The sequence below is a fragment of the Saccoglossus kowalevskii genome, chromosome 8, assembly GCF_978046115.1.
Source record: "Saccoglossus kowalevskii chromosome 8, keSacKowa6.1, whole genome shotgun sequence".
NCBI classification, from domain to species: Eukaryota; Metazoa; Hemichordata; class Enteropneusta; family Harrimaniidae; genus Saccoglossus; species Saccoglossus kowalevskii.
Window position 1 is genome coordinate 11,842,397 of NC_140648.1, and position 52,938 is coordinate 11,895,334.

Below are 52,938 nucleotides of genomic sequence, written 5' to 3' on the forward strand. Positions count from 1 at the left end.
CCATTGAAGATATTGCCAATCAATAATATGTTTGTTAAAACTCTAACCAAAGCCAAAACCGAGACTAAAATAGCATAAAAAAAAACGACACCAGAAGAGCTACGAACCCACAACTAGTTGATGGGCGGTGTCGTAAGTTGTTGGAAACTGACAGAAATTTAGTAATAATAACGACCAAGCACTATATTGATTTGTAATGCGAACACATATTGAATTGAATCGGACACATAAATTCATGACTGATTATAAATGTAATTATTCAAAATTAACATAGATAAATAAGTTGATAAATACACAATTAAATTTCCTAAGATCTTAAAAGTCCTGAGTACAATGATAAATAAACACATAATATGCATGATAATATGACGTAGTACACATAACACTAAATGGTAATAAGACGTAGTACACATAACACTGATAGAACCGATCAAAAACAATGATCAACAATGATTATGTCATAAATGCACTGAGGCAGTGCGCCCTCTACAATCAGTTTCTATATATCTCCAAAGAACGCACACAATTTCGCAAGTTAGTAATGTGGACCTCTGTTTATTTTCTGATCACATCTTTCACTTTTCAAAGTGTATTTTCACGATCGAATCATACATAATTAAAGTTTGTCTTGTGATTTCTTGCGTGATGTTGTTACATGTAAACCTTCGTTACGTGACTCACAATTTCATCCTTGTTTACTTCATCTATGTCTTAACAATTAACTTTACACTATTGTAACACGAATAATGACACGGGATTGTATATCAATTGATAGCAACGTAAACAATATAACACAAACAATTGTATTACATACAAGTAAACGGTGATAAATATCACAATTACAACTGTTGACACAAATACATATATACAAAATGAATAAACCATGTAATAAACATTTGTTAAATGTTAAAACTTGCTATTATGATCAGAAGAAAAAATAATGAAAAATTCTATTCCGTTCTAGTTGTTGTTTTTATTATAACGCTTCTGAACACCGAGGTCAACTTTTGTCACCTTTAATCCAAACAAAACACAATATCCAATGGGAATTGCATGCGAGCGTTTCATTCCTGGATTAGTTGGTCTTGTACAATAGTAAATATTTCAATGTTTATAATTGAAGTTTATAAGCCTAATTCTTGAATGAAAATAAATCAAATGATTTTTTTTAGAATCAATGCTATAAAAATTAAAATTAATATTCCAAACTTCACACTATAGTATGCTCAGATAAAACATCGCATGTGAAGCTATTTTACAAACTACTTCTGACCAGGTTGTCCTACATGATGAAATCTTTAGAATCTAAAGAATTCACTACTTTAAATACATTATTCCTCATTCATAAAACACTTCTCAATGTGCATAATGCCCGCTTCGTCGCAAAACTCAATAACTCTTGTTTTCACTAGGTTTTGGCTCATAATGTAAATTTTATACAAAAACATTGTAAAATATGAACAGGTCTCCAACAATCCAACAATCGATTCTGCAAATATAACTACATCATCTGCATATAGCAAGTAATGATTTTTTGGGTAAGCTGCACCAAACTATAACTAGCACACTACAGTTGAAATAGTCAGAGGTACCACCATGAATTTTGATGCATTATTTCACATCTCGATACACTGACTTAATGATTACCAACATCTTCCTTGTAATTTCTTTATTTTTGTAATCATCAAGAAAAAGATAACAGTAAAACAGTGAATCAATAAAAATACAATAAAACTTCTTTTTTTCCTACTCAGATGCATTTAAAGAATGACATAAATATACTTGATGGAAACACCAAAATTAATTTGTTTTTGATTCGGTGATTTTGAATGAAGTCTAAGCATACACAATACAAAGTTTAAGTGACATTTTCCCAGTCATGTTCATCAAATACTATGACAAATGTGGCCGCTAGTCAGCCATGATCGAACACGACACACATAATAATACGCAATAATTCCCTACTCATGACGACTTTCGCCCATTTCATCAGAGAGACTGGTGTGTTCACTGTAACTGTAAATACAATTTAATTGTCAGACGAAATAACGTGTGTTCGTAAATCAACATAAGAAAACAACACTGCCATATCTCACTTCTCTAAATATAGGCATATATAAACACAATGGCGCCTACCTTGACTGGTAGATACGTAGGACAAAATTAAAAAAAACACAAATTTGCCCTCCCCCTTTTTGGAGGAAACCAAAACAAACTTATGAAAAAAGTAATTCACCGTTTAGAGAGATTCCATAAAAAAACACAATGAAATAACGAGAAAAATGCAACATATAAAAATAAAATAATGTATAACAATCAAATGTTGCAACTTGTAATTGGTTGATTTAAAAATCGACGCGACTGGCTGACTGTCGTGTATACGCTGTATAATTTCAGTCTAGTTGCCCGACAATTCTTCTTGATATAGAGTAGTAACCTCGTTCGCGGAAAGGCTGCGATAAAATACCTTGAAATCGCTGAAGGCAACGTCACTGTTGAATGTATAGTCTGAATTGGACGCGCCTATAACGGCGTCTGAAAGATTGAATAGAAAATATACTAATAGATCGATTGACTTTGATTTATTGACTGATTGATTGATATTTAGTTCACTTGAGCAAAACATGTCACGTGAAACTTCACTTTTGAATAATTAGAGTAAAGTGCAGTCACGCGAGGTATCCCTATAATATTTAATGTTGACTCTATAGACATTAAAAACGAATGGGGTTTATTGAAATTCAAACGTATTGATGGTATATCATGTTTCTCCAGCAATGGTAGAAAGTTTGTCAAACAAATGAAAGAAAAATTTCCCCGAGTTTGAGGAAATGTTTATAAGACAATTCCTTTTGTATTGTATACTATTTTGATTAAAGTTCAATGACGGATATACTAGTAACTGATAACTCAAAAAGAAGTGAAAAACACCAAATAACTTCTGATTAATATTCATGGCAGACAAGAGTTTTTAATTGTGAATCCAGAATCCCGTTATAATCACGTGAGTAAAACTACTTGACTTGGTTTTGCATTTACGTTGGTGACGGGTGTGTTGGGAGGTGAACTGAATTCACTGATTTGTGTGAAATTATTGAAGTGAACGGGCTTTATCGCCCAGTATTGACAAGATGGAGAATCCATTCTCGAGTACCTAGGTGACGACAAAGAGACGGAATTCAACCGTCACAATAGTATTTATTGTATGATTACGAATATTTCTGACATTTTATATGAGTCCCTGTATTTTCAAGTGTGAAATACTGTTATTTAAAATTACCTGTGTACAAATGATCGCCCGTTGTTTTAGTATTGAATGTGGCAGCAACCCACTGTACTGCTCCGTTGAAATACACGGCTCCTAGATCAGTAGGATGGAACACGCATACAAGATGAAACCACTGGGCATCGGGGAAAGCGTCAATTTGGTAGGCATAGTTATTCAACGTAGTGGGTGTCTGGTACGATTTGATCATCCATATCAACGCTCCGTTGTTGGTGTACAACGTCACTCCTCTGCCCTGTGTGGTCTGCCCGCCCGTCGATACAATGAAATTAACGGAGCTCGGATTCGACGAGAGATCGTAGAACATCCACGTCGAGATTGTGATGCCATCCGGACAAAAGCTTTGATCGGTGAAACATGTTCCGCTGAAGTCACCAAAGTTGACGAAATCGCTGCTCTCCATGTGAGCTACGCATAGGTGTGACCCCAGTCTTGCTGCTGGGGCAGGAACTAGATCGAGAATTCCGGTGACGGTGCCAGTGTAGCCGCCGATGTTGTCGTAGATAGTAGAACACGAGTCGCCTGGACAGGAGGCATCTGGATCTAAGTCATCCTGAGAGCATTTACCACTCATGTCCCAGTACAAGTCTGGTGTAATATCTGAAGAGATTAAAATAAAATGGTTGGACCATTAATTGTGTCAAAGTAGTCAGGGTTAACAAATAAATTATTTGGGCGAATGGCAGGTTTGGAAAAAGACAGAGAAAGCAAACAACAAACAAAAATTACAGCAGCACCATCCTGAAAAAAAATCTAGGTGCAGGAAGCACGATAGTAAGGTGAAAAAAGGTACGTCATCGGAACCTTGAAAATAATCGCTGCAGCTTTATAATATTCCATATGTAATATTCTTATTAGACGCATAAAATCCTCAGGAAAGGATGAAAAAAGGGTCTTACAGAAAAAAATAACTATAATCTAAAAAGAAAAAAAAAACTATTCTAAAAACAAATATGAATAAACAAAGACAATTTGCAGCCAATGGTGAATACAGAATATAGAATGGACACAAAATGTAGCCTAATACACTGATAGTTGTTGCTGTTTTGTTCCATACGACCCCGGAATCTGCATAAATTAAATAATTACCATAGCACGCGGGCGCTGTGTCGTCCCAACTTCCATCCATACAGATAACGGTATCTGAGCCAAGCATCGCATAGCCTTGTGTACAATTGTATGTGAGGGCGCTGCCATGATTTGTTTCACCACTGCGAGTGCTAGAGGGCGGTGTGCCTGGATCAGTGCAATCCGCTGTAAAATGGTAGGAAATATAGTAGCTATCACTCGCAGTATTCACACATGAAATGTAATTCATGTGTTCGCATCAATTTCAAATAGATTCCAACTCAGTGGGTATGTTATTATTTGAATATATGGTTCGTATATTTGATGCGTGACCGTAGATATGTGCAGAATGTGTTATGTGCTACATGATTCAACCGGATATCGTAACGAGTACAGACAGACATTAGTGAATACTAGTAGCAAATATAATATAAAAGTAATTGGCATTTACTTGAGTTCTTCAAGTTACGAACTTATGAAAACATCGAGTTACAAATATGACCACGCCCGTGTTTTAGAAACCACGCCAAGTTTTTCAAAGTTCATAAGTACTAGTAAATCGAACTTCAAGCTTTAGGCAACGTAGACTTTTGGTTTGTTTAACGTCCAGATAATTTATCTCGAATCTTAATTAAGAAATAATTAATTAAGTTGTGGGAAACCTAGACAGTTGTTTGTGTTTATAACCACACAAACCATTCCCAGCGACTCGGATTAGAGCCTGAAATTGGAACAAGTTTACCGCATGCTCGAAAATGAATTACGGTAAACTATGTGGATTTTCGAACAACATCAACAACAATCTAGGTTTCCTGTAACTTGATATTCAGTTAAAAGTTAATTGAATATCGAATTATAATTTGGATGTTGTTTCTAAAATATGGGCATAATCTTTTTTGTAACTTTGTGTTTAGTCATTTTATTAAAGAATTGTAATACGTACAGTGAAATGTATGGGTTGCACAAAAGTTTTACAAGTTTATTCTTATTTTTGCATGTTACTGATGCAAGAACAATAATAGGAATTGAATGTCTGTGTCCAGGGTACAGACAATAAAACGAGACGACTTACCATGACACGAAGGAACGCTGTCATTCCATACACCGTCATCACATGCGACTGAAGGCACACCAATCATGGTGTAATCGACATCGCATGAAAAAGTCACTACACTACCGTGGACAAAATTGGATCCAATCATTTGACCATTTGCGGGAGGTGTGAGAACAACACAATCGGCTAAAGACGAAATATAGTTAGTAAGAAATTTAGGCACCCTCATAGTCAGAATCGAGCATTGAACTCAAAGCGAGGCTGTTTTGTCTTTTGTCTTTTAAAACGTTCGTTCACGAATTTGAATTTATGATATTAAAATGATATTATATTCGATGTATAGATTCAGGAAATGTCAACCTTATTACATTACTGATGCGAACACGATCACAAAAGTGTAATATCTGTAATTATCTACATTACAAGGCGACTTACCATAGCACGAGGGGGCGGTGCTGTTCCATATACCGTCTTCACACGTGACTGAGGAAGGACCAATCATGGTGTAATCGACATCACATGAAAAAGACACTACACTACCGTGGACAAAATTGGATCCAATCATTTGTCCATTTCCGGGTGGTGTGAGAACAACGCAATCGGCTAAAAGGAACAAAAAACAGTAAGAAATAATTTAGGCGCCCTCATAGTCTGAATCGAGAATGTAACCCAGAGCGAGGCTGTTTTACCTCTTGAACCATAAGACATTCTCGCGCACTTGTCACAGATCTATTCACAACTTACCATGGCAAGTAGGAATGTCTCCAGTCCATGTACCACTGCTGCAATAGATGCTAGACGATCCAACCAATGTATACCCGCTATCACACAAGAAAGTCACTGTGCTACCGTTGGTTATATCCCCCGTATGGGAACCGAATTCCGGTATACCAGGTTCTGAGCAGTCAACTGCCAATGAAATCAAAGACTATATCAACAGCCAGAATCACAATGACAGAATTCAAACCACAGTAGATAAGAATCCGAGACTCAAATATTGCAACAAGAATGATTATAACAATCAAATTACGCGACATTAGAATCCACGTGACAATTATCAATGAAAAATACATTATTTATCAATGTTGAAAAAACACATGTTCGTTTAAAAGGCCTTCTTTTTCTACTTTTCAATAGTGCGTTCGGGCAAACCGTTAATTATTCGTAAATGGAGTCAATTTGTATAGTTTTCTTGATTTATTCTGCAGATATAGGTAAAATATAGGCAAGGCTTTGGCGAAATTTGAAAGAGCAACTAATATTCTTCAACCTGGTATTTTTTATAGATTTTATTTTTCATTCTGTTCGTCTGTTTTTAACCAGTTTAAAAAATATTAGCTGGCTGGAGTCGTCATCCCTTGTCTATTTCTTACACTGGATACCAGCCGATACCCCCCCCCCCCGCTCATAGGGAGTGCGTACAGTTGAACATAGTTGCTGGGCTCCCTGTGGTTTATCCCAACCAGACTTAATTGATAACCATAGTTGTTCATCAGATAAATAAACATTGACAAAGCAAATAAAACAATGCATGTACAGATATGTTATATAATGCCTACTGCCCCCAGTAGTATAACACTGCATATTTGTTATAATGCCATTTAGTACTATCAAATAACAAACCCATTTTCTTCATTAAAAAATTAATAAATTCCCATGGCAGTTTACTCCACCAGCAATCAACGAGCGCAGTGCGTCATTTGAAAATGCTACAATATTATTCCACCTCTCGTTTCAGTTTGAATTGTGAATTTTATAAATATTTATAAAGATGAAGAGAATACATTTGCTGTGCTTAAGAGTATCATTGGTCGATGTATTCATCTCAGCATTAGAGAGTGCTTGCTGTACTGAAAACAAGCGTGTTGTGGATACTAATTTCAATTTCACTTACTAGTACAAAAACGCCGCTATTGACATCAAGCATTTACGATGGAGCGTAAACAGAACGACTTGATGCGTGTCTCGCCAATCATGCCTCATCACTGAATTTAAGTGAATCTGAATTCATCACAGGATGTACACGGTGTGCAATGTAATATAATATTTCAGAAAAAAGAAAGTATCACGACTGGCCTACGAATCATGAGCGGTCATGCGCTCTTAGCAACGCTATGACTAGTTAACGTGTACTGTTAACTATCTAGACAATGCAGGGAATAGATGTATATCATTTACAATTTGTAAGATCGAGATATCAAGACTAATATGTTTTTTTTTTTTTTTTTTTTTTTGTAATTTAATTTTATTATTATCATAGCATTTTGCAGTCGTGTTCAAGATGACACCGTGATAGGTGAATCCTGCAGGCACTCTGATTATTACAACCGACATTTGCATATTTTAATTTGTTGTACAGCCATGCTCTCTTCAAGCACTATCGCGATCATGACAGATCCATTGACGTCAGAGCGACTATGACAGTGAATCTTCACTCACATATGCCAACAAAAATATTGGATTTCTTTTAATACAGACGTCCTATATTGGGAACAATCAAAGATTGGCACAAAAATAATAATATAGCAATGCTAATACAAATAATATCGATTTAGCGGACAGTTTCTTTGTCGAAAACCGCCCTGATTTCCTTGTTAGTCAGACAGGATTCAGACCGGAGTTGTTCTCCTGTGATGGACGTGAGAATGCAACTCGATTATCATTTTTTAAAAGAGGACTCTACTGACCGGGGTAAGCAGGTTATTGGTAAGGGAATGCAACGAGAAGAAATGGCCAGTTATGATACATGCATTTATGTATCAGATGTGACCTGTACATCCGGGTCGTTTGTCCATTGTTTGTATACACCGACGAAGTTAAAAGTCATACTTGGACAGTTCAATCACGATAAAGTTTGTAGAACATTTGAAAACTCGAAATATTTGTGGTATAAACACAATTTGCCGATGGTACATGTTTAAAAACAACGCCAGAGGAGGCGGCACGAAATTGTACATGGGGGAGGGGGAGGGGGAGGGGGGTCTGCTCACCAACCATTGTAGGCGCAAGCGGTCGCGCATTTGTTTCGGGGGGGGAGGTCGGTCGGTGATGTTTTAGATAAACGTCACATTTTAGGTCAGCATCTTGTATTCGATCTCGTGATTTTATCATATGCTACCACAACTATGTCGTTTCCACCCACAAACACACCATGATGCGAAAACAGTATACATGTTATTGAGAGAGTCAGCAAGAAGTTGCTTTGCCGAACAGAGGTCAAGTTACATAAACACAAATGGTCTATAGTAGGTTTTTTTCTATTTGCTCATTGATCATTCAATACTTTTAAAGTGATAACTTTAACATTTTTTTTGTTAATTAACATCTAATTCCCAATTAGCTCAGACGTCTACCTCTATCGATGATGTTGTATATTACCCCTCTCCAAATTGTAGGCAAGGGACAAGATGAACTAATGTTCATATTTTTTAAAATGAATAATGAAATTAAGGCCAGACTTTTATTATCCCTTGTTTCGCGAACCCGCCGAATGAACAGGAGCCGAAAATGAATAAAAATATAATTTTATTTCAGCGTAATTTCTCGCGCCCGCCGACTTGTAAGTGCAAAAAAATGCTTAAAAAAACTTATTTTATTTTTCATTTTTTTCCGCCCGCCGCATAACAAACCTAAGTTGCATTTTCGTGGGAGTATCATGATCAAAGTCCCGAAGTATCGCGCAGACGAGAAACAAGGTTATACATTGAATACAATTTTATTTCATTTCTTCTCTCCGATCAACGATCTCACTTACAATTCTTTGAGAATCACACAAATCTAATGGGAACAAAAATTTAATTTTATTTTCATTCCGCCCTCCTCAAAATAATTGTCTTATAAAAACTCGAGAAACAAGGAATAAAAAAAGTCTGGACTAAAGAAAAAAAAATGTTGGCGGGTTTGTAGTAATATAAACAAATGTTAGCGTATTAGTGGTAATATATTCATCAACCGACCTGATTGAAGACTGTGTTGGCAGTTACTTCCCGTGTAGCCAGATTGACAAATACATATGTACCCGTTGACGTCACAGTCTTCTATGCATATGCCGCCATTGAAACACGGGCTGGCAACACATGGCTCTGTTATACTCTGAAACAAACAATACGCCTTACGTCAATCATCTTCCCTGGAATAATATGCGACACAAGTTACGTTACCAAGGTGTGCGTCGAATCACACAAATCACACCACTAAAGAATTAGTGGTGTGAGGTTGAGGGTTGAATAGAAATAAGATATCAAGCACGGACATCTTTAAATACTTACTAGGTCTCTGGTTTAGTCACCCTCACTGTTACTTAAAGGGCAGTAGTCGTCGCGCCACGCATGCGCGAGATATATGGGTCTTATATAAACAAAGATGGCGATATCAACGAGTACAAACTGAGACGTTACGTAGCTTCAATTAGGTTTTTTAGGTGATTGGAAGGTATCGAAGGAGTCATCAGCGGTAATTAGTGAAAGTCGCGCCCAGGTCAAACCTCATACTTTTTATTTCATTAGAAGAGCGCATTGGATTGTGGGAAAATCAATGTCGCACATGCGCAGCGCGGGACCACCGCCCTTTAACGTGTATCGAATATAATTTATACATATATTTCGTGGCATTGTATGGTTAAAGCGCTACAGTCTTCGCAACGCGTCGTGTTCGGCCTGGGTCCCATGCGACGTATAAAACGCGCGTTTACCCGACATTGCACGCGCGCTGTGCGACAACGATTTACCCAACGTAGAATTTTGTGACCAATATGTGTTTTTATAATTCGTTTACACAACATGTAGACTCACTGTGGCTGATGAAAAGAACGATGAATGCGCCATGGGCTCGACATTTCGTACCACGCGGCGTGTACAACCCATGTATTTTTACACGCAATTAAAACGCGCCCTTGGAAGACTGTGACGTTTAAAAGAAGTACATGTATAATACTTGTTGAAAATATTTTGTCTTTTATTGCTGCGTGTCAAGTACTAAACAGGAATGACGTGAATTAGTATAGTCATTGATATTGAATTTTTACTTTAACACCATGGCGTTAAAGTTGGGATAAATTTTCCGCCTTAATTTATATTTTCTGGTTATCTCTCTCCGGGATAACACTAAGTCTATTCCAATAACCAAACATAACGAATTTGTAAAATCATAAAATGTGATTGGTTATTTAAAATCATGGATGTAAAATTTGTTAATCATATCATGCAACAATTAATATAAATCCAATAACGTGCGAAAATTGACTAATGTAACGTTATACTTGCATCAAACGAACCGTGTTTGTTTCGATAATTAATGGTTAGATCATCGATCATTTAGGAAAATTCAAAACAAAACAAAAAGAGAATACATACGTAGCCGATGCATTTTATCGCGATTCATAGATTACCTTGGTCACAAGCGGATATCAGAACTAGATCACGAGTGATCACATTATTGCCATTTCACAACTTGACAGCTGGCCATGCGAGAAACTAGAAATGTACTACACGGATTGTAATTCTCGTGACAATAATAGTTATAAATATGATTCAACTATATATTGTAATTACGTACTGTATGTACTTGCCTGCTTCCATGCATGCGGCTACCCATATATAGTTATATAGTAGTAGAAATCTATACCTCGTAGGCTGATAGTGGTGTTTGATTACATGTCAGATTACAACATTTTGCAAACCATTAGAACAACAATAATCAACAGTCCGAATAAAGTGAGAGAATGTGTCGAGTGTATAGTAGGTGTAATATGCGAGAATATTGTTTGTTTTCTGACTCATGGCTAGATGGCGATTCGAATTTTAATTATGTGAGCCAGGCTATACAACGCTCAAGAGGTTACCAAAACATCACTTTCAAGTTTATTGCATCTTGTGCAAATATAACGTTTTTAAAAACAGGCCAAAAGTGTGTATTGTTTTATCGTTAAAAATAGGAATTCATCGATGTGAGGTGTTGAACACGAAGGTTGTCTTTGAAACGCTCAAGTCGTATGCGTTGAAATGAAGTTACGCAATTGAATGATTATAATTGACATGGATGTCATTCACAACCACTCCGTCTTTAGTTTGACACTCTCCATTCTATAAACGTTTTAAAGTAACCACTGTACTACGCATCATTCAAATACTTTGAGCTGGAAGGAAGTTGTGTCGGGATTAATTCACTTTGATTGTCACAGAAAATAAATACATATTGTGTTATATAAGAGAATCATTCTTTGGTGTCAAGCACTGTGAGTGTGCTTCCGTCAGTGATATCACAAAGTGCTCAAAACAATGAATTTTCTGACATCCGTATTGTTCCATGGCAACATTGCTGGTTCACTTGAATTACGGTCACAGCGATAACAAACGCTATGTCTGAACACCAAGCAAGGTTGTTGGTACGTGACTGAACTGACGTGGTGTTTCAAACATCCGTGGTTTAAGGTATGAATGAGTAGTCCGAAAATCTCAACTATATTTGTTAGGAATTGAGAAGCCAATGAAAGAAAAAAACAAACACAGTTTACATGAACAAGTGTTCACATCCAGTCAACGAGTTCAAAATACGGATATTATTATTGAATTTCTCACTTGATTTGACAGGGTTTTGAAATATTTCGCACATATACCATGATAAATAGGTTTGTTACCATGCTTTATTGATGCGTTTGTTTCCCCCTCGCGCAACCACACGTGAAGGTTTATTAAGCTACATCTTAAAAATATAATTTGTCTTTACGTCCAAGGATCTACGGTTGAGCATATCATTTCCATATTTCTATATAGTGGTTGAATGACAGATAAATAATGTTATTTAGATATCATAACCACTTGACTTATTTGTGAGCGGTTAATTTCCACATCTGCAAATAATTATAAATTACACAAAATAATATTATTGGGAAATAATTTTATGTAGTGCATTATAGATATAACATTTACTATGAAATTATTATTTACATATAAGAGGATTTATTTCATTATTGGGAACCAAATACTAACACTTTTTAAGCGTATTCAATATTCTTATATAAGTAGATTAATTATTATAATTACAGTTATGTATTTAATTACAGTACATTCTTTCTTAATCACCGAACATATACAGTATTTATTAGACTGGCCCCGTCGGGGTGATTTCGCAGTTACAGGGAATTTCGAGCTAACACCTCAATTTCGCGATTTTTTTTATTTTACTTAAACTACAAAAACAAATTAATCGCCCGACTGCGCCAGTCTAAGTATTTATGTGAGGGGCGAGGAAACTGTCAGTCATTCCTGTACTGTTTCTGTCCTCATCATAACGACTAGTACATCTCCACATGGCACATTTCTCTCATCTCACGCCAACCTTCATATTTTTTGCCAAACAAATATAATTTCGATTTTACTGAAGAAGGGTCATTGCCCGAAACGTCCACGAAACGATTCCCAAATATTCTCTGCTATATATCATAACCTCAATATGAGCTGGGGCATCAATACACAATATTGGAAAATAAACTCAAAACTACACAATCTGTGAGTTGACAACATTTTCAATGTCACCTAACACCACCAATCGTAACAAAATACAAACTACAAAATACAAAGGCAAACTCACAGACAAGCCAAACAAAATTGTATGTGATGTCTCTATGACAACATAATGCAGATCTATTCCATAGTCTAATCGATTGGTTCTGGTCACAAGCAACCCTGGCAACCCTTTCCAAAAAAATATGAAAATTAGCTATGTTGAACACATATAAGCAAACATACAAACCAACCACTGACAGAAACATGGCCCATTTGACGGAAGTAATTACTGATTCGTGCAGGCAGCCTTATGAATGGTATCCACAACAACCAATCAAACGAGACCCATTCAAAAAAATATAAAAACCTGCCATTTTGTTAGGCGTCATTCAATCCAATAGTTGATCTACATAACCTATTTGATATAATATTCAATGAGTTGAGGGTGCCAGTTACACTGGACACTGAAGTATAACTTATTTTTCACCATAGGATCTTTAGAAGATAGAGTCTGTGATGTCACTGTAAACGCTGCGTCACATGCATCACATTTTGTACATTGATTTTTATCAGTTTGTATTTTTTTTATTTCGCATGTAGTCATGGTTTGATAAAGAGTATTCATCATCTATCCTGAAAAGTCACGTGATGAATTCCACTCATTAGACGATGTAATTATATTACAGTTCATCATCATTAGTTATTCCCGATTAGTCGCGCTACTTCCGTCTATAAGATGTCCAAGTTTATAGTTGCCACCCATAATATAATAAGGCACATAATATACATTCACCGAGTCGAATAGCCCTACATGATTCAAACAATATAAATACCATAAATGTTCTCAATCAAATATGTCCTTATTCACACACAAAACGCCAGCACTATATGTTGAGTGGTCATTTATCGAACACCAGTCCACCATAGAATTGATACATTGTCACCTCGTGATGCAGAGGAATTTTCTACATTGTGATTTAGCGCAACACAGATCACTGTATACACAGGTATATTTACAGTTAAGTGGATTTCTCCTTAAATCGGTTCACAGTGTTATGAACACTGACAAATGGAAACACAAAACGTTATTATATATATATACACTACATTACACATTATTAAGAAGGAGAATAACACAACGTATTCTATGAACTTCTAATCGTTGTAGGAAAAATGTACTTTGAATAGTAATAATGTCCGACTTGACATTTTAATATGTTAAGTGCTCTGTAATTATCGACATATTTATTTTCTAACTGTCGTGGCACGTAGCAGTGACGTAGATAATGAACGGTTTTGGCAAGGTTAGCTCAAGGTTGGTCATACAAAACATGACGCGATCATGAACTTGAATATTCTCCAAGAATACAATATTTTCAGCACGAACAACAATGGCTGACTTTTGGTATTATTATGATCTTTACAGGAACCCATTAATTGTTTCAGTCATTAACAAGAAAATTTTCTTTCAAAATGCCAGGTTTACAAATTACGATATTCTACGAGACTTATTCCAAATTACGATATTCTACGAGACTTATTCAAAATTACGATATTCTACGAGACTTATTCCAAATTACGATATTCTACGAGACTTATTCAAAATTTACATAAATGTCAATCTGGTGTCAAGCTAAAAGGCGGTTGACACCACGACCACGTGCATTCAAATTTTGATCTATATACGTATGTGTTTCAATTAACGAACACACGTGGTCGACGACCTCTGCCTTTCAAGTTTTAAACTGATTTACATCACAGAAAGCGTCCTATTCAGTATGTGTCTGTTTTAAAGCGGGAGGATCGCCACCTGCACACGCGCGGGAATTGATTCCCAAACGACGATAACAACACAAGCTAAAAAGCAAAGGCTCATCTATAAGTGACACAACCCCGATAATGTCACTGATATAGTAATATATGATTTTGTGTATTTGAGATTACAAGACTAAAACGGAAGGTTATACAGACAAAATAATTATGTAGTTCGGTTCGAAAGTCAGGAAATGTAGCTACTGAAATGTGTCAGAGAAAATAACATTTAAGTGACAAGTACAGACGACTATGTTGACATTTCCCTGTTAGCTACATTGTGAAGTGTTCCTGGTACGAAATTTGATGTCATAGACAGTGGATATTGAATTAGTGTGCTATACAAATGTAGGTTATTGTAGATAATGTGACACATGTTAACATCGAGAATAGTATATGGGTTAGTTAGAGATATAACATGGAATAGAGCAAACCGTCTTTCTGTTTACTTGTATTCAACAATATTTGACAACAATGCAATGAATACCGTGTTTTGCGAACCGTTGGATTCCCGTTTCGCTAAAAACAGTAATGACATTATTGTCTATAATATATAATTATTACACCCATGAATAATTCATTTTACTGACAGAAAATGCAAAAATATTCAATAGTTCATTTTCTTATACTTTTGTAATATGACATGCATATCATTCACAGGTGAACGTTTACTTCATTTAAATCATTGCTAAGGTGTTGGTGTCATTTTCTCTTTTTTTTTGATTGTCAGTCATGCTGCTATTGTCATCTGTTTCATTGTTAATATCAGTCATCTTGTTATGTTATTCTATTTTTATTGTCATCTTGCTATCTTATTTTGTATTATTGTTTAGTTGGTTACAGTGTAGTTTGATAGTTAGAAAGTACACCTATTTTAACACAATCATTAATTAACGGTTTGTTTTGAGGCCGAGGTCCCTGCCACAAAATAGTCCGTTATTTAACGTTATTTATACTGCATTTTAGGTGTGTTTACCATGGACCAGTAAGATTTCGAAACGTACAGACCTCGATCCCCAAAACAATCTTGAATTACGGTCTCTAACTATCAGTTTAAGTATTTTTTACATCACAACTTTTTGACAGTGACTGCGGATGGTTGACAGTGGTGGTTCCTGCTGTTGGCGGCAGTTGTAGTTTTTCATGCTTTGGGACCAGGGAAGGTGGGAACAAACACACAGAGACTCCAATCACAAAATATTATAACACTTGGTTTTACTCCAAAATACTTCAAAGTCACAACAACAGTAATGGATGGCTGTGACGATTGGGGTGGGTGACAATAGCAGCCGATGGTGAATGTAGTGGTCACTGATCACTCAGGATCAGGCCACTGCAGCGCCTGAGATCCTATGCATCCATTATCCACTCTCATTCATCCATTGCATCTGCCCTCACTCCCGTCCGAGCTGGTCTGATGCATTCGCGACCCATGGGGGTCATGTGTGTGGTATCACAGTGAGTGAATGCTTCTTACTGCTGCGACTGAATCCCATGTTACTGATGTTAATGCTGCCCGATTTATGTGGAAGTGGCGGCTGTGGGTGGCTGACAGGATTACACCTTTATTCCGACACCCCTATGTTCCGACATCCCTATATTCCGACAACCCTATGTTCCGACATCCCTATATTCCGACAAGCCTATGTTGAGATGCTAATAGATTCTGACACCTACGAAATTTTAGAAACGTTTTTGACATTTCACTGCATTTTTATCGCTTTACCATAGGAAAAAATATCATTCTTCTTCAAATATTATTCTACGCTCACCCTTTGTAACACAATGTTACATTTCTTTACATTTAAAAAAATAACTATGTCGGATTATAATACTTGCCACTCTTCTGGCCATGGGCTTTCATGTTGTTTTTTTGTGATCATCGTCGGCAATATTCTCAGACGTGAAGTATCCTATCAAGCTTCAGATGCAAAATATTGTCAAACGTTGAGATCAACAATAAACTATGTACCTGACAGTCTTCATGTGGGCCTCTGACAACTTGTACTCGGGGACATCTAAATTACATTGTTCAGTACTTTTATTGTCGACGATCACCCACTAAATCATGAGCCGGCCAGAATGTGCCATATATTCAATGAAAATATATATGCTGGTGGTCGGGAGCCAAATGTGGACAAATATCCCTGGCAGAACAAAGCAATATGTTTTTTTTCTGTTCAACGCAACGTCTAGTTTCAGAATACTGGTTGTACAATTAAAATTTAAGACAAAGCTGTCAAATTTACATGCCATAACATAGACAGAAACGTGGGAATTAATACGATCAATTGTGGCTGTAGAATCTGAGCCGTTTTTGAGATATAAAGGGTATAATTTGCCCCGAATATCAGGGTAAATGTGTTAGCTTTGAAAACTTAAACACAGCGTCAAATAGTGAATTTAATGGGATTAACCTTATACAAAAAATCTGGATTTGGAAGTTATTTAAGTGACAGACACCTTTTTTCAAGATATTTGCATAATTACGTAATAGCCTGTCACATATTAAATAGGAATTCCTCAGACAAACGCCATCATGTTATATATCAAATTAAAGCTATATTCGTGTAGCGTACAAGTATTACGTTGGTTATTACATCGTGTTATCCATTACTTATTGACATTATGAATTCATTAACTTTATTATACGTTATTCAAAATCATCAAATGGCTTTTTCTGGGCAAATCCTGTCTATGATAAAATGAATTAGTTATGACATATTCAGGCATTTGAAAATAAGTCTTTTTATGTTTTCTCAATATTTTATTTACTTATTTATTTAAGAGAACGTTATTACACTGCCAAGAAATTACATATAGACGAATTGGAGTTCAAATAGATGGCGAGACGTTGTCTCGCCTAAGATTTACATACTAGTAAGTAAATTAAACATATGTAGCAAAGAAGTTGGAGTAATTTGCACAAACGTAAAATACAAAATCGAAGACTGCACAATGGAGCGAATAGGCAGTTTCAATTACATCTGCAGTACACGAAGGATATTGACAAAAAAATAATGTAAATACGAGATATACATGTTTTGGTAGATATAAGGATAAGTATTTAAATTGTGTAGTATACCAACTGTAATTTATGAGTGTAACATATGGGAATATTTTCAGAATAAAAAGGAATATCAGAACAATGCAATGGAGAAACAAAGAATAGAATAGACTAGAATGGACTAGACTAAACTAGAATAGAATAGAATAGAATAGAATAGAATAGAATAGAATAGAATAGAATAGAATAGAATAGAATAGAATAGAATAGAATAGAATAGAATAGTGCTTTCTGACTTGCTTAAGAAAATCTGTCTAATATGGACCTTACCTTGAACGATGAATTATGCATCAAATTTGCAGGTAGTATAAAGTTGTGCAATATCCTGGCTCCTCGCATCAGAGGAAGCCGGCCTATTGTACATTTGAATTATCGGATAAATATCTGATAATTATCGATGTTTTAAATCGATATCAGACAGGGTCTACAGATGGGTGGTGGTTTATTTTTTTTAAACATGGAATTCTCCAATAATTCTCTGAGACCTATCAATGTCTTAGATTGATAGGACAACGTATAACGTGTAGAGGTAAACAAGGAATGTTGGCCGAAAACACACAATATGGGAATGTAAAGAGATAGTGTGAGACCTTTGTATTTTTTTGGCAATCCCAAAAACACTTCGGAATGCTCAATGCAGTGCCTATCTCTTGCATAATAAATAAATAAATGATTTTAATTAATATGTAGATAAACTTGGAAAGGTGTTACCGGATGTAACCTTGCAATTCCGCGACTGATGAATATGGAAGTACAACTTTCATAAAAAGGGTAAAATAATTCTCCGATAATTATCGATCTAATATCAATCTAAAACTAGGCAATCGGAGGATTCAAGGTTGGAAAAACACCCAACACAAACGAATATTGTCAAATAATTGTCGAAATATTAGACTGATACAATTGGGCAACATTGTTTGATAATTCTCTGATAATTATCCGATAACATTATGCAAGATCCCGCCTTCATGGACTTTCGAGCATCATGGCCGGACAGTTGCACTTCCAGTATTAACCCCCGGGTCATCCTGGTTATATCATAGCAGTGAAAAGGTCACGCACGGCTAGTCAGATTAAGTTTGACACTAGTATACTGTGTGTCGGAACATAGGGATGTCGGAATATAGGGTTGTCGGAACATAGAGATGTCGGAACATAGAGATGTCGGAACATAGAGATGTCGGAACATAGAGATGTCGGAACATAGGGGTGTCGGAACATAGAGATGTCGGAACATAGAGATGTCGGAACATAGAGATGTCGGAACATACGGATGTCGGAATATAGGGTTGTCGGAACATAGGGATGTCGGAACATAGGGTTGTCGGAACATAGGGATGTCGGAACATAGGGATGTCGGAATATAGGGTTGTCGGAACATAGAGATGTCGGAACATAGGGGTGTCGGAACATAGAGATGTCGGAACATAGGGGTGTCGGAACATAGGGGTGTCGGAACATAGGGGTGTCGGAACATAGAGATGTCGGAACATAGAGATGTCGGAACATAGAGATGTCGGAACATAGGGATGTCGGAATATAGGGTTGTCGGAACATAGGGATGTCGGAACATAGGGTTGTCGGAACATAGGGATGTCGGAACATAGGGATGTCGGAATATAGGGTTGTCGGAACATAGAGATGCCGGAACATAGGGTTGTCGGAACATAGAGATGTCGGAACATAGGGGTGTCGGAACATAGGGGTGTCGGAACATACGGGTGTCGGAACATAGAGATGTCGGAACATAGAGATGTCGGAACATAGGTGACAGATGGTTGACAGCAGGACTGGCAGCTGTTATCCCTACATTGACTAACAACCACGATGTGGCTTTGGGCCGTATGTCTCTTTGGCTGTACCTCTAGCAACATAACTCATGTGTCTCTCATCTGCCTCTCAAGGGTTATCTTTCGGACAAGCACTGTGACACATCTTGTATTGGTCGATATGCAATCATATGCTTCTGCTGTGTGTCTGCTGTCATGTTAGACTGGTCTACTAAGATGCCTTGGAGCTGCATGGTACTTTCTGGGTGGCCTAGGATGTCATGTTAGACATTTTCCTTGTGAGTACGTGTCTGTTGGGTCTGATGGAACCGAGGGTCTTTGGATCGGATGTGGTCACAGTGAACCGACAGTTCTGGTTTGCTTTTCTTGAAGTTTGTTTCAATTTAGCTTCGAAAAAATATCACTGCTCGATGACTTTTTCGGTAGATTGGAAAATCATTTTTATCTGATTTATTTCAACAATACATGGTCTTGACATTGACATTGCCTTGACGGTCAGTTTGTTATTTGTTCTCGCTTTAGCGGAAGGATGCCTCAGTATTTAGATTTGATCACATGCGTTTGTCTGACTGTCCCCGCATGACTTGAAATTGGTGCCAATCCAGTATTTGGGATTTTAAAAGCTTATTAATTGGGAAGTGGATAATTCCATTATTCTTCCGATAACAACGAAAATAAGCTCGGTTTAGAGCGTCATAGTACAGGTTAGTTTTACCCTAATGAGTGACAGCTTTGTACTCTTGTGTAGCGCCGAGTGGGGTAAAGCTAATCTGTGCCCGCTAATCTCACCCTACGTTCCCAAATATCATTTACACTCACCAATTGGTATTCATATGTTTGAATCATCACGCATGGTACGCTACATTGTGGCCGACAAGTGATACGTTCAGGCATAAAATCTATTGTTTTAATTCACGGAATTCGAATTCCAAAATTTGTGTTGCACAAACGCATCACCTTCAACGCATCGAACGAGTGACGCGTGACTTCGTTAGTTTGTTATGTGTGTAAGGCGATCCATATCTATTCTAGGTGTTTTTTTAAATTGATGGTCTTGAAGCATCAATTGTTACCGTGACAATGACAGTTTGCTACCGGCAATAAATGAATATCATGCTAAAAATAGTGTCTAAGTAATCCATGTGACCGTTGTCACGGTAATCACGACCACAGCAATTAACAAAATGTTAAACATAGTGTAGGTAATTACACATGGCAATGAAAAAGTAGCATATTTCTCACTAAACTACAATTTACTGTTGTTTGTGATGTACAGTGTATGAATCGTCCAATTTAGGTAATTATATAAACAACGTTATTTAAACACATATTTTTATGAGATTGTGATTGAGCAAATTATAATGTCAAATTTGAAGTCGTCGTTCCACTTATTAATAATATCATTTTAATGTTGTTAATGTTCTGAAAGCCGGTTTTACGCATTAAGAATTTTCTATATGTTTTTGTAATTGGACATTGCATTAGAAAAGCACTAGGAATATTAAAATAATGCCCAGCCATTGCCATGGTAACCTGAACGTCATCGCTCTTGCATTTAGTAGTTTCGAAAAATAGAAAGTTATTGTTATCCATACGGGAAATGATTTGAGCGTGATATTTAAGATTACATATTAATATTAATTTGATATGATCCTCTTGGAATTATACACATTCGATAGTGATCATTGATATGGATGCATGATTACATACTGTTCTGAAAGTCCAGCGGCACCAATGATCAACATTGACTTCTTTATACATATTTATACATATTCATGTTTGGGCCATGAGTATGTTATAACGGCATTATAGTGTTTTTATTTATTTATTTATTTATTTATTTATTTATTTATTTATTTATTTATTTATTTATTTATTTATTTATTTATTTATTTATTTATTTATTTATTTATTTGTTTGTTTGTTTGTTTGTTTGTTTGTTTGTTTGTTTGTTTGTTTGTTTGTTTGTTTGTTTGTTTATTTATTTATTTATTTATTTATTTATTTTGCATTCAATTTAAACAAATATCTACACATTAGAATAACCAATGTGTAGATCTAACAACTATAACGTGTAACCTACCAGCCACGATGCGTGGTATACCCGGAAGGTTGAAGAATTAAAACATCTGTGTATCGTACGGAAAATGGGCAAGAGTGTATTCTTGCTAATTTATGATTAAACAACGACATATCCTTAAAATAAATTTAGATTTCGCAAACTTGTACATTGAGACAAATTCGCCAATTACAGATATGTTCAAAGTGTTTCAAAGTTTTTTCATCTGTCGCTTGATGTGTTGTGGATTGTGTTTAAATTCTAAAAGATCATTTATAGCAGTAGAGTAATCGTTACCATCATCATTGTTCATCTCGATTTGTTTTCCAGATATTTGATGTTCGTCGAGTACGCAGTGCTTTGTAATGCCGCTAAACTAGTTTCTTAGTCGCGTGCGTGATTTTGGCAATATTTTCACCGCTATCAATACATGTTTGTTTTGCCGGCGTTATTCAATCATACATGACTACGCTTACACAAGCGTGGTTGTTTTACAATTTTCAGTTTCAAACCAGGCATCATAAACCTACGTATTTTTTGCAGTTAATATACTTAAAACATCCGTGTGTCACGTGTGAATCGATGTTGTATAACTGTGACGTAATCATCTCATTCGTTCAAGTTGTTGACAATCCGTGTTGAAACAAACGAGTTAAAAGGAAGAACATTGTCTAACAAAACGACTATACCATGCAGCAGTCGACACTGCCACCACTCATACACTTACCTGTCGATTGATATTGACGAACGTATCTCTATTCACATAGATGGCATTCGGGCTTTCTTTATAGTCTCCGGCAGTTATGTGCTGATCTGTACGCGCCGCACTGTTTATTTGACAAAGACTACTACGCCGCCAGAAATTGAACGACTGACACTCCGTCGGATTCTGCTGACATATTTCAGCACATTCAAGCACACTAAAAACAGTACGTTGGTACACGACGTAATTGTCTAAGTAATGTTGGAACCCTTGTAAGTACATGGACGAATCGTATATTGTCCATCTGTGTCCCGCAGACGTCGTACACAAAGAAACAACTCGCTGAGTGAGGATAAAATACAACACGGCGAATATCTGCACACATGTGCAAAACATATTCGATTTATCTCCAAGAAACTTGGTTCTTAGTATAACGCGAGCATCACAATTCGTGATATGTTTTCTGCTGCTGCGTTAGTTAGTCGTGCTTGAATTTCCCCGGCAATCCTGATATGTTTAGCAGGTTGAGCCATGTGACTAAAAAGGCGTATTGTTCCGGTTGTAGAATGCCACCAATTATGTTTCCCTATCACACAGTCACGAATCACCGCATAGCTTTAGTGTATACGACTGTCTGTTCACGCATGACGATTTATGCCAGATGTGTTACTAGGCACCGCATCCGCTGAACAATTAATAGCTCATTTTTTCAAATCTGTTTTACAAACCTCATCGAGTCAACATATATTCTTCAATATTATCTTTTTATGAAACCAATTATTTTCACGTCTTATGTCATTCCGATCGTATTACCCTGTCTTTACCCCCATTTTATCTCTTACATGCAATCTAAACACGTTATTTCCAAACACCTAGCACGGCATTAGATATTATAAATATTTTATACCTGTCATATTTGACGCATAGCCCGATATACATACATCATACTCAGAGTTTGGTTTTGATTTTAATAAACATGTCCTTGATTACATCTTGGTAAGATTAATTCATTATTCATGGTAGAAGAATGCGTCGTTTAATTTACAAGCTTTTGGCAAAAATGCTTATATATGAGACACGCAGCTTTCATATTAATAAAACGAGGCTGTAAGTTCATTCACAGTTTAAAATTCTGGATTAATCAAGACTCGTGAATTCTGATCACAGATGTAATGAACCTTTAAACCATAATCAAATTAAGGAATACATTTTTTATGTCACGATATAGTGCACAATTCACAAATATACACACGAACGCTGAGACTAGCAAATAACTTTAAAACACCAAAAGAAAACATGTACAAATGTGATAAAGCACACGAGACGTTCTATTTGCAACTGTTATAAAATCAAAAAATGGGCTCTGGATCTAGCGTACAACAATTATAGATACATCGAGCGATGGCGTAAATTCGCACCCGCAATTCGGCGTTGCGAGATATATTCGTGTATAGTTTCCGACAACTATATTTTTTCTCGCGTCGTTGGCTTAATTCTGAAAAGAAAAACATACCCAATGCCGCGATGTGCTTCATTACGCTCGTCCGTATTGCAAAATGTTATTTTTGCCGATTTCATTTAAATCTACTTTTTCAAGACGAACTTGTATCTGAAGATGTTCATCTGATTGGCAGAAGACACTGAGTATTCCACGTAATGTGGCCGAGGGTGTTGGTATGGTCACACACTATATTCAACGCACCATGGTTTGGAGAGTACGTGTTAGGGTTTGTATGGCGACACAATAGTTTGCTGATCCGACTGCACTTGGAATGCAGCGGTGGAATAACATTTTACAGAATAGCGTCTTTTCCAAAAGTAATATCTTATTCATTGATTCATGAGATATTTACCATAATATGCAAACTTGTATATTGCAAGTTGAAGCATTGTATCTGTTTAGTACCATCACTCAATTGATATTGATACGAGCCAACGCTCTGCCTTTCACGTGAAATGAACATATGTATTTGATATGTATATAACCACGATATACTAAGTATTATTCGTTTCAACAATGAGTTCATTCCCAATCTATATTCTGAGCTGAGCTATTTATAAATATGCTCAGAACATATTGATGATATGTCGTGTCTGTACTCAGCACGACAAGTACATTGCCACGTATCAGATCACATACACCCCCAGAAAAGGTAATCAATAGACTGGTAGATCCAGTAGTCGATTAAGTCCGATTATGTGGAGAACATGTCACTTGTCTTGCCCGGGGCATCTGAGATGAATTCGTGACCTTACTTTCCCAGCTTTGACAGCTATACATCCATCAAACTGCGTGCAAGGTCGTCAGCTCCATATGGGGAACAGTACTTTGGAAATTGCATTATTTTTGTTTAAATTATCATCATAATTAAATGTCCATTTTCTACATGCATATTAAACATCATCTAGGCATTCACTCCATACATTGTAAACATCACCTAGACATTCACCCGATCCATATGTGAACATCACCTAGACATTTACTTTACTTTACACATATGGAAACATCACCTAGACATTCACCCATACATATGTAAACATCACCTAGACATTTACTTTACTTTACACACATGGAAACATCACCTAGACATTCACCCATACATGTGTAAACCTCTCTTACACATTTACTTTACACATATGTAAACATCACCTGGACATTCACCCCATACATATGTAAACATCACATAGGCATTCACCCCATACACATGTAAACATCACCTAGGCATTCACCCCATACATATGTAAACCCCTCACGTAGACATTTACTTTATACATCTGTAAACATCACCTAGAACAATTAGTGTATATGTATGATATATGCCATATTAAATCTCTCTCAATACAAAAATGCTCAAATTTCAGAAACGTTTCTGTACATTGCTCATCATGGGCGATATCGCTGGTCGCCATTGTCTTAGTATGGTGGTTATATGTTTCACAACAGTGTTTAACCTTGCCATATGAGGCGTGCAATATATACGGAAGACTAATGTTTTCAAGGCAACTTAGTTGTCTAATTTCTTGCACTCCGAGCGTTTTTGTTAGCAGACAGGTATTGTTGTACAGAACGAATTGGCAAATATTATCGAATAGTTACTATGGCCACAATGCAAGGATTTCCAAACATGCCTTATTGTGTACGTTCTGTTCAGCTGAATTGCAAATACCAGTTTGTACGCGTGTTGAGTGGCACGTACACTTGGTGGCGCAAACTATGTTTCAAAGGGAGGTTAACTACCTAAAACTGTATTCTAGATTGACCGTTTCATGTTGCTGTTAAGCGAATAATCTTGAGTCTGCCGTCGCGGGTTAGGTTGCATGGAAAATTCTACGAGAAGCGGCAGCGACTCGCGTGTACACCCGTTGGCGTACGGCGACGCGGCCACGGTGATGTCAAATGTTTACTCGCTCCAATTCGTTAAAATAGTTTTCAACCGCCTTTCCAATGTATGAAGAATTATCCAACTAAACATCATATTTATGGAAACGATATGGAAACCCTTTTCAATGGCATCATTTTCTGGGGATCCCACATACATGTAATTGTACATGTAAATGTATGTGTGGGGAAACAGTACATATCGTGTCAGTCTACTGTTACTGTAAATAACCTTTAAATAACAGTTGACGTAGCGCCAGTATACCTGAGTAAATTCTGGTGTAATACACTTTTATTATAGAGAAATGATCTATAATAAGTATGATAACAATTTAACTGTGTGGTTACGTCGCTTTTAATCTCTAAAATGTAAAATTCATTAAATGCTGCGACCCTGCCCAGCTGACTCTATTCACCACGCTTACTTAAATTGTGTAAAACGCACGCGGTAAACCAACTATACGTTAGATACTGATACAATTGCCATGCTCAAGAGGCTGACACAGTTACACATACACATACACGTAAATTATATTGTACTTGAGAGGATTTGCTATTATTAAAAAAAATCACGAACAAAACATGCTTATTTTCATTTTTTATTAATTTACGTTCACTAAAAATGAAGTTTGTTATTTTAATGTATTGAGTAAACATTTTTTTCTTGAATAATTGCAAACAATGTACATGTTTTGTTGGACCACGATTCTCCGGATTAGCAGTTCTGCATTCAGGAAATTACATCGCAACAAAGTCAACGTAGAAGGGACGGTTCGTGATGCAATGGTTTATAACAAGACAATTTTGAATTAAGTATTGGCAAAAAAGCCCTAGGCGAAGATCGTTATGAGACTCGCGTTCAGTAGTGATTACACAGAATGTATGTCATGCATGCAACTCTGGCTGCTCGATCACTGCACTGATCACAAGCCATGACGTGACAAACGTATACTTACAGAAACAGTAACGCTGGCGAGATGGGGAGTGTGTGAAAGACATGGTTAAGATTCGTCTAAGGTTGATTTCTCTAAAGTGTGTTTCATGTTCACAGCTTGCAGAGAGAGAAAAAAGTTGGGGTGAAACACAGTTTTTAATAAAATAAAGCCCCTTCGCCAGGCACGTCTTGCTGATTAGAGAGCCAAAACTCAATTTCACGTTCTGATTCATTAAAAACTAACACCTGCTGTGATGCTTATTAAACGCAAATATCGAACAAGTTAATACATCTTCAGTAACATGTACGCCACTTTTATCCAGAAAGGTATGTAATTATACATGATGACTACTAGTCTAGTAGTCTGGCGTCCAAGGTTATTAAGTGTGTTCACTATCTATATCCTACTTAATATGACATTTATGTTTGTTGAAACATTGATATCTGTTATAAAATAGTGTCCATGGACATACGCATTGGTACACGTTACACGCCTAGAGATGTGATTATCACCCATCACAGTGGTACACGTTAGACGCCCAGGTACCTGGATATTACACTGCATTGATACAAGTTATATGCCTGGTCATCTGAATATCACCCAACAGTGGTGCATGTTTTATGCCTGGTCATCTGAATATCAACCAACAGTGGTGCACGTTATATGCCTGGTCACCTGAATATCACCCAACAGTGGTGCACGTTATAGGCCTGGTTATCGGAATATCGCCCAACAGCGGTTCACGTCAATATATGCCTGGTCACCTGAATATCACCCAAAAGTGGTGCACGATATATTCCTGATCATCTGAATATCAACCAACAGTAGTTCACGTTATATGCCTGGTCATCTGAATATCGAACAACAGTGGTAGGCGTTATACGCCTGGTCAGTTTTAAATTATTAAAAAGAGGGCAGAATTCGTAAAATTAAATGTTTTCGGGGATAAAATTTAGAAATTGAACACTAACAATGCATTATGCGTTTATCAGCTTTCATTAATATTATTTAACATTAATTTAATATCAGTTAACCGTAAAATATCAGCAACTCAGAGATTTGAAGATTATAATTGTTATAGATTATAGTTTTTCCAACTGGGAGGTTTAAGGATGTCATCCATATTTTTTGTAGATAAAACAAAACACCCCTTGCCTGGTGAAATGATCATTTAGTGTAATGATTATTTAGGCGAAACATAAGCCACATTTTACACCTTGTTTTCTGATTTTCTCTCAGTTTAGAAAGCTGTATTTTGCATTGACTGTAAATAGTACACCAACTAGGGAATAACTATATCGTTGAATTCACTAAGCTATGACAATGTGTAAAGACATACCCCCGCTGTATGCATTACCCATGCTTATTTCACGTGCTGTTAATCATGTATAGATCGAAACACGTGACGCAATAGGAACACACCAATCACAGTCTACTGTCACTGAATCATCGATTATTCGATAGAATAGATTTTTCTGACAAAAATTCACTTGGTATCAGTTTTTACTGTTTTAAATCAGAAATTGACGCTGTAAATTGTAATGTTTTGTTTCTTTTAATACCAATTTATGATAATTTGCTTTAGCACACAAAGAGAATTACATAAATGAAATTAAATCATGCCACCCAATACAAATAGTTTTAGAGGATTACATTCCTGTTTTTGTGATTTCGTCCTTTGTAAAGCTATCGTACATGCTATTGTATATTCCGTGTGAAATTACAGTTTAAACACTGTCATTGTGATCTCTGTTGAAAATATTTCCATAGATGTTTTTAATATTGACTTTGAAATTGATTTGAATTCATGTACAACAGTAAAACGGGACAAATAATATAATTTATCTTGGTAACTAGTACCCTCGTGGTAGAGAAGCATCTGAAGGAGGCATAGAAACCATATAACGAGTATATGCCAACATTTCTGAAAAGACTTGGCTGAATTAAGTAGCTAATAGTGAATATGCAGACGCTGCGTCAAATATTTGTTGTCATGGCCAACATAGATATATGGTAAAAATGTTTAAAATAGGTAGTCCAGCTGAATATAATTTTTCGGTTACAGGTAGCTGGATGTCAGCATTGTACGCAAATCTATTAAAACTGCAGAGGTGTACCACTAAATTCAGTTCGTATAACTGCATAATTTACGTACAATACATCGCTATCACGGTCTATTTGAATATATATGCACTCCACTCCACTAACGACACATGATTCGTTTCTTGTTATTTTTTTTTCGTGAACGGTTTCTCACTGCCAGAAATGGCATGGCTCGTTTTATTTATTATTGAATACTTTTCCCAAAAGATTAAACGTACATGTGTATTTATAACTCAAAGCCAGATTTTTTTTAAATTGGATTTTATATAAAAATCGAACAGGCTAACTTCAACTCATGAATGAAGGCCATTTACTAGTATTTCAATTCTAATATTTCAACGTGTATTGCATTTGTATTCGTTGTATGTGTAACCTTGGCCTAATTTTGATAACTGAAAATGTACGTTCTATGCCATGTGCTGTAGTAATCGTTCATTCAATGATTAATTATACTATTCACAGTGGCGGCGGCACGGGGCAGAGCGGGCGGTCGCCCCTCGAAAAAAATGCTGGGGACGTCGCCCTCCAAAATCAAGCTGAAGTTCTTTGTGTCAGCAAAATTTGCCTCTCAAAATGCAGGAAATAGCGTTTCAGAGGGTCTAGATTTCAATTTTTTAAGAGGGATCAATCCCCCGGGCCCCCTAGTAAGATTGCGCCTTCGGTGCGAGGGTTGATGAGCATATCTCGCCCACCCATGCAAATTTTGTGCCGCCGCCTCTGATTCATCAGAACAAACGGCCCACTCTGTAACCGAAACACAAATCATATGTTTATGATATTACAACCAACAAACCGAGTTCATTTCACCTGATTTCACTCTCTGTAATTCGTGTTAATGCCTTTTTTCGTTGCTAGCATGTGAACACATATTATTCTACAAAAAAATAGTAAATAGGTTTTTCTCTCAGATTTTAATTCAATTGAAGTAGCCAGTAAACAGAACAGGGCGGTAACACCACGAGAGGGTGGTGAATAGTTTCTCGAGACACAATGCCGTTCACATCATAATTATTTGCTCTTATATTCCATGTGATCAAACGATTGGTGTTCATCTTACACAATTTACGCCCCAAAAATACGACAAATACGCGTAGTTGCCTGTACCAAGGAGTTCCATGTCTGTACGCATGACAACGTCAATAATGTTGTTTTGTTTAATGTAATGTTCATGTTTGGTGTAATGAAGATCGCGTTCAAGCAGCTGATGTTAAATATTAAAGCAACATTGAAACAATAATGTAATGGTAGTCACTCTCTGAAGGATGTGGTGGTCCTGAATAGGTCCGTTTGTCTTGTGCTAGTGTTCGCTCAGTTAGTAAAGTGTGGAGTTCGAACGGGATTGAGACGGCAACACGACACTGTACTTTCCTAGTTTGGTTCATTAGTTTTGTATTCTCCAAGTTAATGATGGCATATATACTGCTTTGTTCTAAGTGTATCAGCCAAATGTAGTCAACTTATTGTATTAGTACGTGTAGCCTGTGTTATTGGACATAGTGTACAACTACGGGTTTAAAACATGAGCTTCTTGCAACCAAAAATTTATCCCACAGTGTTGCTTCAGCACTGAAACTATGCGATAAATCATATTTTTCAAACATATTTTTTTACACGTTTTTTTGATGTCTTAGAAAATATTCTATATTTTTAGTGGGTTCATAAAGAGGAGATGTAGTCATTGAAGTTTACAGTAAACCAACAAATTTACGTACTGCAAGAAACTTGGTAGTATGCCATTGGTTAGTGCATTTAATTTGTTTGATGCAATCATTGTGCCAGCTATTTCTTATGTTAGCGATATGGGGGTACCAAAATTCGGAAATCGAGAGGGTACAGACAACATTTTGCAGATATCTACTTAGCATTAATAGTTGTACAAACAATGTAGCGATGTTGGACGAATGTGGAAGGCTGCCATTATGCTGTGGTTATTTCAAGTGTTGTATCTCATATTGGTGAATTAAATAACAAATAGCTGGAACCCCAAAACATGTTGTATCATGCTTAAACGATTAGACAAGACCGGCAGACTTACTTGGGAAACCCACATAAAAATCTCCTGTTGAAATATGGTTTCGGCATTGTCTGGTTTGAAAAACAAATTGCAGATACTGCAAATTTCTTAGGGATATTTACTTAAAGAGTAAACAAATTGTTGTCAGCAAGAATGGCATGCCTCAATTTCACAATCATCCAGGCTGTGTACTTTCGGAAAAATCAATATGGTATTATAACCTAGGAGATTTATTGACAAGCAATTATAGACTAAAATATATCATGGTACTGACGAGTTTTCGCTGTTTTGGCCATGAACATAATGTTGAATTAGGCAGACACACAAAAATACAGTTAGATCAATACATTTTTAGTTTTTGCAGTGACACGTTTGAATTTAGCATGTATATGTTCATTTTATACTGATCTAATGGCTGATCTTTTGTCAATAATTTCATGCAATTATGCAAATACTGACAGTATGGGCTTACTTCGTCGCTACACAAACTGCCACACCATATATCAACTAGCTCTGTATCTTTTAAAAGTTTTCAAGCGACGAGATAAATATGAATCCAGCTTAACTTAGTACCATATGTTCACATGGATGTTGTATTGTTTTTAAAACGTGATATGCACTTTTCTACCCATTACATTTTGTACGTTGTGGTGAGGCCCTGTACAGAAATAAAATTACATAATTGACTAATACTAAAATGAATAATTGTAGACAGATTTCGACATGAAATTGTGTCACTTTATATGTGCATTAACATCTGTGAAGAGCGAAAAAGCTCATGAGTAGCATTCTACTGTGATGAATTGTTTTTGCGTATCTAGTAATCGACTTAATTAGCTGATTACGAGTGAATGGCTGTCTTATGTCTGTCATCGTTTCGGTCCATTTGAGGTTCTGGACGAAACTCGACTCAGTTATTTGGAACTAATTACGAGATAACCGTCGCTATTCGGACTACTATTTCTGACAGTTAGTATTCGCAGTTATTAATGTAGTGAACAATTAATCAAAAGATATGACGTGTTCAGTACTTAGTGTGATTGGCTGTATGATTGAAGGTTACGCCCTAGAGTCTTTTTACTGCTTTGTAATTGGTTAAGGTTTTGAAAGTGAATAAAGTTGTTTTAGTTGGTCTTGGCGAGTACACCAGGAGAGATGCAGTCCTGGAGAGTCTTGGGGCGAGTCTTGACGCAGTCTAGAGAGAGTCTTGGGTCAGCCTTGCGATAGTCTTGGGGATTTTTCCCCAGGGCGCTGTGTCTTGTAGAGTGCTCGGCTGACCAACTAAACACGAGAGCTGAAACGTATTTCGTTGTGTGTGTCTATTTGACAGTAAAGTTTAAGTGACTTTCCCGATCCCGTACCTCAAAGGGACGCAATAGAGAGACGAGACGAGATCCCCCCCCCCTCCCGACACGTGTGGAGAACCAAGAGAAGAAGAATTTCCCCCTTGATACTACCTTAAAATACTTAGACAATAATGCTAAGATACGTATAGTCTTGTCTTTTTTGTGTACAACATTTTGGATCAAGGGTGTGGGTGTGTTTGTCTGTGGGTGGGGAATGGCCTAGGACCCCTTCTCTAAAATGGTAAAATAGTTCAAAAATGTTATGTGGAATAACTTACCAACGTAACACAAAGTAAACCAATTGAATTTAAAACCGAGAATATAAAAATGTATGTAACAGAGCTCAAACACACTTTTTAAATATTATAAAATTCACACGTTTCACATCAAATATATCATTTATTGTTGTTTTCGAACCCCCTATTCAAAAGTGCTGGCTACGGGCCTGAGCATGGACACATCAACGGAATGAAATGTGCCTCGTCACGGTCTTCATAATTAAAGGGACAACATGAACATTTTTTGAGCACGTGCAATAACTGTTTTCGAGATTTGATTTCATAAAACCATTAGAGTTTACTTTTTCATAGAATAAAACCTTTATTTTTGCAGTAAACATGGCTGTATTTTTCGATGAACTTCTGTAAAGCTCACGCGCATGTATTTTATTGAGCAAACTATGTTTCTTTTGCAACCGAACATTATTTGTATATTTTGCAATAAATCACATCAATACGCAGTATCTACAGTTAGCTGGCACACAAATCATAATAAAATAAATGCGATATTTACTACATTGGGGCGCCATTTTGAATGTAGCATAAAACAAGTTGTGAAACGCGTTTTTCAGATTCCTACGAATCGGGACAAAATGCCAATCTTTCACAAAAATACGATCCGTTGGGAGTAATATTAAGCCAGCCGATAACAAAATTCGTCGTTTTTGTGTGGAAAAATTCCTCAAATACGAACACCTAATTACACAAAGAACATAGAACACTTTCCCGGAGTATTTGAAACCGAAATTGTCATCTAACTGTAAGCCCGTCGCTGATTGGCTGCTGAGCTGGAATGACAATCTTTGGTTTCAAATACCCTTAGGAAAGTGTTACATGTCTCTTATTTAGTTTTATGCTGCATTCAAGATGGCGGCCCACATATAGTAAATATCACATTTCTTTTACTATCACGCGTGCGCCAGCTGACTGTGGCAGTATCGAGCAAAATTAGAGCAAAGTGACTCACAAGGTTGTTTATTTTTGTGACACCGTAAAATCGTGATAAATTCACTAAATCGTGCTCATTATAAAGATGTGCGGCTGATCTGCACTGGCTCGGAAGATGAATTCTGATTGGCTAAAAAAACAAAAAAACTTGTGGCGTTGAATGCACGTTCATTGTCAGTATTGTTATGCAAATTCAAACTAGCTAATCATTTACAACCTTCCGAGCCAGTGCAGATTAGCCCAAGATGTGCTCGGAATACTAATACTATGTATTTGTACATATGTTGAAAAACAATATTTCCGAAAAACAGTCAATGCCCTCCACACAAAACAACAATAATTTAACGAAACAAATATCTAGAATTTACAAAGCCGTTAATGGCGCGTCCGTAAATGTCACGGTGACGCGATGTACTACTGAACACACTATGTGGTAATACCATAATAATAGTTGTTTTCCTCATGAACCAATTAAGGAAATATTACAGAACATTCGTGTCTTCTTCACCTATTGTACATCAACCTTATTTAGCCAAATAATGTAACATATCTGAAAGATAAGATCCATGTTTTTTTAAGTATGTTGTGAAGATATATTTGATAACAAAAACCTATACCCTTCTACTTGGCATTTCGTAATACAAATTTAAAAAAAACGATATTTATGTTCGATCCATCAACCCGCTTAGCCATTGTATACTTAGATACACCACCAAACTTATAATTAATATAATGATTCAGCCCCGAACACTCCGATATGAATACCATTGAATTACTTTGTTTAAATTTCCTACATAAGATTCGTATTTTTCTTTTCGAAATAAAAACCTGAAAACCATTCATTTTCGGTAAACAATGAGACAACAAACACAAGACAGAACTTACAATCAATATCCAATTTGAAAAATAGGTTAATATTGTAATTAAACATTATTTCAATACATAATATAGAATATATATACATATTTCTATATGATTATCAACGATTTATGCTACTTTGGAGGTAATGAATAAATTTTGTTTTGTTTGCGAGCTGTTTTGTGTTGCCGTTATTCACACATTTTCATGTACTTCTCTAGAAGATTTCAGTTTAGAGAGAATTGCGGTCGCGACGGATGTCAGCTAGTAAGATACATCTCTCATCATTTCATCATGGACGATGCAATGGCATATTAACGCCACCGCCGGTAAATATCGCACTCTGGTGGAACTAAAACGCAAATCAGACGCGAGGGAATGAAAATAAAGCACATGCCAGTGATACAGATTCATTTTACACAGCTATATTCAGCTAAACCTTTGAACAAGTATGTAATATAGAACGCGTTTATCTTAGTCTATAGTTCAAGTTACTGAGATGTTTGTCTTCAATGTTTCGACTTGGAGAAATTATTTGAATATGAGCCGCAGGCTTTTTAACTCAATAAATTACATCGTCATCTTCGAAATTAATCAAGCTTGACGTCCGTGGAAAAAGACTACTGTGATAAATCCCACGATGTAGCAGAAATAGAGTTTAAGAGTATGCATTCAAAACAAAAATTTAGTTTTTCTCTCAAAATTGTTACATTATTATGTTTTTTTTTCTGTGATTTGTTGCAAATTACCAGTGTGTCATTTAGAAGTGACGGGTGATCTTACTAATATATTAGTACTAGTAATTCGGTAGCCGTGTCGTATAAGTGTCAAATCACGACAAGTTCACTATTATTGTTTTAGAGACATGACCAGAATAATAACTTATGTGTGACCAGCATAATAATGGAATAATAAAAATTTGGATGACAAAAAAAAATCGTGACAATGCATTATGGGACAAAATTCCATTGAATATGAACGGACAAATATAATGTGCATTATGTTGGAAACACAATAATTTATATATTATTGTTTTTGTATGTATTACCGTTTGCGAATAAAACTAAGCGACCTTTGTCGTCCATACCACTGAACATTTTATTTTGACGAAATATGTCACCATAGAAACCAATATAAAAACATGAAACTATAACTTTGTAATTCTCAAAATGTCTGTTCCACCGTCGACCGTGGCGAAGATGTCCTTGTCGTATTCTTGATAAAGGGGTACAATACATACTCATGTAGCAAAAACTCCTCCCCCTTATAGGGAGTATGGTATCATGTTGATTTGAATGTCTACAATACAAGCTCAAAGACTTTAAATTGTACAGGTTTTCTGAAACAAATGAACGCATACACTAAGTCATTGAAAACTCGTACCTTTACTGTTAGTCGCGCCGCTAGCGACGAAGCGCTCGATGACTTAATCAATTCATTTTTGTTAATGGGTGTAAGCAGCTTTTTTCAAATGGACAACTATGATTGGTTATTTGGTAGTTCGTCATAAACAATACTGTAAATCTCTAACAAATAGAAATTGTTTTACTGTGAGCGGCATCATCGACGTTACGGAAATACGTCGTCTGTAGAGGGCGCGAAAGTGTATTTAATCCATTTGGAAAACAAACTCATCGACTTCGATCTATCTCCACCTATTCTATTCTATTCTATTCTATTCTATTCTATTCTATTCTATTCTATTCTATTCTATTCTATTCTATTCTATTCTATTGGGCGAATATATCTGGCTCTTCAATCTCTTCAATCTCATCGTGCTGTTGGTGCCCGTAGTTTACCAACGGGTTTACTACTGATATCGACCCTGCCGCAAGTTTCCTTGGCACCTCGCATTGTTTGTGCAAATCAGTCGGGTTGACCTTTACCCCGTAGCGACATCTGACCACAAACTGCTCGCATCCATACCACTGATAGCTATACCAATCTAAACCAAGCTGCTCGTGGGCTGTCCTAACGATTTCATCCGTGTTCCGAGCCGGCAGGTCGTGCTTCGAATTGTTTATACGCACGTTACGCCCCCTACAGGCGTTCTCGAGCAGTTCTTTACGGATTTCCCCTCGGCTCAGATGTATTATGGCGCCCTCGCCGACATATACTGACCAGTGGTTGAACTTTGCTTCTGGGTAACTGAATTCAATCAAATCTCCCGGGGCACACTTGTCAACAAGACGTTGAGCCCTTGTAAATCCCTGACCCATGATTATGCTCTGACACTTAAACAGACCACAGGGCGTGGTAACGCTTTAAATATGAATGGGTGACTGGATCGCGACGTCACTCGGACATACCGAGTTGTTGAATCAAGTTGTTGAACTATGTTCCTTTTCTAAATAATCGGAGCTTGTGTTGTGTTGATCTTTCTGTATAATAAGTCACATACTCGTTCATTAAATTCTAATCTGTAGCGACCTATGTATGGCGTTAAACGGTTAGAAGCAGTATAAAGCACAGTGGAGATATTGCCGTACTCGGTGAAGGCACAATTCCTCTAACACTGCGATGAAAGTTATAATGACGGTGTCATATACAGACACCTCCGCCAACAACAAGTCATTCATACACACACCTGATTAATACACGGTCCGGGAATGCAGACATGGATTCGATTTCCCGCAGACTATCCTGCAGTGTCTTGTCAGCAATTCTTTAGTATATTAATACTGTAGCGAGATGTGTCGATCGTCTCATGGCTCGAAATTCTCACTGTAGCAACTGGAAGAAAAGTCTTTACACGTAGTGTAAATGATATGGTTAAACGTGGCCAACTTCGATTTCCCGGAAGTTGTTACAGACTGAATGTCTGCTACGCCGCAGATTACTCTTTGCATATACACAATCCATGCGTGCCAACAAGGACTTCCCCTAGACGTCACGGTACCCGTATGATTGCCAATACTTTCTGGAATTCAGTAAAAACACTTCGGGTCAGTGACATTGGAGACCCGAACAACAAAGAAGCTAGTCTACTATACGCAGTAATGCGTGAATCGTAGCTTCCCACTGTTATTTGGCAGTGATGTCAAAGGTCACGGTAACTTTATCGCCTGATCATATCTCACGCTGTTGAAACAGTTCGTTAAAACAAACCAAAATAAATCCATGCCCAGTGATTTATTATAAACTAGCTGCCCATTGTTTCGCGGTGATACGTTTTCGTATGTTTATCCTGGCCTAGTAAGGTTAGTACTGCTAATAATGCAAGCGATAACACTCGTGATATATCATATAGCCAGAGAAAGACTGTTGAAGAAATTATTAAAACAAACATACGGATTGGCCTTGGAGTTATACAAATATACTAGTAGTTTTATTAGTTATTACACTAGTAGCTTCGCGGTAAGTGGCTTTCGCGGTAAGTGGGTTTCGTATTGGGTGGGTCTCGCGGGGAGTAGGGCTGTGTCCTAAGTTATTAATTTGCCCTTATGATTTGTGATGTTGCTCTGGTAGGAGTTCCAAAATAAGACCCATGCTCTGATAAAGCCCATAGTTTCAAAAACCAAGAAACATTATCATTATGATCTTATTGCAAAGGATAGTTGAATATTGTTTATTAAAATTAATAATCCCTATAACCGTTTTCCAATATAGATAAATTATAGTACGTAACAAATATATAACTCAGTCTCATCAATAAAATAAAGAAATGTATATATATATATATTTACATTATTACTAATGCATTGCAATACAACTAATTAAATTAAAAGAAATTGCAATATAAAATATTCCGTCAGTAACACTTCTAAAGGGTTTACGAAAATATTTGTTTATAATTTTATAAATTGGCTTGGCAATTTCCACCCCAATTAGATATAATGTGTACATATTTTAATAAATAAAATTAAAGAAACACTAACAAAAATGAAATATTAATTGTTGGCAATTCGCTCCGCTAGGATTGCCCTTATAATCACTTTTGTCGTTTTGTTTGTGTGTGTGATTTCCAGTGTTTTCACGTATTAGTGCTTCTGTGATTTTTTTGGCTTGGCCGATTTTGCTCAAACTTGGCAGGTAGGTCACACCTTCACCCTAGTTATTAGGAATAATCTGCCATAGCTTCGTGCCAAATGTATCTCCTCCTACAAATTTGGGATAAAACACCTCAGCTTGAGTGTGGGCACAAAGTTACTATTTGAATTTTTGATAACTTTTTTCATTACCGAGAAATTTGGCCCCAAAGTTGGGGTAACTTTTCACCAGCAACGGCTTTTAACTCCTCTGAGATTTTTTTTTGGCTCGGCTGATTCTGTTCATACTTACACAGGTAGGTCGTACCGTCACTAATTGAAAAAAAATCCTGGCGCACCACTGTCATTGCAACATCAACAACTGATTTTTGAATACTTCCGCCCCAAATGTATCACCTGCTACCAGTTTTGTAATAGCAGTAATCAGATGATCATGCTTTTTACTTTGGCTCAGATGATCACAGGGAGCCCATGAACTATGATCAACTGTACGGACTCCCTATGAGCGGGGGGGGGGTATCGGCTGTTATCTAGTGTAAGAAATAGACAAGGGATGAAGGCTCCATCCAGCTTACATTTTTTAAACTCGAAAAAACAGACGAAAAGAATGAAAAATAAAATCTAAGAAAATACCAGGTTCAAGAATATTAGTTGCTCCTTCAAATTTCGCCAAAGCCTTACCTACATTTTCCCGTTATCTGCAGAATAAATCAAGAAAACTACCCAAATTGACTACATTTAGGAATTCCTAACGGTTTGCCCGAACGCACGGCACAGTCGGAGGCGTAGCCTGTTCAGCATTTTGTCAAAAACGAATCACAAGACTGGTTACGAACCAGTCGTGACCTCCTGGACTTTCCCAAAAAACATTACAGTACTGTTACAGGATGTTAGTTCACTGGAGTCTGCCTAGCATCTGATCACTTGCTCAATTAAAACAGATGGTATCAATTACAACTTCCTGTCAGTGCATATAATGACTTTGAATGTGTAAACTTAAGCTTAATAAGTACAATGTACTACCAAGGTGTCCAATATGGCGACCAAGGGCAAAAACATTGTTATGCAAATTAACTTTAGTTGAAAATTTTTCTCCTCGATATCTACGTGAATTTGAACCAAAATGTTATCGGCAAGACTCAGAATACGACTGTGGCAGCCACTGAAACGCAATTGAAAGCAAATGAACACGTCAAGCAAACAAAACTTTTTCGAGTCATGGCGTAAAATGGAGGCACATACCATTTTGACTCTTGAGGGGAATGGAAATCAATTGATTTGAGGGTGTCACAATAAATAAGAGAGTAAATCGTTTTTATGCTACGAAAAAATGCAGACCTCGAACGTACTTTTTGGACTTTAGTACAACTTCATTTTTGTTTGATTACCTAACGTTTTTAAGTTCATTTTCTGCAAGAGACAGAGCACATACCTAAGCGGCCGTCCCTCAGCAAATAATGAAGCAAAGGCATTTTCGATGTCGAAATCGCGAAACTCACCCTTTTTACGCAAACTGGGAATTTCGAATTAATAAACGAAGATAAAATATCCAAGAATCAACACATACCAAAAATTATATCTCAAACGTGAATATTCGTGGTGTATTTTAAGTCTAACCGGACCATAAGTGAAAATTTGTTAGTACTCTAATTATCCAAATATATTTTAGTATAAGGTAGTAACGACATTCATACCGCTGGCACCACGGGCACTTGAAACAGAAATATAAAACGTGGTATTTTCATTGTGTGTGTGTGTTTTTTCAAAGTTTGCTGTGTCAAGTGCCCATGGCTGGTACAAATACCGTCCAAGATGATTCACGCCACCAACGCCCGAGACTTTGTTTGCACCTAATTTACTCGAGGAGGGCGCACTACTAACACGCGTGTCGCCTTACCAACAATGATCTCGTTGTTACGATGTGTGTAAGCTGTAATGATAGCGGGGTAAAATATGGACCACTTGCCATCAAATGAATCTCCTAGCTTTCACATTTGGATAAACTGTTTTTATTTTGTCGATATTGCGCAGATTGGGAAACATTGAAGACGCATTGTTTCCCTGGAAACAGGAATTATACATCGTATTAATAACTACGTACATTGCGTGCGACACTATGTTAATTCTCAACGTTGGAAGGTTCTTTAGTTTTACATGTACACCAAGTCCGGTGACTTATAATATTTTGAAGATATGTTACAAAAATCTCTAATTTACCAGGGACGACGTTTTGGCGTTTTACCTACAGTACGAATGCAAGCTGCCATGCGACTTCCCCTTCTGACGTCACAAGGGGAATTTCTGTATGCAAATGAGAAACTAATGAAGAGCCTCGTTTTAAAATACACAAACATAAAGTTGCTGTAGACTGAGTTTAAAACACATTTTTTCACTTAAAAAAAATAATTCATGCTTAGAAATATAAAAATTAATAATATTTATGTATCAATTGATATTTTTAGGCGTGAAAATAGCAGCCATTTCACAGGCACTTTAAATGGTGTCTACTATGAAAAGCGTTCAAGTTTTCAATTTTGTTGACTGTTACCTAATTTATTCGAATGAAAGCAGCTTGTAACATTTGTTCTCATCGGTGTTTTATTCTGCAAGTCTCGACAGTAAGGGCTGTCAGTTTACCTCTAAAAACCCACTTGAAATCCGGAGGGATGTATGTGTCTTTTATTTTTCTGATGTTATCAATCAAACAAGTTGCTTGGACACACCGTAGTTTTATTCCCATAATTAAGAGCCCTATAATTATAGTAGGTTTGTATAGCAGATCCATCCGGCGTCGAAGGTCTTCACGAATCCGATTCAATGGAAGATTTGACTTGTTTGGAAACAATAAAAGGAATTGGCATGTACTCACTGACAAACGGTTTGAGTATGATCTGTACAGGTATTATCCGATGAGCTATTGTCTGTATATCTCATTACGCTTCATTAGTGTGGCTCATTTGACAAGAGGACTCAAATGACTAACGGTGGCAAGATAATTGCTCTTTTGTAGACGTCGGTGGATGGGGGACGCCGGGTCAGTCACCGTGTCCATCTCCGGCATTCGGCCCACGCTTGGCATTGAATTTTTCTCCGTGACGTTGCTGAGAGAAAACTGTATCTGAGAAGAGTTATTTACACTTGAACTATTTATCATTCTATATATACTACATTTTTTCTATATATGAGAAAATTCCAAAATTGGTGAATTTTAATTAGAGTTTGTTTGTCAGCTTACCTCAGTACGAGTCGACTCTGTGTCTGTGTCTGTGAGTATCAATGTTTGAATCGATGTTTTCCCTTTGAAGATTATTGTCTTTAAAATGATAAATTGCGCACGTTGCTATAAGATGTAAATCCAATAACAGCACGCTGATTCTGAGTACTATTTAAGCGGCGGTTCATTGAACAAGTTCAGAAACAAACAATATATTATGCCTTTTGCTAAAAATGTTTACCTAATATATAATTAATTGTTTGATTGTATCCAGATATTTGTAACATAACTGTTTTAAACCCATCACCTTGTAAAAACATGAACAGCGAATCTTAGGTCTAACTTAATTATGATTGAGGGCGCTATATGATTTTTTAATTCTCGTCCGAGACTTGTCTCAAATACCCTCGGACTTGCATTTACTACATCGTTACGCCGTTTGATTTTCCGTATACGACCACCACCCCATTGCTAATTGCGTTTGGTTTGTTTTCACCTGATTAAAATGTTAAATACATAAATGACGTTTTAAAGATATTTACTGAAAAATAAATAAAATGGAATCTAATGATCATGAGCGAGATCGAAATGAATTTAATAGAAATACATTTAATGTCTATTTTCAACATTTTAAATTTGGCATTCTGTGAAAACCGCCAACAATTTTGGATTAGTCCAATTATTTCACAAACCCTTTTCACATATGCCATAAGGTTATCGCAAGGTTATGGATTAATTTACTTAAGCGTAAGGAGTATGGTAATCTATAAATAAATTCTGAAAATATCACCAAATGTAGAAATCAAAGACAATTTATGAACGGAGACAGATTATTTTCGCATGTAGTTTGCTGAACTATTGATAACACATAGATCTGCCACTATTGTTTCAGTTGATTGAGTATATACGTTATTTTTAGTGAAATAGACACAAGTTTTCAAGCAAAAAAAGATTATTAAATTATAAATTATCAGAGACAAAAATTAATTTCATATAACTTTCATTTACAAAGCTAACCAGAATATATATAATGTGCATTTTCTTAGTGAAATACTATTTTGACAACGAACTGGTAGAATATATAAACTGAAAGGTAAACAATGAATGACATACAAATTGCTCGCATGATACGAAATACTGAGTATTTGTCAGGCGGTCAAAACATGGTCTCTCGTGCTAACGGCCAATAATTTATACCCTAGACGGAAATGAATTTGTTTTAACATTTAACGATCCGCACTAAAATGTAGTCACGTGACGACACTATTTGTACAATTCGAAATAGATTTATGTCAGTAATTCTTATCGAACGATTATCTTCCACCTAGAATATCGTGACGGATGTACGACGGATCATGTGACCAATGTCACGTGATTGGTTGCTAAGTCTCATGTGATAATAAGATTGACATTACCAAACGATACCTCTCTATCCATGACTGTAGCTATATGTTATGAAGTAATTTGGTATAACGCACGTGGTCGCGTTAATATAACTCTCTCAAATAACTATATAACTTTTGAAGTATATGCACTTGGGAGGCCTATTGTAATGAATAATATAATATATATACTTATGTACAATGACCCATCTTCCTGGATTCCGACGTAACGCGAAGGCCTTCAAAATTACTATTAAACGTGTTTTCTCCACTAGCATTATATTGTATGTAACCTAACCTCCTTGTGTTTTCAGTAGATGCAGAGAATTTGGCCAAAAAAGCTGTTTCTTTGAAGCTTGGCAGTCGTTGTTTCGCAACGTATTCGTTAGGGTTTCCACGCGACGGACTAGTACAACTCATATACAAATTCATTGTTTGTTTGTTTGCGACTAATTAAGATTCCGTTAATTCATGCATGGAGTCGCTATTTTGCAACGTACTCATTTCAAAGAGTTTTAAATCAATGTTTTCAGAGAACCATTCGTTCGCGCATTGAATGTTAAAGATTGTAGTCTGAGATAATATTGTGATTTCTGACGCAACTGATCAGCCGTGCAACGTTCTTGTTCACATCGCCATTGTCTTGCAGTAATGAACAGCACGTACTTTATTACTAGTGAAATATTTTTATATTGTTGTAATCACGATTTGATTATTTTAGTTATAAACGTTCGTTCTTCCTTGGCATATGTAACACAATGGTCTGCCGGGTTTCGTTTTATTGCAAACCGCTCTTTGTCGCGTGTGATTGGCTTTCGGGACAATTTTAAAGCGGGAGTCGTCACCTGCGCATGCGACAGACGGCCGTAACGTGTCGTTGTTTACAAACAAGCGTCTACCCATAAGCCTTTGCGTTTTTAGCATGCGTTGTTATCATTGCTTGGGACTCAATTCCCGCGCGTGCGCAGGCGACGACCCCCCCGCTTCAAAATTTCATAGATTGTTAACAAAATAATAGTGTTTTGCGAACCAGTTGAATATCACCGCCGCTGCGCCCGCTCAACTTGAATGTCCCTTCGTTCAAAGTAAAAAGTTCTTTAAAAAGAGACAGTCTCATTCTGTGTCTTAGTCTGTTTCTGTTTCTAATTCTATGTATCGTTTGGGTACAGCAACTGAGGGCGCTGTTATACCTGTAATATAACGGGTGACCATACGTGGGCGGCGCGACCATTTAGGCTGCAAGGCTCCTGTGAACAGTGCAAACAAATAATCGAAAGAAAATAACGTGCAAAAAACAAGATGAAATCATCCATTACAAAGTTGAGACAGTTTATAGACACGTAACTTGAAGTTTTTCGTTAGCGGTGCTTTCACCGCGCGCCAAAAGGTGAGTAACGATGAAGTTGGCGACAATAATGATTTGCCAATGTGTCACGTGACTAGATTAGAATAAAAAACAGTACTCGAGATTGGTCTTAATTACAGAGAGTATTTATGAGGATGACAAGTGCAATCTCTCAGAGAATGAAGGACGCGATGGCCACAGGCCCGAAAGTTTAATATCTAAACGATTGCACGATGGATCTGCGACTTTGAATAATTTTGTTCCTTTTTCACGTTAATTTTTCTTTCACGTAGAAACAAACAGAGAAAATAAACATTCTGTATCCGGCCCTGTTAACCCACTCGGAGATTGTACCGATCATTCACGTTCAAATAATTGTTTTGGTATAAATGTTTACATGTGTTTCTGGCTTTTTGATTGTTGACACACATTTTCATATTAAGTTATTGCTGGTGAATGAATTACACAGCATAATCATCTTATGAATGTTATCACTACACAGTGAATGTGACAAGGTACAAAATCCGACCACTTACATCGAATTCCCGGGTGACCTAAAGACGAGACTTTTAAGCTTGGAGCTTCAAAATTATGTGTTTTCTGGAATTATAGATTGAAGTAAGAGTGAAGGTATCAAAAACAAGAGTTGCGATTTTGTATCTAGATGGCTCATGGCGGTGCAATATATTGACATTTCACTGGTGGCGCACTGGTAAAGACACAGACGTAATAATGATAATGTTACCTGAAAGCAAATAAGCCAAGAGGCCAGAGTGCTGTAATACCCATTGCATGATAAAATTTAAGACTGAGGTTTTGCAAAGAGACATGCGCAGACAATTATCTTATCAGACAATGGTGTGGCGAACTTAATGAAATAAAACCAACGCGCAATACACACAAGAATACTCTTATTTTTCAGAAAACGACCGACAAACAGTTGATATCGTACATACATTATGTTCACTGGTCTGGGGTTTCTCATCAGTATAATTTCACACTCAGGGACCATACTGAGCTGATTGCAATGTATTTAGCCTCGTTTATTTCCTGATCGTACACTGGGCGTGTGTATTTCGCTGTGGACCGGGGACTCTACAACGCGATGTACGTACCACGTGTGTCGACCGTGATGATATTGGCATCGTTTTCAGCTATTTAATATGGCATTTTCATTTCACCAGCTGCGCCCGCCGATTCTTCGTGAAATCTGAGTGCTGCTCATTTTGTCGTGGTGCTCGTTCGTGATGAGACTTGAGACAACAACAATTACAAGATTGAGAACACGTGATTGGGAGACCACAACTCAACACCTGTGCTATGCTTCGTCTAAATATAGTTTAAAATAAAAGTGCTCATCATCTTTCTCATCTACGTCAAAATCCTCATCTTTTTCCCCAGCTAACAATATTTATGTCAATTTAAAACATAGTTAGGGTCGTGAGAATATGTACAATACGTACTCGAAAGATAGGGCTAGCTAATCGAACTGGACTACTAAATTGATGTCGTCTGGATAATGTAAGAACACGGTCCCTCTATAGACTATAGAGTGACTGTGGTAAGAAGTATCACGCGAATGCTCGAGGGGTTGGAGTCGTCGAGTGAGATGGCTGGAGGGGCGACAGTCGTCCAGTGAGACGGCAAGGGAGACTTTAGTCGTCTAGTGAGATGGCTCGAGGGGCCAGTCAGTATACTAGTTGTTTAAAAAATGCTGTGTAACGATAGATATTTGGACCTAATATTGTATTGTCGCAAATTTGAGTGAAATTTGTGAAAACCGGTAATCAAAGTGCCGCCATCGTCAAGCTCATAGCACCGCAGTGACTCCATATGAGATACCAATTTGGAGCTCTCTCGGGGTTGGTCCATACTCTTAAAATGGGCATTTCATAAGAACCACTACCTGACTACCCAACAAATTTCCTAGTACACATAATTTTTATTTATCCATGTTCATTTTTTCCTTATAAACTATTTTATTTTACAGCAATCAAAATCAAAATTGAGGATACAATTTTTAATAATGATAATTATTATTACGAATGTTTTATAATTTGAGGTATGCAAGAAGTGGGATATAAAATCTCGCGAGATATGCGAGATGGTCACAAAATCGGAAGAGAAACATACATTTCTAGGAACGGTACATCAGACTGTAAGCAGCGCGCTTATTGGCTGCTAATTACCGATAAAAGAAATAAAACGTTAAAATTAGCTCCCAGAGTTTCTGATTCGCTTTGATTGAATATTACTCATTTGTTACATAACTCTTCACCCAGCACTATGGGACCAGCCATGCAACTTTATTGTTTATGATTATTTTTCTAAATCTTGGTCCGACGCTAAATTCCCAAGGTGTTTGATAAATTCATTATTACACAGAGTCACTTTCGGAGCAACACAAGCATTACCCCCGTATTTATAAATACTATTAATTTCCCAATTCAAACTGAAACGAGAGGTTTCTATTGGCCAATTGACTAACATGATTGTGCTCACTGATTGGCTGGTTTGATTCAACTGTCATTTAAATTTATAAAGACAAAAGAATGCCTTTGTTATGCCAAGAGTATCATATAAAACTATAATAACCTTTATCTTACAATTCCTTGTTTAATTTATAACATATCATTGACGATCAGCTTACCAGTAAACTAGTCGTGTGTTGAACACAATAATTATGCGACCATGCAAGTAAAATATCGTGTGCCGGCAACCACTCTTCCACATACTGAAGTCTTTAGTTTTTCCCCCAGAAATACATTACCATTCAACACGATACTTCGTTAGCAATTTGCGCAGTATGGTCCATTTCAGAATTAATCAGAGTCTAACGTTACGCAGAGAGACGGCAGTGGCGACTATTCTTTCTCTCAAAACATCATTTAAAAGCCCATAAGCGCCTCCTCTGGGATAAACAAACGACTTACAAATTGGTTGCAAACAATGAGCCAAATGGACCCAAGCCCTCCTGTCTAATTAGGGACATCGTGGAGAACAGTGTCCCAAGGGTATGATTAGGTTACGACTCTACAAACTCAACGACATACGCACGTAAGGCTTTCCATGTCGAGCAGGAAATTGGTTTCACTTTACCACTTACCATGATTCAACGTTGTTCTACCTTGTCTGATACAATCTTCCAACTCCGGTTATTATTTGAAATCCGGCGAGTATTCATGATTAGACTGAACCGCTCTGACGCATATTATTAGCTACCCAAATATCACGAACACTTTGAAGTTTTCTAACTCTACTTATCACATTTTCAGATTCGAATTGTCACGAGATTTATGCCTACAAATCAAGAATTCCACCAACCTTGAATCGTTCATCTGACAATTTGCTTAGAGAAAAAAACCCTCCCTGTAATGTACATTTTATAACACGACTTTACTATATGGAAATGAAACAAAACATGGCAGAAATGCGTATCGGGGAGCTTTAAAGCAATCCATAAATTTTAAAAATTAGTTGAGTTATTATTTTACAAATTTGTAGCACAGGGATGTCTACTACTTCCCACGGGTACAGAAAACACACATGTTACAATCGCATGTTCAGACAGGCACGTGACATCACGAGTTCGTCATTGGCTCTTTGAAAGTCGTTATTCGAAACATGTGTATCTCTAGTGCACCACGAAAAGATTGACCAGATGTTCTGACGTATGTCAACGAACTTCGGTTGCTAGGCACCTCCTTGCTCTTCTACTTATATTATGGGTGGTCTTGCATAATGTGGAGTGAACAAAAAGATGATATTAGTTCAAGTTCTTTTCCATGAGATTTTGTACAGTTTCAGCTGCAAACGTAATTATATCGTATGCTACTATTGTGAAAATCTCAGCAAAGACACTTAGCATGGAACCAAATTTGTGAAGAATTAAAAGCACCGATTCGGAATTCCATTGAAACTCCCTTTTCACAAATCATTATACTATTAGAACAAACCATTATAATATTATAACAAACCATTACACTATTGGAACAAACCATTATACTATTAGAACAAATCATTATACTATTAGAACAAATCATTATAATATTATAACAAACCATTACACTATTGGAACAAACTATTATACTATTAGAACAAACCATTACACTATCGGAACAAACCATTATACTATTAGAACAAATCATTATACTATTAGAACAAACCATTATAATATTATAACAAACCATTACACTATTGGAACAAACTATTATACTATTAGAACAAACCATTATACTATCAGAACAAACCATTATACTATTTGAAAAAACCATTATACTATTTGAACAAACCATTATACTATTAAAACAAACCACTATACTATCGGAAAAAATCATTATACTATTAGAACAAACCATTGTACTATCAGAACAAATCATTATCTATCAGAACAAACCATTATACTATCGGAAAAAACCATTATACTATTAAAACAAACCATTACACTATCGTAACAAACCCTTATACTATTAGAACAAACCATTATACTATTAGAACAAACCATTATACTATCAGAACAAACCATTATACTATTAGAACAAACCATTATACTATTAGAACAAACCCTTATACTATCAGAACAAACCCAATCTGATTAAAATCTGATGTAGTGTACGGGCTTTAATTATTTTGGCTATAAACTTATTTTAATTTTTTTTTATTACTTTTGTTATTAATGCCCTTTTATTTTATTATTTTACTTTGATTTTGATTTTTTTTTAATTCCGCCCTACCTACATCTGATCCGACGCCTATGCAAGTCCCGTTCAAATCTCGCGTAAGTAACAGCCAATCACAGTCCCCCTTTTATACAGGCTGTCGGTTGCTTACTTTTCAGTGTAGCGACACTCTACGGGCAATCTTTCTGTACATTATATTGTGCCCACTTGGATGAACCATTAGTAGAAAATTGCTAGTATATTTTTATTTGCAAAAGAAATTCCACAGCATTTTACAATTGTTGTCATTACATTGAATATTTTTTTCACTTCCAACAAATGTGTGCACTTCCAGATACATCTTCGCCAGCCAAGGTTCGTTCCGTCAATCATCGCTTCAATTTTACATCACTGAGCATAATTATCTCGAATGGAAGCAAAAAAATAAGTAAATCATAATAATTAGAACACTGTAAACAGCTATAGTAAACAATGCAAACTGATTTTAAATTGTATAACGGTCACCGCCCCACGGCATCGACGCAAAAAATTGGAGCAAAAAAATATTTCCTGATCAATTGCGATGTGTTCCAATAAAAAATATTTTATTCCAGTCCAAATCAGCTCAATTAACTTAATAAAGAGTTATTGTATAATGTACAAAATGTTGATACAATTTGATGAATATTTACAGCTACGGCTTCAATACCGTAGACGATGTTGGCCCGATCGTCAACAAAACATCACCCGTCTCCAGGGCAGGCGACTGGAAAAAAACACTCGTGTTCGGTCGAAACGGTGGAAACAAAATCGTCACTCCCAGAATAACTATGCAAAATAACGATCTAAAGTCGAACCATTCGAGCCACAATATTAACATAAAAATCACTTTCGTTGCATTTGACAATGACTTAAATAAACTTACCGAAAAACCGTGTTATTCTCGGTCGCTAACGTCGGTATAATCCGCCATTTTATTTGAGTGTGTTTGCCACCCGACTCCGCCCGGTGACATCATCATGTGCGCTATAGAAGGAGGTCTGTGATTCGTTGACTAAAATCGTCGATAGTGGGTCTCGTTGAAATCTCGTTACATAGGCATCGGGTCAGATGTAGGTAGGGCGGAATTAAAAAAATCACAAAATCAAAATCAAAGTAAAATAATAAAATAAAAGGGCATTAATAACAAAAGTAATAAAAAATAAAATTAAAATAAGTTTATAGGCAAAATAATTAAAACCCGTACACTACATCAGATTTTAATCAGATTGGAACAAACCATTATACTATTAGAACAAACCATTATACTATCAGAACAAACCATTATACTATTAGAACAAACCATTATACTATTAGAACAAACCATTATACTATTAGAACAAACCATTAAAATATTATAACAAACCATTACACTATTGGAACAAACCATTATACTATTAGAACAAATCATTATACTACTAGTATTAGAACAAATCATTATAATATTATAACAAACCATTACACTATTGGAACAAACTATTATACTATTAGAACAAATCATTATACTATTAGAACAAACCATTATAATATTATAACAAACCATTACACTATTGGAACAAACTATTATACTATTAGAAGAAACCATTACACTATCGGAAGAAACCATTATACTATTAATTCAAAATAAATCATTGCACTATTAGAACAAATCATGAAACTATCGGAACAAACCATTATACTATTAGAACAAATCATTATACTATTAGAACAAACCATTATACTATCAGAACAAACCATTATAATATTGGAACAAACCATTGCACTATTAGAACAAATCATTATACTATTAGAACAAACCATTACACTATCGGAACAAATCATTATATACTATCAGAACAAACCATTATACTATCAGAACAAACCATTATACTATCAGAACAAACCATTATACTATTTGAACAAACCATTATACTATTAGAACAAACCATTACACTATTAGAACAAACCATTATACTATTAGAACAAACCATTATACTATTAAAACAAACCATTATACTATCAGAACAAACCATTATACTATTTGAACAAACCATTATACTATTTGAACAAACCATTATACTATTAGAACAAACTATTATACTATCAGAACAAACCATTATACTATTTGAACAAACCATTATACTATTAAAACAAACCACTATACTATCGGAACAAATCATTATACTATCAGAACAAACCATTATACTATTAGAACAAACCATTATACTATCAGAACAAATCATTATCTATCAGAACAAACCATTATACTATCGGAAAAAAACATTATACTATTAAAACAAACCATTACACTATCGTAACAAACCCTTATAGTATTAGAACAAACCATTATACTATTAGAACAAACCATTATACTATCAGAACAAACCATTGCACTATTAGAACAAACCATTATACTATTAGAACAAACCATTACACTATTAGAACAAACCATTATACTATTAGAACAAACCATTATACTATTAAAACAAACCATTATACTATCAGAACAAACCATTATACTATTTGAACAAACCATTATACTATTTGAACAAACCATTATACTATTAAAACAAACCACTATACTATCGGAACAAATCATTATACTATTAGAACAAACCATTATACTATCAGAACGAATCATTATCTATCAGAACAAACCATTATACTATCGGAAAAAACCATTATACTATTAAAACAAACCATTACACTATCGTAACAAACCATTATACTATTAGAACAAACCCTTATACTATCAGAACAAACCATTATACTATTAGAACAAACCATTATACTAACAGAACAAACCCTTATACTATTAGAACAAACCATTATACTATTAGAACAAACCATTATACTATCAGAACAAACCATTGCACTATTAGAACAAACCATTATACTATTGGAACAAATCATTATACTATTAGAACAAACCATTATATTATTAGAACAAACCATTATACTATTGGAACAAACCATTATACTATCAGAACAAACCATTATACTATTAGAACAAACCATTATACTATCAGAACAAATCATTATCTATCAGAACAAACCATTGCACTATTAGAACAAACCATTATACTATTGGAACAAACCATTATACTATTATAACAAACTATTATACTGTTGGAACAAACCATTGAATACTATTAAGGATGGTATTTCCCGTTTCGATATAACTGTCGAGACATGATGCTTTCTGAGTATGAAACTGATTTTGCCAATTTTGTAAATTGTGAGGCTCATCATCTTCAATTCGTATTATTTCAAATTAAAGTGTAAATTAAACAAACTACATGTAATCTATTAGAACAAACCATTATACTATCAGAACAAACCATTGCACTATTAGAACAAATCATTATACTATTAGAACAAACCATTATACTATAAGAACAAACCATTATACTATCAGAACAAACCATTGCACTATCGGAAAAAACCATTATACTATTGGAACAAATCATTATACTATTAGAACAAACCATTATATTATTAGAACAAACCATTATACTATTGGAACAAACCATTATACTATCAGAACAAACCATTATACTATTAGAACAAACCATTATACTATCAGAACAAATCATTATCTATCAGAACAAACCATTGCACTATTAGAACAAACCATTATACTATTGGAACAAACCATTATACTATCGGAACAAACCATTATACTATTATAACAAACCATTATACTATCAGAACAAACCATTATACTATTAGAACAAACCATTATACTATTAGAACAAACCATTATACTATTAGAACAAACCATTATACTATCAGAACAAATCATTATACTATCAGAACAAACCATTATACTATTATAACAAACTATTATACTGTTGGAACAAACCATTGAATACTATTAAGGATGGTATTTCCCGTTTCGATATAACTGTCGAGACATGATGCTTTCTGAGTATGAAACTGATTTTGCCAATTTTGTAAATTGTGAGGCTCATCATCTTCAATTGGTATTATTTCAAATTAAAGTGTAAATTAAACAAACTACATGTAATCTATTAGAACAAACCATTATACTATCAGAACAAACCATTGCACTATTAGAACAAACCATTATACTATTGGAACAAATCATTATACTATTAGAACAAACC

At 36.0% G+C, this 52,938-nt stretch overlaps 1 protein-coding gene and 1 long non-coding RNA gene across 2 annotated transcripts; both read right to left on the reverse strand.

Moving 5' to 3' along the window:
* Positions 1-35,275: 35,275 nt before the first annotated feature.
* On the reverse strand, positions 35,276-37,014 carry LOC144359960 (protein LRATD2-like). Its single transcript, XM_078012856.2, has one exon. The coding sequence runs from the start codon at positions 36,419-36,421 to the stop codon at positions 35,933-35,935; it is 489 nt and encodes a 162-aa protein (XP_077868982.2). The 5' UTR covers positions 36,422-37,014; the 3' UTR covers positions 35,276-35,932.
* Positions 37,015-49,036: 12,022 nt separating this feature from the next.
* On the reverse strand, positions 49,037-50,001 carry LOC146739307 (uncharacterized). Its single transcript, XR_014930149.1, has 2 exons — positions 49,716-50,001; positions 49,037-49,215 (listed from the first exon to the last, which is right to left on the reverse strand). It is a non-coding gene; the product is annotated as an uncharacterized LOC146739307 (long non-coding RNA).
* Between the last annotated feature and the right edge of the window lie 2,937 nt (positions 50,002-52,938).

Excerpts from the sequence above, each read along its gene's own strand:
- LOC144359960 (XM_078012856.2), bottom strand. The coding sequence starts at position 36,421 with ATGGGTCAGGGATTTACAAGGGCTCAACGTCTTGTTGACAAGTGTGCC.